General features: G+C 35.2%; 1 non-coding gene across 1 annotated transcript; it reads left to right on the top strand.

The window, feature by feature from the left end:
- Window positions 1-40,429: 40,429 nt before the first annotated feature.
- Window positions 40,430-40,532, top strand: LOC149140145 (U6 spliceosomal RNA). Its single transcript, XR_016265431.1, has one exon. It is a non-coding gene; the product is annotated as a U6 spliceosomal RNA (small nuclear RNA).
- The last annotated feature ends 31,557 nt before the right edge of the window (window positions 40,533-72,089 follow it).

Below are 72,089 nucleotides of genomic sequence, written 5' to 3'. Positions count from 1 at the left end.
GTAAACTTTACTGTAACACCCTTCATATGTAATTGAATTTTGCACAAAGTAGGCGACATCATGCTATATAGGTTTCATCAATTATCTTTTGAATCCCTACTTCAAGTTAGGAAACAATGTCAAATATTCCACAAAAGTATGTCATCCTTCATTTGGGATCTTAACATTTTTATACCACTTCTCACCAGTAAAGGGAAGCTCGATGCTTGCTTCTAGTGTTTCTTTGTTCACAGGAATAATAAGTGTTCCAACCAGGGCTCTGTTGCGATTAAAAGTTTTGGCAAGTTCCAGTGAAATATGAGTGTCAAATCCTTGGAACTTCTCCAAGAACAAAATCCACTTTGCCAAAACAAAAAAATCCCGTGCAGATTGGTTAGATTTAATGGATTCGACAATGTCAGGTCTCATATGCACTATAGTTCCCCCCACATTCTTCTTTTATACTTTGCCTTCCGAATGATTTGTTGTGTTCTTTATACCACCCTACCTCCAGAATCGATGTTGACTGTAACCCTATTACTCTTCCTTAGCAATTTTTGAAACAAAAACTGTGATGATCCTCCTCATCAATGCGCACAAATATCTCCTACTATGAATTATCAACCATTATGTTCATGTTATTATGATTTGTTTCCGTTGTTTCTACTCACATGGAGAGGCATGCTGCAAAATGATTCCTTGTGCTATGAAATGGCATAGGGTACAAAATGACCTGACTATTACGAAATATAGGTACAATTATGATATGCCACATAGTTTGATCATTTAAATGACGATGATGAGATTTGAAATAATGGCAAAGTAATGTCAAAATAATAATATTTATTAGGATAAGATGTTGTGTCGAGTTTAGCTGGATTTAGGTAAGGTATTATAAATATTATGTTAGGTATAGATATGTCGAGAATAAGGTAGGCTAAGTATTAAGTGAGAGGGGTAGTTAGGATTATAAAGTAGGGAATGAGATTATGGAAATTGTAAAACAATGATCATGTCCTTTAGGAGAAGATTAATATGTTGTAGAATAAGGAAGGAAATTAATCCTTAAAGCAAAGTCAGGCATGCTTATGGTAACTTACACATTATTAGCTCCCATATATGTTAAGAAAAGAAACTAAGAAACAGTCAAAGAGTACCTAACCGATGGAGATAAGCATGCCATGAATAATTTTTTCACCCTTTATATTGATTATATGATTTGATCCCGGAGGAGAATATTAAATAGAAACAATCATATCTTTCCTACAAAATTAATTATATTGACATCAAGTGGCACTAAAGATCATGCCAACACTTTTTATTATATATATTTTTTTCTCTCTCTTTCTTTTCTTGAACTTGGACAGCTAAAATCCTAGTTTTCCAACATAAGACTCTCCAATTGCGCCAAAGGGTATTCACAATTGGAATTTCTTTATTCCTAGTGATGCTAGCAAGAGTTTGATTTTTTGACATTACTAGTGTAGTAGCGCCTAGAAGGTAGGTTTTCACTGCCAAATATTTTCTTCTTTTTCCCATTTTTTTCTTTTCAACATCATATGGTCTGGAAAATTAAAAATCTACAGAGGAGAGTGGGGTATCCACTCGCTCCATGATCTTCATATTAGATTTATTTTCCAACCCCTGAATAAATTCTTCCTTAGATTGAGGTTGTTGATACAACCTTAATCGATGTCCATTTTCCATTAAAAATGTTCGTTGCTTATTAGTGGTACAAAGCCAAACAAACCCATTATCAAGCATAGTTTTTATATTATAAGACCCCAGTGATCAAGTGTAGAATTTACCTTTAAAATATTTATATCTAGAATCGAACAAAAGATCCCAATCCCCTTCTTTAAAAAATTTCTTCTTTATAAACTTATCATGTCACTTTGTGTGCTATTGTTTCACAACATTCGTATGGTGAATGCCATGCTATTAGATCTCATCAAGCTCATTAAGTTGATCTAATCCATGATTTTTTTCTTCAGAAAGATCCATTCCCGCTTGCAAAGCAATTCTTAGTGTTTTGATCTCAAATTGAATAGGGAGAACAACTTGTTTCCCATACACCATCTCATATGGAGTGAAGCTCATAGTATCCTTCCAAGTGATTCTATAATCCCACAAGGATTCTGGAAGCTTTTCGGCCCTATCCTTATGGTGTTATTTCACTTCTTTGGTCAAGATATTTTCCAGTACCTTGTTAGGAACCTTATACTACCCATTAGTTTGTGGATTGTAGGGGGTAGACATCTGATTCTTAACCCTGATTTTATCAGTGAGATTTTGAATAATATTTGAGGAGAATTGAGTTTATTGGTCTGTAAAATTTCTCGTGGTATTCCAAATTGAGCAAATATATCCTTATATAATAAGTCAACCATTACTTGTTTAGTTCCGTTTGGTAAATCCTTTGCCTCCACCGAATTAGTCACATAATTAGTACATACCAAGATGTACGACTTCTACTTTAATGGTGGGTTGACTGGCCTCGTAAAGTCAAGGGCCCACTTCTCAAAAGGCTCTATTATTATCTGTGGTTGCAGTGGCATCTCGTTAGACTATGATAGCTTTCCTATCTTTTAACACTTGTCACAAATTTTGACTATTTTTTGGCATCCCTAAAAATGGTAGGTCAATAATGCCCTTGTCATAAAAAATTATTCACGATCCTTTTATCTAGAAAGTTCTCCCCCACAAGGCCCATCATGAAAATCCCTTAAAAAGTCATAAATTGCTCCCTCCTAGATGCATCACCTAATCACATGATTAGGCCCAATCCAAAACAAATACCCTTGAATCCAAGAGTATTTAACACTGTCTCTTATGAATTTTTGTCACTCTTTAGGTGACAAATGTTGTGGAAGTTTCCTTGTAGCAAAATAGTTAGCAATATCTACGAACCAGGTTATTTTAGTAGATAAAATGAACAAGTTCTCATGAGGAAAAATATATTTTGTAGAATAAGACTTGTCTTCATTATGGAATCCTGATAGAAAATGAGTGACATTGTTTTGTTTTCCAGGTTTATCAATAATAGTAATGTCAAATTCTTGCAGAAGAAGAAATCATCTAGTCACTCTACCATAAGTGATAGTTTTATTCATGAGATATCATATAGCTAAATGATGAGTGTATAAAAACATAGGGTATCCAGTGATGTAGTGGAAAAATTTGTTGATGGCATGGATTACAACAAGGAATTATTTTTTGGTAACTATATAGTTTAACTCAGCTCAGGTTAGGTTTTTATTGATATAGTAAATTACATATGGTTTTTTTTCTTCTTTTTGTCCCAATACAACCCGAATAGCCATGTATGAAGCGTCAGTGTGTATGTGAAAAGGCAGAGACCAATCAGGACCTCGAAGAATGGGAGAAGTGGACACTTTTTGTTTGTGTATTAAAATCTTGTTGACATTGCTCATTTGAGGAAAACTCTATATCCTTTATTAAAATATGAAAGGGGGTGATGTTATCTTGGTAAATTTATCTATAAACCTATGTTAGTATCCCACGTAGCCCAAAAATATGCAGACATCCTTTTGTGTGGTAGGGGTAACTAGTTTCAAAATGAATTCTATTTTGGCAGGGTCCACTCTAATCCCTTCATAGGAAACTTGATGTCCTAAAAACGATCGCCTGATTAAGGATCATCTGAAACTTTTTATTACTGAGAGAGATATTTGTTTCTTAACAATGGATCAACACTCTTTCTAGCTTCTTTAAGGCTTCTTCGAATGTGTCTCCATAGACACTAAAATAATCCATATAGATTTCAACACGATCATGGGTTAGGTTAGAAAATATACCAAGAAAAACTTGTTGGAAGGTAGTTGGAGTGTTACAAAAACTGAAGTGAAGCACTTGGTATGCATGTGTTCCCCCATGGGAAAGTAAAGGTAGTATTTTTTTGGTATTTGGGGGCTCCTGAATTTGATTATAGCCATTGAATCAATCAAGAAAAGAGAAAAAAATATTTCCAGCCATGGCATCCAAGACTAGTCGATAAAAGGTAATGGAAAGTAATATTTAAAAGTAGACTTATTCAACTCTCGATAAACAACACATATTCACCATTTCCCACTTTTCTTATGGACAATAACTAAAGGGGAAACCCACTTACTATTGTAAATAGGATAAATAAAGTTAGCATTTAATAATTTTTGCTACTCTTCTTTCACAATGTCCTTTAGAGTGGGGCTCATCCTTTTTTGAGGTTGTCTGATTAGTTGGGAATCCTCCTTCAAATAGATATGATGAGTGCATAGAATAAGAGAAATACCCTTCATATCAGTGTAGTCCCAAGCAAAAGTACTACCATTCGTTCAAAGCACTTCTATCAGTTGTTTTTTTGGGAGGGCTCTAGGTGGCCATTGATGTCAAGAGTATTTCTAGGATAGATTTCAATAGCCTTGATTTGATTATCGATATATGGTGAGGTTAACAAATCCAATTGTCATAGTAACTCAGTAGGTGAGCATGTCTCCTAAAAATGTTTCCCTAAGATTTGATCATATGGCGAAAGATGGTCATCATGAGGGTTGGTTAAAGTGGTACAAATCAAGTCATCTTCAGTATCCTCCTTTAAAGTAGTAGCATATTCAATGGTAAAGAGAGCTTGATTGAGTTCTTCATCACTATCTTGAAACCATAATGGGTTCTCAAATTCCAGTGAATTTTGGCAGGTGGATACACTGTAAAAATTTTCATGGAGTTTCCATGTGAGATAGTCATGTTTCTTGACCTATAGCTAATATAGGCATTTGTTGTGGCCAACCATTATCTTAGACTCCAAGGCTAGTTTTAGGTTGAAGCATTATCAAATTATTTGGATATTCCCATGATTCTATAGAAACAATTATGTCTTCCACTACTCCTTTCGATTTGATAATAGACCGAACAACCAGTTGGAGAATAATGGGAGTTTATCTCAATATTGATAAGATAATATTTTCCATGGTCTCTTTGGTCATTGCATTGATGGATTCCCCTAAGTATATCAAAGTATTTTCTATAGGGATATTTTTAATATTAACCATCACAACAAGACTCCTAGGATCTCCATATTTTGCTGTAATCACCTTTCCAGACACTAGGTCAGATAATTTCCCTATGACCTAGAATATCTTAGGATCCTTGTTTTTCCTTCCTAGATTTTTCAAACACGGTTATTGAACTACTTTTGCATATATAGGAACATCCCTAATGGCTTGGACTAGTTGAATTTTCACACATAGATTGCTTAACTCTCCTAGAAAATCAAATTTAGGTTGTACAGAGGGTTTCTCCAAGCTCAATCTCTCAAGGTAAGGAACATGTTATTTTTTAAGACCTTGATTGATTATTGTATCTTGAACTATAGAAGAGGGTAGTCCTAGTTTTAGGGAAGTGTCCTCATCATATTGCTCTTGAATGATGGGAGAAGTTAGATTATGGAGTACCTTCCCAAAATGTAAATGGATATTTTCCTAGCCCATTGATGACAAATTATAAGTGTGGAAAAGGGTAGCTCAACGTTATAGGTGGGATGTGATACTTTATTGTTTGGATTAAGAATTGGTTGAATTGGAAGTTGACATCTCTCTTAAGTTGAGTTTGAGTGGGTTGGTTTGAAGGTAGTTAAAGCTATTGCAGATAATTTTGAGGTGGTGCTTATGGTGTCATATTCATGAAAGAAGACGGTACTCTCTAGCCTAGGACCCACCCTTGATTTTTCATTTATGGGGGACACTGAGGCTAAGGCATAGGAGGGTATAAACCAAGGGTTGGAGGAGGATATAGAGATGGATCTTGGCATGATTCTAGATGACCAAGGGGGCCAAAGTTTCTTTTGGGCCATGAAGATTTTTTTTTTGTTCCTTCATTGGCCAATTGAAACATAGCCTTAAGATTAGAAAGAGAGGGACAACCTTGGGCTGAATGCTTCTGCTCATGATGTTGCACATTTCAATATTGTTTAATGGGAACTCTCGTAGAGGGTGCTTCTTGTGACGTTTGGAGAAAAATATAGATATGGATGCTAAGTAAAACTCGCCCTTATTTCTCTTGTCCTGAAAGACATCTAATTGAGAGCTTAGGGTGCTAAGGGTATCCGTTTTGAAATTATTCATTGAATTCCCTAGCTCAAATTTAGTTACCCTTGTTCAACTAGGTCTATTAATCCTGGAAGTCACATTCTGAGAATTTTGATTATATTTCAAACATCCTTTTGAATATCATGTACACAACTCACAGATATTTTCATAAAAAAACTGAGAGACATCACTTGCACCCATGAGATCTAAGGTTTCAAGGAAGTCTTCACATATTCCCTTAGGAAAAAGGATACACAAAGTGTAAGGATCTAGGGAATCCTACTTTGTCCTTTGTAGGGTATATTGGAATCGTTCCACATAATACTCTAAACTCTCATCGTCGACTTGGGACATATTGAAGATTTCTTCCTTAATATATCATACTTTATAATAGTCCTAATTTTTTAAAGAATATTCCCTTCATTTCATCCTAGGTTCGAATGGAGTTTCCTCCAAGCTCCATAAATCAATAGAGACCCACGTCTTTCAATGTTACGAGAAATAATTTCAAATTTTTGTGCATACGTGGAGTAGTCATAACCATGAAAAGGAATGTCAAACTCAAAAAGAATTTTTTCAGCGTCCTTGTTAGAAAGGCCATGGAAATTCAGGAGGGAAAAGAGAGGAATATTCTTCATTTGAACCATTGCATTGGGATCCTAGATAAGAAACTCAAAAGTAATAGGGCCTTTTTTCCTTGGTCCATTTACTTCATTTTCTCCCATCTAGTCCTCTCTTATAGTTTTATGGATTTAGAATTTATTAGGTACTAAAGAGATTTACGTCTCCTCGTTGAATATAATTCCTTCCTCTATTGGTTTGCCACCTTTCGATGGCCACCCCATCACGTTGTTTTGAAAAAAAGGGCCCCTCACCTGTTTCCCTTCCTTATCTTCTAGAATGTTAGTCGACGTGGCTCCTATTGCACCACGTATTGGTGTTTTTCTAGACTTTTTCTTTCTTCTATATATGTTGTTCTATGTATATTAACATTCTTTTAAATGCAAGAAAATCAATATGTAGCTTACTGAAAGGGTCAAATAACTATCTCCCTTTGGTTGCTTCTACTCCTAGTGTTGTTTCCTATTTGATAGGAACTTCTAATACTTTTGAGTGCCTCCCCAACAATGACGCTCAAAATGATGGTGTGAAGGTTTGTACGTTTACTTAGGATGATTCTATTAATTTTAGATAACAATTGTATGTTCTATGCTTAGCACAATTTACTTCAATGTTCCTTATCAACCCCATGAAAATTTCCAATTATTTCCACTAGAAATCACATTAACTTAATCATATTGATGGTAAGTGCAGATAGAACATAAAAACATGTGTAGAAGACAAGCCAAGACAAGAGGACACAAGATTTGGTGGATGCCAGGGAAAAACCCCAATGTGGGGAAAACCCTTTGATCAAATATTCTTATTATTATTCAATAGTTTAGCAGAGAGAGATAATACATAGATGAAATTCACTTTCCTAATATACAGTCAAAACAACCTTGTCAAAATCAATAGTCAACTTCAACCCTAACCAGAAATTTAATGCCAGTCAAATCAACAAAACAATGTCCTCCAAGCATCTCAGTCAACAACAGTCCAATTTAGCCTTCAAGAAGGGTCAAATTCAACCCAAAACAGTGCACAAAAACTCAGTCAACCCTGGTCAAACTTCAGTCAGCTCTGCAGTCAAATTGTCCTATGGTCAATGCAGGTCAAATAACCTTAATTGCCTCGGTTTCTATGCAAGAGAATGCAACCTCATGAGATTGGATTTTTTCCTAGAAAATTGTAGTCAAAGACATTCAAAAAACCCCTGATTAATGTTGGTAGACACTCCGTAATTTTTGCCTGTAGTTTCACTTTTGAAATTTCATCCTTCTATGCCACACGTGGGAGAGAGAGAGAGGCTACCCAAGATGTATGAACCAATCAAGAGAAGAGAGAGAGAAGAATGGTGAGTGTGTGTGATGTCCAAATGAGGAGAGTGGTCACTCCTATTTATACAATCCATTGAGGGTGAGGAGATACATCCATTGGGCTTCTTGAGCCTACATTTGGTTGAGGTTGACCTTGAAAAGTTTTGCATGAGATATAATAAATTCAAAATTCCACTTCGGCTTGTCTGAATGAGATGATATTTGTATCAAAATTAGACTTCTCAAAAGATGAATCCAATGCAATAATCATCTTCATCATATGAGTTGTCCAAAGGTGGAATTTGGCCCTAGTTTCCAATTTTTACACTCCCTCTGAACTAGGGAGAATTCCACCTACCAATCCATCTGTCATCATCATACCATCCTGTCATCATTTACTATTTCTATCATCACTGCTATGCAATTTTATGCTAAACCATGAAGTAATAATTAAGAAGAAGTGGTCGAGAGTGAGTCACAAGACCTTACCACTCTCCACTGACAAAATTCAGTCCTTGATCCCAGATCAAGTTGTTGAACACCATGCATCCTAGTCATAGAGAGTATGGTAGTACATGATGAGGCCATAGGAAGTGCTATTTTACCTAACCACTTTTCCCAACTCATTGGCCAGATGAGAGGTACTTGCCATGGGTCCCAAAATCGTCATAACTTTCTCTCTGAGAATCGTATTTAAATTTCATAAAAGGTTATGGAAAGAGAATGGAATGTAGTGTTTTGGGTATCATTTTCAGGGCCGAAGGTCAAAACAATGACACAGTCACTCTGTACATGTTCGCTCTACTGGACCATTCTATAATCAAGTCATCGTAGGAGATTGGGCATAAATATTTCTTGAAGAATCCAATATTGGCTTGATTGGTTGAGATGGAAATAAGACTTAGAGGGCTAATACAATATGGAATTTAAGATCTTGGAGATTGACAATTACAGAGATACAACAACTGCAATATATAACTCCTAAAATGTAAGAAAAATGTGTGTATTTTTAAAATTTGCATAACTTTTGTTTGAAAAATCAATTTGAAGTGATTCAAAGAGCATAGTGAAGCATATATATCATTATTTTATTTCAAAATTCCCTGAAACAAAAAATGGACACACTTGGTAAGCAACCAAAAATCTCTTCTATGACACATGAAGAAGAGGAAGAAATGGAACATGATATATCAAAATTGCGAGATCAGGTGCAATAATTTCACTCTCACAAATAGTAACCAAAAATGAACTGGAAGCTAAGATGGATGGTTTGCAATTTGACATGGAAGCAATTATGAATTTCAAGATGGAAGGTTTGAAGGATGGTTTAAAAACATATTTGGAAAGGGACCTGAAAGTTTTGAAGGAAGGTTTGACAAAATTGCTACAAGAAATGCTTCCTAGTGGTGACAAGGTACTCGACGAAAATCATGATGAGGATAAAAGGAATACAAATTATTATTTTAGAGGCTCACATAGTGGGTTGAACACTAACCACATTCCAAATATCGATATGAGAAATTTTGATGGCAAGGATCCGGTGACATGGATATTATAGATGGAGAAAGTCTTTGGTCTACATGATGTGTCGAACACACAAAAGGTACACATTGCATCTTTATATTTATAACAAAATCAGTTTGTATGGTATCAATGAATTTTTTCTCATAAAACACTTTTCACTTGGTCAATTTTTAAGGAGGAAATGATAACACATTATGAGAATACAAAGAACAACACCTTCTTTATCCAATTGATAAATCTCAAACAAAAGGGTTCAATGGTGGGGCATATTGAGGAATTCCAAAAATTGAATATAAGGGTAAATGATATTCCATAGGAGCATAGGATTGATGTCTTCATAGGGACTTTAAAGGATAACATCCAACATGAGGTTCGCCTTTGGGAACCTGATTCATTGGAGAAGGCATTCAGGGTAGTAAGAAAATTTGAAAATAAAATTATGGCAGCAAGGAAGTCTACTACTCACAACTACAATGATGTAAGTGTTTCTCCCAGCCTTCCACAACCTACAAGGTTGACACCACAACAATTGGAAGAAAAAAAAGAAAAAGTGTTTTGTTACAATTGTGATAGAAAATACACTAAAGGTCATAAGTGTGCTGAGAAGAAATTATTTTACATAGATTGTGAAGAGGAAGAAGAAAATGAACAAGAAATGTTAGAATAAGAGGATATACACCAGGTGAGGGTTTGCAGAGCGGCACAAATATGGGGTTCAAGGGAAACAAGGATGAGAAGAAGGTAGTCTACGACAAGAAAATATGTGATTTGCTGGAGCAATACTCACAGGTGTTGGTTTGCATTGCAAACAATGTGGGATCCAAGCAGATGTATGGAATTCGTGCTAGATTGAGGCCCGATATAGTCATTCTTATGAGGAAAAACTCCATGATGAAGAAACCCTTTCGTCTATATGCAGAGAAGTCGGGGAACACCGCCTACCAAAACCTGATTACTTTTCTAGTACTGAAGGGGAAGTCGAGGGCCGCTAGTTTCAACCTCATCCCAGAGGATTGGGGCACTTACATTCACCCTTGGCTACAAGAGATCTCCTCGTCCTGCCTCAGCCTCAAATCCCTCCACTTGTGGTGAATGATCATCAAGGACAACGACCTCGCCACTCTCGTTGGGAGCCACAGCCACATGCCGCAAGCCCTTGAGCTTGAGAAATGCTCCGGGTCCTCCACTCTTGGATATCTGAAAAGCGCTCGCTTGTGCAGCTTCCTATCAGGGGATATTCATAGAGGCAATCACCCGAGGGATTGGATCTATGGCAACAAGAAACCCAACAAGGAAAGATCTAATCCGTTGCTTTCCACAGCAAACCCGTTTCGATCCTGGGCGAAAGCGATATGCTGGACAAGGGTTTCAAGCAGGAACAAGAAAAGAATAGGGGAATACGAGATTGCAGAGGACAGAACTGAGGCCAGCAAGGATGATCACTCCAAGGATGAGCACTCTCTGTGGCGAGGAGAATTTGTATATCCATGGACAAACCAATATCAGCCGGCAACAAGATCTGGATCCTTGGTAAGTACCCACAGCTTCCAAGTTTTTGTCAAATCCCCTGCCGGAAAAACACAATTACTTTGGGTAAAAGAGATCGACTCTGTAAAGCAACTACAAAACCTCATACTGCAAAAATTTGGATATCCCACCAGATCACAAAACCTGATACATGGGGGCAGAGTACTCCAGGACACAAAGTATCTCAGGGAATACAAAATCGCACCCATGTCAACAATAATTCTCAATCTGAGAATAAGAGGGGGTGCGACAGAAAACAACATAAATCCTTATAAAGGTGAGGGAAGTGGGACCGGTAAAAAAATTACAGGAACACATCAGGGGAAAAAAACAGGAAATATATCCTTCAAAAACATTCTTCAAGGGAAAAACACAGCAGAAGTAGCACCAAATCAAACAGATATGGACGCGAGGCCATACATTGTGGAACAATTGAATCATACCCCAGAATATAGCATAGATATACAAGAAATAGATGAGCACTGCACTATATATGAAAGACAAGTAATAATATGTAGATTTAAATGTTTTTGGCCCAAACCGATTGATCTCTTTCATTGGATCTTCACAAACTAGACTATACAATGTGAAATACATCTTTGTTCCAAGGGGTTCTTCATAGTAAACTTTCCTACAGCAGAGGCTAGAGACTTTGTAATACAGGAAGGACCTTTGTTCTGGGGATCCACAGGCCTTTTCATCACACCATGGTTCCCAGATTTTGATGCAAATATAATGGTTGTCTCTAAGATGCCAGTTTGGGTGTGATTGCACAATCTCCCATTACACCTCTAGAGTCAGCAAGTAATCACAAGAATCGGTAATACTGTCGGGCATTACATCAAAATGGACACCCAAAGACTGGAGGAAAGAATCTACACTTATGCACGAATATGTGTGGAAGTAGACCTCAGCAAAGGCCTGCCAGACCAAATTCAACTGAAGCATAGACAGAGGTGTTGGTCACAGACTTTAGACTATGAAAATATAGTATTCAGATGCAAAACTTGCAGACAAACAGGACACCTACAAAGTACGTGTCCAATAGCCAAAAAAGACACCCGTAGGAAGAATAAAACGGGGAAACAAGCCAAGGGATGGCAATTTCCTCCACCACTCTCGGATGACGAGGAGGAAGAAGAGGTGGAACATGAAACCCCCAATGAGAACAATCAGATGAACAAAGAACCAGAAGTAGAAGACATAAATCCACAAGAATCTACAGACGTACAGTCGGCAAGGATACCAGAAACAATGGATATGAGCAGATCCAAACGTCAACACATATCAGACACATCAGATTCTGATAAAGACAATCCCCAACTTGTGGCTGATACAACACTAGCACTTATAACTCCAACAGAGTCTCAGGGGGGGTGGAGAAAGGTTGAGAAGAAAAAAGGGCGAAAAGCTTGACTTTTCCCCCATTTGTACATTATTTATTTCTTTTCTTGTCTTTTCTGAAAACCGAACACCCTGCATGGTGATGGATGATAAATACATATTTTTTGACAAAAACTGAGCACCATTTTTTATTATGGCTCATAGAGATGGCTATGGGCCACTGCAGCATATGCTGAAAAGCATATACAACATGTAATTTTTCAATTATAATGAAAGATTACGATTTTTCGAGTGGAAAAAAGAGGATATACACCAAGAACCAAACCAAAGAAAGAATAAATGAATCCAACCATATTTTGTAATGCATTGGTATGAATTACCACTCCTCAAGCTCTTAAGATAGAAGGACAAATCAAGAAGAAAAAGCTAATAGTGTTGATTGATTCAGGTAGTACCCATAATTTTATTCATTGTAAGACAACCAAGGAATTGAATTGCTTCCTCTATCCAGCACCATAGTGTCAAGTGATGGTTGCAAATGGAGGAACTATAAATTGTTCTAGAAAGTGCCATAATATCAAGCTAACCATGGGGGAATATGTATTGAATAGTCCAATTCTTTCCATTCTAATGGGTGGTGCTAATGTTGTAATAGGAGTCCAATGATTACAATCTTTGGGTACAATAGCTTTTAATTTTCAAGAACTTTTCTTGAATTTTTTTTGGAAAGGAAAATAATTTGAATTAAGGGGCATCACAGGGAAACTAGGAAATATAATCAACTCTAATGGAATGGAAAGTATTCTAAATAAAGAACAATGGGATGTAATTGCATAATTATGCTCACTAGATGTTTAAACATCAAAATCATCTATTTCTCTAGATCTCCAAAAAGTCTTGGAAAATCATTCCAAGGTATCTAAGACTCCCAAAGGCTTCCCACCTATTCATGATCATGATCATGCTAGTCATTTGATTCCATGAAGTTTTCCTGCAAACATTATGCCTTACAGATATCCCTATTCCTAAAACAGTGAAATTGAACGTATGGTTGCAGAAATGTTAGAGGTCAGTATAATTCAACCTAGTCAAAGTTCTTTCTCTTCTCCAGTAGTATTTGTGCACAAGAAGGATGGATCATGACACATGTTTCTGGATTATAGGGAGATCAACAAACTCACAATTAAAGATAAATTCCCCATTCCTGTCATTGCTAAATTTTTGGATGAATTACATGGAGAAATTTACTTCACCAAGTTGAATCTTCATTCGAGATATCATCAAATTAGAATGAAGACTGAAGACATTCTGAAAACAACATTTAGAAGTCATGAGGGTCATTATGAATTTTTGATCATGCCTTTTGGCCTTACCAATGCACCTTCCACATTTCAAGGTTTGATGAATTCCATTTTCAAACCCTTCCTTAGAAAATTTGTGTTAGTATTTTTTGATGATATACTAATCTACAACAAGTCTTGGAAGGATCATATTCAACATGTTGACAGAGTGCTCAAACTATTGGAGGAGAAACAATTATATGCAAAAACCTCTGAATGTTTATTTGGAGTAAAGGAGGTGAAATATCTGGGTCATATTGTATCGCATGAGCCTTGAGGGTGTTAGGTAGACCCTAACAAAATTAAATCCATTAAGGAATGGAAAATCCTCACAACCATAAAGCATCTTCTAGGATTTCTCGGGTTGACAGGGTATTATCGCAAGTTTGTTAAGAATGATGGGAGAATAAGAGCACCTCCAACAACATTACTGAAGAAAGATGCATTTTCTTGGACTCCAGAAACAACTAAGGCTTTTGAACATCTTAAAGAGGTAATGTGTCAAGCATGGGTCTTAGCTACGCCACACATCACAAAAGCCTTTATTGTGGAATGTGATTTCTCAGGAAATGGAATTAGTATTGTTTTAATACAAGAAGGAAGACCCATTTCTTTTGAAAGTTGTCTAATTGAAGGAAAGTATTTACACAAACCTATTTATGAGAAGGAAATGTTGGCAACACTACATGCACTAAAGCAATGGACACCTTATCTAATGGGAAGACACTTCAAGCTAAAAACAGATAATGATAGTCTTAAATACTTTTTGGAACAAATATTATCTTTAGAATAACAGTAAAAATGGGTTACAAAGATGTTGGGTTATGACTTTGAAAGCATCTACAAAAATGGGAAGCAAAATGTTGTTGCAGATGCACTCTTAAGAAATGATGAATATGTGGAATCATTTCTTTGTGCCATTTCTATTATCCAACCAAATTGGATAAATGAAGCAAGGGATGAATGGAAGAATGATGAAGAAATGTGGAAACTCATTCAAAAGTTGCAGCAAGATCCCAATACATCTGATACATTTAGCTGGAAAAATGATTCATTATGGTACAAAGATCACTTATATGTTTGTAAGAATTCCCAACTCAAACAAAATATTCTTTTGGAGTTGCACACATCTCCCTTAGGAGGGCACTCAAGATTTTAAAAAACTTACTATAGGGTCAAGAAGGATTTTTTTTGGGATAGCCTTAAATATGATATTTAAAAGTTTATGGTAGAATGTTTGGTTTCCCAACAAAATAAAGTTGAGACAATTAAGACCCTGAGTCTGTTATAAACTTTAGCCATCAAAATCAATGTTGGGAGGAGGTCTCAATGAATTTTATCACAGGTTTACCGAAGTTTGAAGGAAAGAGTGTCATCATAGTAGTATTTGATAGACTTACCAAGTATGCACAATTTTCTGCATTATCTCATCTATTTAAATCCAGTACAATTGCTATTGCAATTATGGAAACAATTCAAAAGATACATGGAAACCCAAAGATTATTGTAAGCGTCAGAGATCCCAATTTCACTGGAAATTTTTGGACGAAATTATTTTCTTGTCTATGTACTCAATTAGCTCATAGCTCATCTTATCATCCTCAATCTGATGGGAAAACTAAGATAGTGAACAATTGTTTGGAAGGATATCTTCGTTGCTTTGTATTTGATAAATAAAGACAATGGGTCAAGTGGTTACCTCTAGCCGAATGTTGGTATAACACTTACTTCCATACTGCAGCAAAAATGACCCCATTTATGGCACTTTATGGATATCATCCATCATCCATCACATCATCTTTAAGAGAAAATTCTAAGGTTCAAGCAGTGGAAGATTACATGGAGCATCAACAATAGGTTCTCCAACTCTGAAAGGATAACCTCACTTTGACACATAATCGAATGAAACAACAGGTCAATCAACATCGCAATGAAAGATGTTTTGATGCAGGCGATTAGGTATTTTTATGGCTACAACCATACAAACAAAAGTCCCTCAAGCAAGCTAAGAAGGATAATAAATTATCACCAAAGTACTATGGTCCTTATAAGGTGTTGCAAAAGATTGATACTATGGCATACAAATTGGAGCTTCTTGCATCTTCCCGAGTGCACCTAATTTTCGAGGTTTCATGCTTAAAGAAGGTTATAGTTGATAAGCTCCCAATTCAAATAATATTGCCAGAACTTGACGAGGAAGGAAAAATCATATTGGAACCTGAAGTAGTCACAAAAATAAGAACCTAACAGCTACGAAATCAATCAATTTCAGAGTATCTCATCAAGTAGAATAACGTACCCACTGAAGATTCAACATGGGAGGATGAGAATTTTATACAGAAGCATCCAGAACTACTCAAGCATTGAGGACAACACTTTTTTGAAGGAGAGGGGCATGATAGGTCCCTATACTACTAGTGTATCCCTTATTGTTATAGTTAGTGTAGCCCACTTATTATTATTGTTTTGCCCATGTAGTCCCCATATTGTTATTATTGTGCCCCATAGAAGTCCACTATTGTTATTGTTGTGCCCTTACATTATTATTGTTATGTAGGCTCTGATTATATTGTGACCCGTTAGACCCTTATATATAGAAGGGAGGTATTTTCATTTGTATCATTGAAGAAATGTTCATTTATGTAATGTGAAGGAGGTTTCCCTCTCGAAGAGGATAATTTTTAAGTCGTTGATCTATCTATTTGTGAGTTGGTTGCATAACAGAGATAGAGGATTTGGGGGAATGTCTATTAAATTTTATGTAGCAAATAACGCCTGCAATCTATCAGCCAAGGGATCCCTCCTGTGATGTATCCCCCAACACTCCTCCAATGAAAGTGTAGCATTGAAATCTCCCACTATAATTAATGAACCAATCTTCATAATGTCACTTGCCTTCAGACGATCCTAGAATTCCACCTTGTCTTTATAGTCAGTACAAAGGTTAAGGATATGAATCCATTCTATGTCTCCATGGAAATGCCCTGTTAAGAAGATTCCAGCAAAGCATTTAAATGCAGACATCGACAACCATTGTTGGTCCCAAAGGGCAACAATACCCCCAGATAAGCCTTGAGAATCAATTGCAACCATGTGTTGTTGGGTTGTGTTATATTCTTTCCACGACTAGCCCCAGTTGGGTTGTGTTCTATTGGGTTGAGAATCAATTGCATCCATGTGCTGTTGGGTTGTGTAAATTTTTTTGGACCCTATATTAGGTGGGCGAACCTACCTATGGTTTTGTGCATGGTTTTCACACATGGTTTTGCGTGTGATGGTTTTTGGTCCATGGTATTTTGTAGATCTAGTCAAGGGAACTACAATTATGTTCTAATCTAGGGTTAATGGATTAGGGTTTATGGATGCTTCAACATGTATATATATGTATTGTAACATTGAAAGGAAAATAATGAAAAATCACTTTGGTAGTCCTCGTTTTTGGATCCTGGGGAAAATCTCTTTGTATATTTGTTTTATATGTTATGCCCTTTCCATTATTTATTTTCTATTTTAGAATTCGTATGCAGGTAATTTTTGTATGGGGTTAAACCCTACATTTGGTATTAGAGCTATTTTGGCTTCAAGGGAACGCCTTTGTTGCTGAGGTGTTTTGCTCGGGCCTGTGGTAGACCCTGTTCAGTGGGAGATCGACAGATCGATTCTAGTGGCGAAAGAAGATGGCGAGCAGTGGAAAGATGGAGATTGAGAAATTTAATGGTCAGAGTTTTGAGTTGTGGAAACTCAAGATGGAGGATTTGTTGATGGATAAAGATCAGTGGATCGCAGTAGAAACAACTACTAGACAATGAAGTATTCCTAGCCTTTGATAGGTTCCATTACATGCAATACCACGTGCCATAATTCCATGGGTACAATATACCATGTACCCAAAACCACTACTATTTAACAAGGTCAACCTTTACTCAAACCCCGAGTCAATTTTACCTAACATGTGCCAATCCAGGAAAATATACCTGAAATATTCAATGACCTTTAGAGAAATCGTCATTATTTCTTGCAATAGTATGATATAAGGGTGTACAAAAAGGAAAATATGTCTAAGGGAGAGGAGATTAGAGGAATCCCCAGACCCCATAAATTTAAGGAGAGGCAATTCATCATCGATCCAGTGGACTAGGCACATCTACTCTAAGGGCCCGAGGATCATAAGAAAACCTGATGGGGATATCTAGTAATTCAAAAGAATTATGGAATAGGAGAGACTTTGATTTCAATGTCTCTAAAATATCGGCTACCTTTGCCTCCCCTACGTCGAACAGTGATGTTAAAGGCCAAATTAAGATAGATAGACGAATACGTTGAGGGTCCTGTACCATGATGTATAGTAAGGGCAACCAAATCCAAGGAAAAATTAACCAACAAAATATTTATCCTATATGCACGAAAGGCCAAAAAGTGCATGCATCGGTCACTCTTAACCTTCCTGATTTTTAGTGTATATATAAAATACTAAAAGGCATATATGCAAATTCATAGAAATGTACATACACAAATTGTGGAGATGTACATACTTTTAAAATGTATACACATAAAGTAGAAATGGGATACTAAGTTAGGACTTAATATGCACAAGTGTCATAATCTTTTACATTAAGAATCCATTGAGTAAACAAAATTTTTTTTACATGAGATGGATATGATGTGTTCATGCTGTTTAAACCAAAAGTACTTGTTATTATTCCTGCAGTGGCAAAATATAACGCATTCAGAAAATGGGTTGACCGTAAATTCTTTTAATTTGACTAAAAAAATTAAATCCCCATGTGTAAGGCTAACCTTATAATTAAAAAATAATTTATTTATTGTATTATTTTAAATCTATTTTTTTTTTTTAAACTCTAATTGGTTGGTTTCGTTTTAATCTTATCAAGTCGTGATTGTAGACTTTTACTAGACTAAGTCATGATTGTAGACTTGTACTTCGCCGGCTTGCGCTAGTACTGCTAACTCTAGCATGAAACAATATAGAACCACATGATTATTTACTGGGGATTAACTTGTCACATCACATGGCAAAAAAGACTAAATTACAGTACAATTAATAAACCAAGGAATTAAATTGTGGTAGCTCCTTCGCCTTTTTTACAACCTATTCCACTCTCTCCAGATCAATTGTACTTATTTCACCCGAACAAGAATTTATTCTTAGTTTGAAGGCCTTTCTGCAATATAAGTGCTTCGAGTTGGATATGTCTTGAATCATAAATGAGATGTCTTGAATAATTTATGATGTCTTTTGGAGTTTTACTCTCAATCTCCTGCCCGCAGCAAGTACAATATTAGGTAATCTCTTGCCTACAATAAGTACAATATCAAGCAGGGGGAGTCCAAGGTTTGAATCCCCAAATGAACGCAGATATTTCAAAATTTTCTCTTGTTCCAGGTATTGTTGTGATTCGTAGCATGGAATCTAGTAGCAAGAAAGGGCCATTCATGCAGAATTTATTTGTGATGAGGCATAGAGAAAGGATGGACAATTACGATCCAGTGTGGATTAGCTCAACATAGAGGCCCTGGGATCCTCTATTGACAGAAGCTGGAAAAAAAGAGGCTCGAGAGACAGGAAAAACGATGAGAACGGAAGGGTGGAATATAACTAGGGTGATTTGTTCCCCGTTCTTGCATTGTATTCAGATTGCGGCCTAGGTCGTTACAACTCTCTGCAATGTGCAGGATCACCCCCTTGCCATCGATCCTTCTAAATTCAAAGTAACGAAGTTTGAATATGATGTTTTTTTAGGTTTTGATTTGCAATGGCGTATTTATTGAATTTTTGGCAGGCTTTAGCACATTTAGTTCGAGTCTGTTCTTTCAATGTTTATTAAAGATTGTGCAAGTTGGGTCAAATGTTTTAATCATAAATGAGATGTCTTGTTTGGGAATTTTTCCATGGTCAATCAAGTACCCAAATTTTTATTAATTGTATTGTAATTTAGTCTTTCCCTGCCATGTGACGTGACAAGTTAATCACCTGGTTTATGAAATTTATTGTAATTAAATCTACTATAATTAAGGAGCTTAGGTGTAGTGTAAGCTCTCTGAAATACTTATTCTATTAAGATTTAACACCATCATTATTTAATATGATTTTTATTGAACGTGGGAAAGTGAAATTTAATTGCAGTGCTCAGAATGTTGAAAAGAATTCCAACAAAGCCAATGAATATTTATTAGATAAGATTGCACTATGACACGAGGCTTCTAGTTGAATATGACATTATTCGCAGAATTACCATGATCCAGGTGGATATTGGTGGCCACCCACCAATTCCACTTGGACCCCCACCATTGTTTCTTTTAGTTTTTCAGTTTCCTTAGTTGTAGCACAGTTTACTACTTTTAGCAGTTTTTTGGGTCCTAAACTTCAGGAGCCGTTTTGAGGCCCTAAACGACGTTTTTTGACAATTTTGTACCAACAAATTTCTATCTAAAATTGGTTTTTCTGTCATAGTCCTTGGAGAGATCTTTCCAACAGGGTATTATGCGTGTCAAACGGAGACAGTATGACCAAGTCGTGACCCCGGGAAGTTGGTTGTCCAACTAACCCCAATGGGGCCCATAAAATCGTGGTGTTACATCTCCTCGGGTTAGGGTTTTGGTTGTTTAGGGTTTGCTGTTATTGTTGAATAATAAAAAGGCCATTGAGCCTCATTGTAACGCAGTTTGGAGGCGTGCAACCGCCACATCTCTTCTCAGAGATAAGCTACCATTGCCTGAGCTAGTCTTATTTCCATTATGTTTGTAATCTTATGTCAGTATTTGATATTAATGAGATGAAGTGTTATTTCTACTGCATCTTTGTATTTATGGTTATATCTGTAATTTGTTGTGTTCCTGTTTAAATCCGGGTCATACCACAAGCCTACTCATATTTTGCAGAGAATATTTTAATGCTGGAAGTGATCCAACTTTTTAATAAATACCACTAATTTGGGTAGACGGGAAATAATGATAAAATGTTTTGTAACAGGTACTAGCAAATTAGTTGCACTTTTTGGGACAACACTTCATAATTTGGCCAACTAAATTTAAGCCCAAAACATGCTAAAATCAGTAATGTCACAAATATTTTCAGAAGTTTTTCAAGAGAGCAATACAAATCTCTTTAAATGGTGAATTATTTCCATTGTCAAATAGATATTTTCAACTATAAGTAAAAGTAAGAACGTGCAGGTGCAATGTGAGCATCCTCTCAAATTCATGTTGAATTTTATTTTATTTTATTTTATTTATTTATTATTTATTTTATTTTATTTTTATTTTTTATATTTATTTTTATTATTTTTTTTATCAAAAATTTTAAATGTTATATATTTTGATTTATTTAATTATTTTGTATCTTCGAAGATTTATTTAATTATTTTACATTTTTAAATTTATATTCAATTTCAATTTTTAAAGTAATACAATTATAAAATTACCTTATAAATTCTCAAATAACATATTAAATCATATAAAATAATAAATTATATCATATAAAAAATAATATCAATTAATATATATTAACTACATTTACTAACCACATTTCTTAATATATTTATACTAATTTATTATTAATCACATTTGATTTTGATTCCAAAATCTCACTTTTAATTACACTCATTTATATTTTTCATGTGAAAATTTATATTGTTAAATGGTTGAGATCATAGACCAATCTCAACCTCTCTTATTAAAACGATGACAATTTTAGTCAATATATTTGTGGACTAGACTCAAAATCCATTGATAGAATTCCCATCAAATTGTCACAAAATGAAATGTTCTTATTCAAAAGTTATAGATGGTGTCAACTTTGTTCATCATGAGCATCTTCATCATTAAATACTTTAAATCACAATCTTTTAAATATACATAATTGTCATGCAATACAAAATTACTGTTATACATTATTTAAATTACATTTTTTTAAATTTCCCCAAATTCTCCTATTGAATGCAATGTTCCACTTTGAAATATATGGAAGTATGATTTAAATTATATTTTAAAGAATTTCATTAAATCATCTTAGTGAATGAAACATTCCACTTTGAGAAATATGGAGGAAATTAAAAAATGTAATGATTAGCTAAATTATTGTTTTACATTACTTAGATTGCATAAATTTTAATCTAAATTTTAATGATATTTTTTCAAAGTTAGTGAGATAATGGTTATTTAAATTATTATTTTATATTGTTTAAATGATATTTTTAATATCGGTCTTTTCAAATACTTTATTCATTTTGAAAGGTTATAAGGTAATTAATGCAAATGTAAATTTTATATTTATTTTACAATATATTGGAATCTAGTTATGTAAATGATGGTCAAATTGTACTAGTCAATTTTGCCTAAAATCAAATAAAAATTAATATCTTCAAATAGAAAAATTACAATTTTTTTAAAAATTATATCACCTAAAATTAATAATATGATTATGCCACCTAAAATTAATAATATGATTCTGCCTAGTATTACAACTTCATTAGTTCGTTTATTGTGTTGGATAAAAATATCTTCTTGAGCGTTAATTTCACTTGTGTAGAACATATATTTTTTTGTTCATGTTTAGTATATTCAAATATATTTGTGATGCTTATCTTTAGCATATTTGAATGTTCATCTTTAGCATTTGTATTCGTGCCATTGTAATATTGTGTAAAAATAGAATTTGACATATATATATATATATATACATATATGGAGTTTTAGTTAGCCAGTTTCCAATGCAACATAACAATATATTTATACCATTTTTTTTATATCTCTTAGAGTAATAAGGCAGAAACATTTTTTTGGTTTGGAAGTATGGTTCTAGGATTTTGTTTTCATTGATTTTTATTCTAATTCAATTATACTTACACTAAGTTAGAATATCTACAACGTAAGCCTTGTTCAAATGTGGTCAAAGTTCGATAATTAAACTAAGTGGCAAAAAACACTAGCTATACAACCTTGTTATACATATCCAATCCACACTAAAATAAATGAATCATTACACCACAATTTTCCTTTTTTTTTTTATCCATCATCCAAATCTATAGATACAAATTAAAACAAAAAAATCTCACGATTGTGGCCAGAAACATTATTGATATTCCAATGTGTGGGGTTCAAAAACAACAATCCCACCACATGGCGAAATAAATATTAAAAAATACTTGCTTTGTGCTTTGTTCATGTTTAATGCCATGCAATAATATAAAGGTTATCACAACACCTGCATGCCACCTTCATATCATGTTGGCCAACTGACATTACTAATGTAAGGTGTGGGTCTAAGAGGGGGTGGTTGAGACAAGATTACCACACAAATTTGCCTCAAGTAAATGGAATTTTAGGAAGGCTGGTTGTTTGGTGTAGAGTGGAGAATTAATATGGTTGAGTGGGGTCAGTGCTTGTTTTCAGGTTTTATGATTGAGGGTTAAAATATTTTAGTTTTTTTCTCAAAATATTTTAAAAATATATTTCAAATTTATTAAATTTCTAAATTTAAATACAAAATTTTTATTTAAATAATTTACATAGGAAAATAATATTGTGAAAAAAGGTGATGATTAAATTGTAAAACCATATAATCACATTAAATAAAAAATCTACACATTAAAATTAAAATATATAGATATATATATATAATCAATCAATTAACATAATTTTTATAGTGTATAGATTAGTATAGATCAATCTTAAACATATATTTAATATGTGTTGAGAAGTGATCAAATCTATTTCTCTGTTTCTTTCTCATTGATTTTTGTATGCTATATAAAGTAAATCATAACTTAAACTTGTAAGTCCAAAAAATTTTTCTTGGATTTCAATGAAATTTCGCCAAAAAATATACTTAAAAAAAGATCAAAATGTAAAATAGTGAGGCTACTTCAAACATTTTAACAATTAAAACTTTTTTGTTTCAATTGCTTATATGATATATACATATTTTTTTTAAACAATATATAATATATGTATGCATACTTGACGTTAAAATATTTTACATAACATGTGCATTGAGATAGTTTATCTATGGACTACATTCTCCGCATTAGAATGGTTTTTTTGTTATTAATATATTTTTAAGTATACATCAATATTACTTAATCCTGTATATTAAAATATTTTGCTGATGACCTTATGAATATTTTTAAATGTCATATTAATTTTATATTAAGAATTGAATGAGTTACACCTCTCCCTCTTATTATTCTTATTAGGAAGTACTACATAGAAAATTACATAAACACTCTTTATATTAATCAAATATATATATATATATATATATATATATATATATATATATATATATATATATATATATATATATACAAGAAGTGTTGTATCAAGATAGAGAAATTATCTAGGACACACACAATCACTTGGTTCAGAGAATATATCAATCACACACCAATATAGGAGGCTAACTAGTTGGAGATAATCTCTCAACCAACTAGGCCTCAACAATCGTGAAACTAATAGGAACAAACTCATTCTAGAATTAATGAGCACAACAAAGACAAGTAAAAATTATGCTCCAACTGTATTTGATATTTTTATTTTTAATTTTTTTCATTTAAACATTGAATATAATATTATATACACTATTAAAATATTTTCGTTTAACTATATATATAATTTACTTACATAAATTAGTTGACACAAATCACACAAATCTTCAAATAGTCTATTTAAATGACCGTGTTGATATATATAGTTGATACTTACATAAATTAGTTGCCACAATTCACACAAATCTTCAAATAGTTTATTTAAATTAGCGTGTTGATTTTTTTTTTTTTAATATAACGTTTTAATTTTTAGTTATTATGAATATTTTTTAATATTCCATATTAATTTTATATAAAGAATTGAATTAATTACACAATACCTAAGATTTTTTATTTTATTTTTTACTTTCAATTACTTTTTCGTTTTATATATATATATGAATGAGACTTACATAAATTAGTTGTCACAAATCTTAAAATAGTTTATTTAAATTAGTGTGGTAATTTTTTTGGAAAAATATAATGTTTAATTTTTTTATTATTATGAATATTTTTAAATATTCTATATTAATTTTATATTAAAAATTAAATTAATTACACAACACTTTATATATATATATATATATATATATATATATATATATATATATATATATATATATATATATATATGCAATCTTACTATGTAAAACATTAAAAGTATTTTGTTTTAAAATCAATGAACATTTTCTAATAGTTTTTTTTTCCCAGGAAAAATCGTAATCTTCCATTAATTTGAAAAATTACATGTAGTAGATGCCATAGGCATATGCATAATCGCTGGTCGAAACCAAGTCCATAGTTGTCAAAAAATAAAATATGTGCCGAAGCCATAGCCATTAGAGTGCTGTACATATTCACCACACAGGGTGTTCATATAGATTAACATCATAAATATATACATATATAAAAAACTGAGCTGTTGTGCCCATCAAAATTTTTGTGCCTATATGAATAAGATCTGTTGATGTATGGCCGATGGTAGTACTGATATTGTTCTATTCCATGTTGTTCTTGTATCATCCACAGTCCTCTGGGTTGTGTCGTGGCCTCCTTGGATAACTTGTCAGCAGCCTCGTTATATTCCCTGTAAATGTGTTGGCAGATGATAGAGTTAAATTGAGCCTTGAAAACCATAATCTCATCCAGAATGTTTCTGAGGGAATGTGCATGACAGGTATTTATGTTGTTGAACCAGTTTATGATGATTTTGGAATCCCCAAAAATTTGTATGTTATTGCATGAGTGTGCAAGTGCAAAGTGCAATAAATGTCTAAGAGTAATCAGTTCTGCAAAATTGTTTGTACCCTCCCCCAAACCCATTTTGATTTGGTAATGGTGCTGATCAGATAGGTAAAGAAGAGAGCCTCCCCCACATCCATGAGATTGGGTTGCTCCATCGAAATATGCCCATGGGATAGTTCGATCTATAATTTCGGGGGCATGAGGATGTGTTGTAGTGGACTGTGTCTCCTTGGGGATTTCATGATATGAAGCTATAATTTTTGCAGTGATGAGTGGCCATCGTGCCAGAGATCCTTGGAAGATGATTTTGTTTCTAGTCAACCAGATCTTCCAGCATACGAGGAGGGGTATGCATCGAGTCTTGCTGTCCAAATGCACTCTATTCCAATTATTCCATGCCTCAGCGATCGACAGTCCATGCCAACTGCCTTGTTTATTGAGGAGGTGTATTATTTGTTGCCATAGCTAAACAGTGAGAGGGCAGGTTAAAAAAAGGTGTTCATTAGTCTCTGTTGCCTGTGTACAAAGGACACACCAATGCAGCCCAAATCGCGATCTGCGCATGAGGTTTTCTCTGGTTGGAGTCTTGTTGCGAAGCACATTCCACATGAAAAGTCTGGCTCGAGGGGGGGCTTTCAGTTTCCAGATTTTTGACCACCATTCAAGGAGAGCAGGTGGTTGACGATCCATTATCAGGTTTGGATATCCTGCTTTGGGAGAGTATTTCCCATTCTCAGCCGGGGTCCAAATGAGTTCGTCAGATCCCTCTGTAATGCGAACATGTGCTTCATTGAGGGCATATATATAACCCTCCCAAATTTGGTGCCAAGGTTCGGGAATGCCCAAGTGTCGTGCAGAGAACCAGGCTTGTTCAAATATGGAGCTGTTCTCCCTGTCTGCGATCTGGCCGATCATTTTAATTTGCCTCTGGTTTAGGAATAGTATAAGATCTAGGGGTAGATGATGCATATTTCCCCCACCGGACCATGGATCCATACCTATGCGTGCCATGTTGCCTTCTTTGATTTTCCAGGCAAGTCCCTCTCAAATGCTGGGCATAGTATGGAGGATGGATTTCCAGACAATTGATATCCTAGTTCAAGGCTAGGTTGGGTTACAAATCCAGTCCATGAGATGTTGAGGCTAGATGTATTTGTGATAAGTGACCTCAGTCCAGAGGTTTTGTGTAGTGAGTAAGGACCATCCCATTTTAGCTGCTAGAGCATGTGCAAATGCAGGGAGGTCTTTTAATCCCCATCCTCCCCATTTTTTTGGTAGAGATATTTGATTCCATCCAACCCATGCATAGGGCTTGCCCTCTTTGTATCCATTCCAAAGGAATCTGCAACAGATCTTTTGAATGCGGGAAAGTATTCCTCTAGGGATCCAAGCCAACGTCATCCAGTATACAGGGGTGGCTTCCAATACAGATTTTATGAGCACGAGCCGACCTGCTCTTGAAAGGAAATAATGGTTCTAGTTTTTTAGCCTCTTCTCAATCTTAGTAATGAGCCAAATCCAATCTGCAATATGATAGTTGTGGGGTTTAAGCCTGAATCCCAGGTACTTTAGACCATCCTCCAAGAGATGATGTTGGAAGGGAAAGAGATGGGATGCAGATCTGGCTTCCAGGGGTGATGTGTAGGAGAGTGTGATGGTGGACTTGGTATGGTTTGCTTCCATGCTGGTGGCTTTTGCAAAGAGTTTAAGGATGTCATGGAAGGTAGATGAGTCCCTCTGGCTACCATCGAGGAAGATGAGGACATCATTGACAAAAAGTAGATGGGTTAGGTGGCAGAGGTCATTCAATTGTATCCCATGTAATCAACCATCCCTTTTGGCTGATGTGAGGAGCCTACTAAGGGCCTCCATAACAATGAGAAAGAGAAGAGGGGAAAGTGGGCATCCTTGCCGGAGGCCTCTCTCAGCATGAAAGAAATGTGAGGCAGAGCCGTTTATGAGAACACTAAAGGTTGCTGATTTTATCCAGCACATGATCCAATTGATGAAAGGAGGGGGGAAACCAAGGGGAGTGAGGATCATTTTGATGTAGAGCCAGCTGACCTTGTTGAAATATTTGGCTAGATCAATTTTGAGAATGGCTCCTTTGATCTTTTTGTGATTGATAGAGTGTAGGGCCTCTAGTGCAATACCTATAGCTTCATGAATTTGTCTATTCTGAAGAAAGGCAAATTGTTCAAAGGAGATATGTCTAGACAGGATCTGGCGGAGCCGGCTCGCTATGATCTTGGCAATGATTTTATACAAGCAGTTGCAGAGAGAGATAGGTCAAAAGTCATTGAAAGATGAAGGGGAGTCGGATTTAGGGATTAAAGCAATGAAAGTAGTGTTGATGGCATCATACATACACCCTGTTGTTCTGCATTCTTCCACCACCTTAAGTAGGTCAGGGCCAATGAGTTCATAGAAAGCAAGGAAGAATTCTATGGGCCATCCATCTGGTCCTCGGCTCTTGTATTTCTTGAACCATTTTAACGTTCCTTCAAGTTCCCCTTGTGTGATTGGGGAATTAAGTTCCTCAAATGAGTCCTCATCAAAAAAACTGGGAAGTGTCCAGCTGTTTGGACTATTTCAGCAATGGATGCCTCTCGCGGAGCCCTGAAGAGATTTTTGAAGTGTGTATTCCCCAACTGTGAGAGTTGACTGAAAGTAGATGCATTGCTTCCGTCTTCTAGAGGCATATGCTAGATAGTATTGGATATTTTCCTTCCTTTTGCGTAGTTTTGGAAGAACTTTGTGTTTTCATCCCCTGCTTGCAACCAGATTGCTTGGCTTCGGAGTCGCCAGGTTTCTTTCCTCTCCTTTAGGATTTTGTTCTTCTGGTTTTCCAATTCAATAAGCTGATCCTTGGCTTCAGCAGATGTAAACCCTCTATTCTGCTCATCCTGAAGTGTAGCCAGAGATTGCTCCACTGTAGTGAGGGTATTATCATCTCTCTTGGTTTTTTCCTTGGCCCATTTAATGGAGAGTTTTTTGAGCATTGTGAGGTTCCAGCAGAAACCTTCAGTCCAAGTTCTGCTTCTCGATGGGGGATGGAGTCACCAGAATTCATTTATCATTTGGTTGTAGGATGGGTCATTTAACTAGGTGGAGTTTAATTTGTAGGGTGCCCCTTGTTTTTTTTGCGGACTCAAGATCTCCATGAATATGTGGGAGTGATCCGATATTCCACCAAATCCCACACATTGTCTGTAGAGGGATAGATTTTGTATTAGAGTGTCCTTTATCAGGAATCTATCTAGCCTTCTAGCTAATGCAGCTTCTCCTATACATCGATTTCTCCAAGTAGGAAGAGGCTTGTTCATGGGAATGTCTGTCAGATGGTGTTGTTCCAGCAGCATCTCCATAGATTCAGTGAGCCTGTCAACTTGTGCATTGGTTCCCCAGGATTCTCCATATCCAATGGAGAAGTTGAGGTCGCCCCCAATGATGAGGTTTTCCGAGGACATGATCGATAAGTTGAGTAATCGATTCCAGTAAGCCTCTCTGTGGTGGCATGGTCCATAAACATTGACAATACGGAGGTCCACTCCCAGTTCAGAAGAGAAGATATCCATGCCAATAAATCCGTCCCCACCCCAAGAGGTCCTCAAGTTTATGGTGTGAGGATTATATCCTAATGCTAATCCTCCTGATCATCCAATAACATCCAGGGATTGAAAAATCTATCCAAGCTTAAGGGAGCTGAGAGTTTGAGAGATGAGGTCAGCTTCTCCCAAGGTTTCTTGTAGGAAGATAATGTCTAAGGCTTCAGAGTCAAATAGTCTTTTGAGGGATAGTTTTTTGGGCGAGCTAGCCATGCCCCTATAGTTGAAAGATAGGCACTTCATGGGGGCAACTGTGCAAGGGTGTTCGGTGCTCTAAGTAACCGGTCAAGTGAGGCTTGCCTACCTGAGGCAACTTCCGCCCCCGCTAATAGGACAGCTTTGGATAGATGCGATTTTCGGCCACAAATGGGTTTATGGTTCAAAGGGGAGGGCAATAAGCCCAGTCCAGATATGCCATCCTGTAGGGTGACAAGGCGGGATCTAAGGTTATAGGGATGGGGGGAAACGGGGGGAGAGATGGGGAGCATGAGGGGACAGGGGGGGATCGGGAGGGAAAGATGGGGGGGTAGTGGAGAAAGTCGGTGAATGAGGGGTAAGGGGACAGGGAATGGAGGTAAGAGTGTCACCCAGAGATGCAACATGCACATGCGATGCAAAGGATGCAAGTGAGGCAATAAAAGTAGAGATCGGGAAAGAAGGAGTACCCAAGGTACGAGTATCCTCTGCAGCAGCCCGTGATCTGGTCATCGGCGGGGAATGTGGATGAGGTTATCTGTGAGTGTCCAAAGGAGTGGAGGATGTCAAACCGATAGTTGTCACAACAGCTGTTGGAGATGGTCCCGAGATGGGGGCATTGTGTGTCCCTGTAGCATCCTCAGATCCCGTAGAGGGTTCCTTGTCCTTTCGCACCAGAGGGCATTCCTTATAAAGATGCCCAACTTTGTGGCATCTTCGACATCTGAAGGGGACTCCTTCGTAATCCAGGATTTGTATTCTGGTAAAATGCCTCCATTGCAGAGTGATTTTTTCTTCCAGACCTTCCCTAGTGTCCAGGTGCACCAGAATGCGGGCTAATGTTTTGTTCCTGGATTGTATGTAGGTTTTGTCGTAGTCCAAATAGGTACCGAGGGTATTCTCAATTCGGACAAAGACATCCTCAGACTAGTATTGCAATGGGAGCCCCCGTAATCTCACCCATAGTGGTGCGGCCCTGATATGCTCACGTTTAGGGTTGAAGAGCAGACTCCATCGCTTCAGTAATACCAGGGCCATTTCAATGTGCTAGTAACGGGATAATTCCAGAGTGGTATATTCTTCCAGAGAGAAATGTAGTGCAAACCAGCCTCGGGGGAGAATCTGAACCTTAGGGAGGTCTTTGAAGGTGTTTCCCCAGATTTCCTTTACCCAGTGGTTGAGTCGCTCAGTAGTGTAGGCTCGGCCTCTGACCCTTCCCACTAGGACCTTCCTAGCCATGTTAACCACCTCTCCCATGGTGAGGCCTTCACCGAACTTGAGGGTGAAATCCTTCTGGGAAGCCCTCACACACTTTGTTTTCCTTTTTCCTGATCTGGGTGCAGTGGGGTGGTCCAAAAGAGGGTCAGTAGTACCCTGTGGCTCGTGTTGTGGTCCTTGTACAGAGAGGTGAACTTTTACGGCCGGGGTTTCGAAACACCCAGAAGGCAGGCCTGTGTCTGCTACCTCTGCAACATTGGATGGAGTATCAGATGGGGGGTGCTGCTCCGGAGCTCCTCGAGGGGCAAATTTTGATGTGGAGGGAAAGTGAGGTGTACAGAGGATTTTTTTTTTTTTTTTTTTCTAATAGTTTATTTAAATCTTATTTTAATTTTTTAATATAAGGTTTAAACATCTTATTGACACTTTTTATTTTTTACTTCTAATTACTTTATTTTTTGCTAAAATTTGATATGCAATTATGCTATGTCATGTGGACATCTAAATATTTTATTTATGACTATGAGTGAATGAAATAATTTTATATTGTAACAACAAATCAAGTGACCATAATGAGGTTGGGATTATTGGTGTTTTATAATGCTTTTAATTAAAACTAACTAAAAATACATATTCATTCTATTTTTTTTATATAAGCGACATTGCTTTTCTATTTAGAAAATATTATAATTTTATTTAACGACACATATCATCTTCACTTTTAGCACAGACGAAATTACACACCCTTTCATATTGGTTTATAAAATGCACTTCTCCATAAAAAAAAAATGTGTATTATTTAAATTTCTCCACCTTGTATATTCAGGATACATGTATTGTTTAAATCCATTTCCCCATATCAAAATGGGTATTTATATTACATGGTAAGTACATTAAAATTTATAAATACCTTAGAAACTAAAATTTAAAAGAGAAAGTTAGAAAAATGGATTAATGTCAAATGATAATGCATGACCAAGATACCTAATCCTAATTCCCCTTAAGTGAATTTTATAGGTTTTACTTATTATACAATCATGTTTTCAATTATGGTAATTGTAGTTATTCATCTTCTAAATAATATTTTTTTGCTTTGTTTTTGAAGTTTAAAGTTGAATATGTTAAATGCATTTTATTCATTTTTACATTATGACAAAAATTGAAAATGAGATAAATTAATAGAAATTTGTAAGTTATACGAGTAGTCCATGATACAAGACCTTATTAATTAGTTGAAATATCACCTTGTTAAAAATTTTGGGAAGAAGATTATGGTTGGTGCTAAATCACCCTGAAATGTCATGTAGCACCCCAACATCATATTCCCTTTGAGGAAGATCAACCAAATGTTTAAGTTGAAGTAAAAAAAGGAAGTGAATAATGGGTGATTCACATCATTATTATATAGTTTGTGAAAAAAAATGTTATAACACAAATAAGATTTTCTTTTAACCATTGAAATGGCTAAAATGATTTGGGCTATGTGGATCAAATTGACTAGTTGTTACTATAATCCAAAATTATATCCAATAAATTGCATATTAGATATACTGATAACTTATGACTTAGTAAAAATTGAGATATTTATAGATACACCTATAACATATTTTATTAATAGGACATCATAAATCAAATATCTCTTTGAAAATAAAATCTAAATAAAAAAGATAAATCAAATATCTCATTGAAAATAAAATATAAATAAAAAAAAGATATGAAGCCTACCTCTTAGCCATTCCAATTTTTACTCTTATAAACACAACTATACAAATAATTAATTAACCCTTCTCATTTTCTTGATAAATACTTTCTTCACATTCTAAATTGGGTCACTTTCAAAATTTAATATTAGATATGAAAATATCAAACAAATTTGATCACTAGCAAAGATTAAAATATTAGATTATACTACTAATTTAGACAAGTATTATTGATATTGCTTAGTGGCAGGGGGCAAAGCAACAATCCCACCATTTGGAACGCAATGAAATATTAAAAGGCAACTTACATATGCATGGCTTCAAAGTTCAAACTTTGACAAAGCAACTTTTGAAAATTGACATGATGAAGGTATAAAATCACTGTAGAGGGCACCCTTTCCAAAGGATTTTGGTGGGACCTTGACCATTTTTCAATCAGTTAGGTCCTTTGACGGTCAAGGTTCCATTTCTCTAATTAATGGGGTCCTTTGAATTCCAAAGGTCCATCGTGCTCTTTCTAGGAAACTATCTTAGTAGAAGTTGGTGTTCAATAGGCAACTTTTGGATTAAGCGAGTTGACAAAACTAGGTGTCAATTCACTTAGGTCTAAGCATCATAACTAGATAAGGTCAAGTCCTTGTACATGAACCAGGGATTATAGTAGGAAAGTTATATAAAATAAAATAAGAATGTGGGAGTAGAGATGGTCCAGCAGGACAAGCATAACCACCAACAAGGGAACGCAACCCTTTACCTCAATTTCCTTGTTTCTCCCTTACACGTTATTCCAATAATAAGAATTGATTTTACATACATACAATGATGAGTGATGAGGCGGTTGGGTTCGTTGGGTGAAACCCACGAGGTCAGAGTTCAAATCACATTGAGTATATTGTCTTGCTATGGTGTGCGGCTTAAGGAGTAGGCACTCCCTCATTAGTGTGAGTCTTGGTTCTTGCCAAAATCATAAGAAATTAGTATATCTGGCTTGTAGGTTGTTGGATGTACTCTTGGTGTTATAGTGGCAACTACGAGAATTGATCTAGGTAGTTGGATGTACTCTTGGTGTTATAGTGGCAGCTACGAGAATTAGGTTGTTGGATGTACTCTTGGTGTTATAGTGGCAGCTATGAGAATTGATCTAGGTTGTTGGATGTACTCTTGGTGTTATAGGCTGTTGGATTTACTCTTGGTGTTATATTGGCAGTTACGAGAATTGATCCAAGTGGTTGGATGTACTCTTGGTGTTATAGAGTTGATCTAGGTTGTTGGATGTACTCTTGGTGTTATATGTTGTTTGATGTACTGTTGGTGTTATAGTTGCAGTTACGAGAATTGATCCAGGTGGTTGGATGTACTCTTGGTGTTATAGTGGCAGCTACGAGAATTCATCCTGGGTCTTCCTTAATTGACCCTTTGTTGGATGTATTCTTGGTGTTATAGTGGCAGCTACGAGAATTGATCTCGGGTCTTCCTTAATTGACCCTACAATATCTCCTATGTTTTAGACGATGTCGATGATAACATTAAGTCGAATTCCAATGATGCCAGCTGTCTGATGTGGATTAGAAGATGATACATGTTAGAATTAATGGAGAATAGGTTATTGTTGTTACATAGTTGTGCATTCTACTTTTCTTAGTCATTCAGTTCCTATTATTCAAGGATATGATTTGTTGTCCCTAACAAATTGTATCTATTTATTATTGGAGATTAATGTTAAGCTAGTGTGGCATTTTGCTTGTAGGAGCTCCTGGTGATCCGCACCTGTGAGCTCCTCTTGTGTTGGTTTTTCATTTCACATCTTCTGTGTGCAACTATTGACATGGTATTAGAGCGGCAACACTGTTTAATCCTGTAAGCTGAGTGAGGGCGTGACTGTAGCAGAGTCGTCGCGAGATCTGGGTGGAAAAGTATGACGAGCGCACTGTAACCCTTCTCACACTTTCGTTTTTGGAAACTTAGCGCGAGTTTTTGGTGGACCGTTGCGACTCCAGCATGTATAGTTGCGAAGAGCTTCGTGACTTCCCTTTATATAAAAGCGCCGACTGTGCTGGAAAAAAAAGGCTGCGGTTGGGACGGTGAACAAAACTGTGTGTTTGTTTTTGGAGCTCTCCCATCTGAAAAGAGGAGGCCACAAGGAAGTGGAGAGAAGCCACGGGTGTGGAGAGTGGTCTATCTAGAGTGTGCGTAGAGTAGCTGAGGGTAATAGCCGCAGACCAAGTTTATTTGCTGCTTGATGCCAGTTGGATGTTGAGGTGAGGTGTGGAGGTTGCAGCAATGCGATCCCCATTCAGGAGGTCGCGTGGAGGAGTCACCATTGTCTGGCTGAGGGAGTAGCGCTTCGTGAGGTATGCGTGAAGGCATGCGTGGAAGTTGAGGAGGATGGACCTGCATCGAGAAGGAGGTTGAATCACCAAGTAGAGCCACAAGGAGGAGTGAATTTCTAGCAAGCCTATCTGTCCTCGGAAGAGCCAACGTCCTAGAATGTTGCACGTGAATCAGTGTGACTAATTGAGGGTGTGTTTGGTGTGTGTATAATATTGTGGATGCTTGTGTTCGATTTGCTAGATGCAACACCCAAAATTGCTGGATTCCTTGAGCTACGTGTAAGGAGGCAGCGACCTTCATCGTCATTTCTTTGGTGTGCATGAAAAATTTGAGAAGCCATAAGTGAAATTCCTGGTTATGGCTGTCGTGGAGTTGTGTGTATAAGGAGCTGGGCCTATCATAGTGTTATTGGAAGAGGGACGAATCTGGTATCAAGTAATCTGCCGTTTTTTTTTCTAATATATGTTGAGGTGGCCCCTTCCTTAATTAAAAGTTTTTTTTAATTAAATCTTTAATTAAAAAATATCTAGAGTTTCTTTAAATTATTTGGAGGAATTAATTATTTGTGTAAAGGAGGGTTTTTTTTTTTTGTAAAGGAGATCTGGGGTTTCTTTAAATTATTGAAGGTTTTATTCATTCAAGATGAATAATAAAATTGCTGAAGCTTATCTCAATGAGAGTAATAAGCTTGATGGTTCCAATTACACAAATTGGAAGTTTAAGGTCAAGACCCTACTTGAGGGATAGAATGCCTATGGCATTGCCATCGATGATGAGGTCAAGCCGACTACTGCAACTGGTGGATCGAATACAATGATTCAAGACTGGGAGAAAAGGGAGATGAAGGCAAAGGTTCTCCTCAAGTTATTAGTCAAATATTGCATCATCCCTCACATTCGGGATTGCAAAACAACAAATGACATATGGACGATGCTCAAAGAAATGTACGAGATCAAGAACACCAGTCAAACTTTGTACCTTAGGAAGAAGATTCTCTCAATTAAGATGGAGGAGAATGAGTCTATTTCTTTAATCATATCCCAGATAAAGGAGGTTAAATATAAACTAACTAATATTAGTCAGACCGTGGCAAATGATGATCTGGTGACAATTACCATGAACGGCATGACAAATGATTATCAGATGTTTATAATGGGATTGAATGCAAGAGAAAAGCCTCCAGGCTTTGAAGAGCTTACTGGGATCTTGCTACAAGAAGAGGAAAGGAGGTTGTCTCTCAAACCTCAAAATCCAGATCTTGCATTGATGACAAAGTTCAAGCCAAAGGGGAAAGCAGTGGCTGATCACAGGAAGGGCAACGTATCACGAAAAAGGACACCACAAGGTATGACCTCGCATAAACATGACTCTACTCCTAAATGCTTTTATTGTGGTAAGATAGGCCATATTGCTAAATTTTTCCATAAGAAAAAGGCAGATGGGGAGAGGTACAAGCAGAGAAGACATGCAGGTCATTTGGCTGATGCAGATCAGAACCAGGATGTGAGATTATTTATGGCTGAGACTGCACTAGCCACTGAGGAGGATGAATCAGATATTTGGTTCATAGATTCTGGAGCCTCCTCACATATGACAGGTAAAAAGAAATGGTTCAGAAATTTTAGAGAATCCAACAATGGAGTAAAAGTATACCTTGGAGATAATAGAGGGTATGAGATCAAGGGACATGGAGATGTCCTTGTTACTTTTCCTGATGGAAAGATCAGGAATATATCTGATGTGTGGTATGTTCCTGGTATTAAGAAGAACTTGATTTCTATATCAAAAATTACAGATCAGGATCTCAAGGTAGAATTCTTTAAATCTCATTGTATTATTAAAGAATTGTTGGACCAGATGAATCCTATTGCTATAGGTATTCGTATAGGAGGACTCTACAAACTAGATGTGAAGAGTATGCCACAACAAGCATTGCTGTCATCGGATAAGTTTGCTGAAAATTTGTGGCATCAACGACTTGGGCACATCAATTTCAATGACCTTCTTCTATTGCAGAACAAAGGTATGGTAGATGGTCTTCCTTTTTTGAAAAAGCTGCATATTGATTGTGAAGCATGTGCATTTGGCAAACATCATAGAGATGAATTTCCTACTGTTAAAGATAGGAAATAAAAGGATACACTCGAACTAGTACACACGGATTTATGTGGCCCTATGTAGACAAGATCATTAGGTGGGGCCTACTATTTTCTAATCTTTGTTGATGATTGTACAAGATTCACATGGGTGTATTTTCTTAGACAGAAAAGTCACGCCTTTGAGTATTTCAAGCAATTTAGGAACATGATCGAAAAGCAGACAGGAAAGTTCATTAGAATTCTTTGATCAGATCAAGGCGGAGAATTCAAGAAAGGGGATTTCAACAAATATTGTAAAGAGCATGGGATATAGCAACAATTTACAACACCTTACACTCCTCAGTAGAATGGAGTAGCTGAGAGGAAAAATAGAACACTGGTGGAGTGTGCTCGCAGTATGTTGAAAGGTAAGAATCTAACTAATGGTTTTTGGGCAGAAGCTGTCAATACTGCAGTATATTTGAAGAATAGGAGTCCCACTAAAAGTCTTGATTATAAAACTCCTTTTGAAGCATTGTTTGGCTTCAAGCCTGCAGTAAGTCATCTTAGAGTATTTGGTTGTAAATCTTTTGCGCATGTTCCCAAAGAAAACAGGAAGAAGTTAGATTCAAAGGCCATTAAATGTACCTTCATTGGATACTACAGTGAGTATAAGGCTTACAAATTGTTTGATCCTTCTACTCACAAGGTGTTTGTTAGTAGAGATGTAGTATTCCATGAATAGGTTGATGATGGAAATCTTGTTCAAGATAATGAAGAATGGTATGTACCCTTACTTTCAGATAAGGATGTTGAAACAGGGATCATTCAGCAACAACAACGGTAGCAGTAATAATAGCAGCAACAACAGCAGTAGGATAAAGAGGAGGAAATTGAGTTCAGTCCATAAAGAGAAGAACAGAGAAGAATAGTTGACACCCCACCACTCAGGAGATCTAGTAGGTCGAAATAGTTACCAGCTCGATATAGGGATTGTGCGCTCATAACTGGTATGTTAAACATTGCAGAACCTTCTAATTTTTATGAAGATAGAAAGAGTTCTGAATGGAAGGAAGCAATGAAGGAGGAATATGAATCTATTATTAAGAATAATACTTGGGATCTAGTAAAGCTTCCTCATGATAAACAACCCATAGGTTGCAGATGGTTATTTAAGTTGAAATTTAAAGCAGATGGGTCTATTGATAAGCATAAAGCAAGGTTGGTTGCAAAGGGGTATTCCCAGAAAGAAGGTATTGATTTTGAGGAAACATTTGCCCTTGTTGCAAAATTAAATACCATTAGATTGATTATTGCTTTAGCCACTAAGCATCATTGGAAAATACATCAATTAGATGTTAAATATGCTTTCTTAAATGGTGATTTAAAAGAAGAAGTATACTTAGTGCAGCCTGAGGGGTTTGTTAAGAAGGGAGAAGAGCATTTAGTATGTAGATTAAAGAAAGCTTTATATGGTTTAAAGCAGGCTCCTAGATCCTGGTACGACAAAATTGATTCATTTTTCCTCATGCATGGTTATAAACGGAGCAAAAATGATCCTAATTTGTATACTGTGTTTAATGATGAGGGGCAGATAGTGTTGATTTCTTTATATGTAGATGATTTGATCATGATAGGAAGTGCAAACAATCTCATTGAAGAAATCAAGCAGCAGTTATCATAGAAATTTGAGATGAAGGACCTTGGAGAAATGCATTACTGTTTGGGTCTAGAAGTTTGGAGAGATTCAAGCCAAACTTTCTTGTCCCAGGGTAAGTATGCTAAGAGTTTGTTGACTAAATTCAAAATGGATGAGTGCAAGGCTACATTTGTGCCTTTACAACAGAACAACAAACTTCAAGTGAATGATGGTTTGAAATATGCAGATGCAACATTGTACAGACAATTAGTTGGTAGTATTATCTATTTGACTACAACGAGACTAGATCTAGCTTATGCAGTGAGTGTTTTGAGTCAGTTCATGACTCAACCTCATGAGAACCATTGGCTTGCAGCGAAAGGAGTACCAAGGTATCTGCAAGGAACTTCAGACTTTGGTATTTTGTATTCTGACTCATTTGATGTTAGCTTGATAGGTTATACAGACTCTGATTGGGCGGGAAATTTATATGATAGAAGATCAATTATAGGTTACGCCTTTAGCATTGGGTCCGGGGTCATCTCTTGGTGCAGTAAGAAGCAACATACTGTAGCCTTATCCTCAGAAGAAGCAGAATATCAAGCTATGTGTGTAGCAACATGTGAGGTAGTTTGGTTGCGCAGACTTCTCCAAGATGCAAGATAAGAATAGACAAAAGCTACGGTTATCAATTGCGATAATCAAAGTTCCATCAAACTGGCTTACAATCCCGTGTTTCATAAAAACACTAAGCACATAGACGCTCAATTTCATTTTGTTAGGGAAAAGGTGTAGTCCAAAGAGCTTTGTGTTGAAAATTTAAATTCTTGTGATAATATGGCTGATATATTTACTAAGCCTCTGGGAAGACTGAAGTTTGAGTTGTTTAGGGACATATTAGGTGTGTTTAAGAACCCTTTCTCCATTAAGGGGGAGTGTTAGAATTAATGGAGAATAGGTTATTGTTGTTACATAGTTGTGCATTCTACTTTTCTTAGTCATTTAGTTCCTATTATTCAGGGATATGATTTGTTGTCCCTAACAAATTGTATCTATTTATTATTGGAGATTAATGTGAAGCTAGTGTGGCATTTTGCTTGTAGGAGCTCCTGGTGATCCGCACTTGTGAGCTCCTCTTGTGTTGGTTTGTCATTTCACGTCTTCCGTGTGGAACTATTGACAATACGTCAGGCTATGTTGTCACAACGGCATTAATGGCTGTGGTTTTGATTCATCTTGCCCACGTCTCTGGGAACATGAGGTTGCTTATGTGTAAACTTATACGATTCTGACCCGAAATTTGGTGACGTCACTGGTGCACGTGTGCAAGCAAGTGGAGGAGATACAAATACATGTAATGCATGACATAATGCTTTTCAACTTGTGTTCTGTATATTTTGTTTAACCATCATCATTTTTTCCAATGTATTTGTGGTAATGTGAAGAGCGGTTTTTTCTAATTTTGTGTTTTAAAAAAACAGTTGGCAAATTCATACTTCATTGTAGGGTGTTGTCTAATTTATAGATAAAATGATTTTTTTTTGACATTTTCATTGGTTAATTTTAATCAAAATCTTGCATAGATTTTTAAAAGCTTGAGTTTAAGTTGTTTACTTTGCAAAATTCGAGTGGCCCAAGTGGTTTTTCAAGGTGCTGAATCCATTTTTGCATTCAAAAATGCATTTTAAATAACAATAAATCATGATATTTTTTGAAATTATTTTGCCAGATATCTGTGAAAAAGTCTATTTCGTTTATAAGTTAGACTAAGCCTTAATGCCTTAATTCAACAACCTTTGTCATTCAAGGGTTTTCATGTGCTTTTAGCTCTGACTATCATAGATGAAATAATCAATACCGTTGTATATATGTATTTTAAGATTGTCGATATGTAGAGTATATATTGTTAGATGAGATTTATTTCTTTATTTGACATTGATGGTTAATGTTCATTAAAATTTATATGGTTTACATGTTTTTAAGAAAGTAAGAGATTATTAGGAATTCTTTAACATTTTATCTTTACTTTGAAAAAAAGTGATAGAAGTGTTCTTATATTACCATAATTTTATTGATTTAAAGAGTCAATAAGATTGGCAGTGTGACAATATTTTGAAAATTAGATAGAATACAAGTATAAGAGGAACAATTTAAGGTCTCTTTGGAGACATCACATAGAATTGGAATGATACGTAGGAGATTAGCATAGCCCTTGCGCAAGGATAACACACAAAAATTGAGAAATTGTTCAAATTTTAGCCTCGACGGTTAGCTCAATTGTTCGAGTCCTTTTCGTTAAACGACCTTTGTCATTGAGAGGTCATGGGTTTAATTCTCTTGACACTCTCAGGGTTAGGCTTCGTGGTTGAGCTGATGGGAAGTGATCCCTTTGGGTGGATCTACTTGGTACAAATATTTTGTGGACGTAGTAGTCACCAATCTCCATGAACCTCATAGAAAAAAAAGATGAACAATTTAAGCTAAAGGGTTTTTCATCTTCAACCTTCTTAGAATCTCACATGTCATAGACTCGTTCATCCCATAGCATTTTGAAAATTGACCAATGTCCACTTTCACTTTGAAATTCATAAGAATTAATTCTTATCTTGACAATATTCATTTTCTAAAATATAACATATAAACGTAATATATATATACACACACACACACACACACACACACACACACACACACACACACATACATATACAGCACTCAACAAATATAATAAATGTAATAAGCACTCAACAAATATATTTAACATATATAACATTTATTACTTAAATATATTAATATATATATATATATATATATAATATATATATATATAATATATATATATATATATATATATATATATATATTCATTTTATTTTTAATAATTACGTCATAATGTGTTTCCTTTGAGAAGAAATCCCCTCCTGCTATCACTATGCACCAACAATCTTGTGTTAGATGATTGAATTATCGTCTACCATTGGATTGAATTTCTTATATGCCATGGCTCTCCAAGACGACCAATACTTGTCATACATTTCCCTCACCATGCCCACTATGAAATGCAAAATTTACATTATCTTAACACTTGGACTATGATACCGAAATAACAACCTCTCTTCATATTTTATTGGACAAGCTCTCATACTTGCCCAAACTGAAAGGGTTTCCAACATGGGGAATTTATGTCAGTCGAGCTTTGGATTTGGATGTTCTATAAAAGTTGTATGTTCAATGAATTATTCGATTCAGGTTTGAGATTTATTTCAAATATCAAATGAAAAATGATAAATTTTTTGCATTTGTTCCAATTCTGATTCAATTTGGGTTTGAGAAGAATTTCAAATATTAGATGCATACTGATCAATTTCACAGAGATCTTCCTTGGCTATCGTGTTTGCGTATGGAGCATCCAAGGGAATTTCCACAATGCTGGGGCCCACAATCGAATCCTTCCAAGGCATCAATACGTTCGTGAGGTGGGAAAACCATCTTCCTTCCCAACATTCTCTACCATGGGATCATAGCTTTGAAACAACTTGACCCAGATGCAAACATATTTGAACCTAAAATCCTAGAGCATCATAATTAATTTATTATTTACTATCGATGTCTTGTTATTTTCTAAAATATAACATATAAACGTAATATATATATATATATATATATATATATATATATATATATATATATATATATATATATATATATATATATATATAATAATATATATATATATATAATTAATATAATATATATATATATAGATAAACACTCAACAACATATTAATAAATGTAACTTATATCTCTTTAACATAATATATTTCAACATATATAACATTTGTTACTTAAATATATTGAAAATATATATCTCTATATATCTATCTCTCTCTCTCTCTCTCTCTCTCTCTCTCTCTATATATATATATATATATATATATTCATTTTATTTTTAATAATTACGTCATAATGTGTTTCCTTTGAGAAGAAATCCCCTCCTGCTATCACTATGCATCGACAATATTGTGTTAGATGATTGAATTATCATCTACCATTGGATTGAATTTCTTATATGCCATGGCTCTCCAAGACGACCAATATTTGTCATACATTTCCCTCACCATGCCCACTATCAAATGCAACATTTACATTATCTTAACACTTGGACTATGATACCAAAATAACAACCTCTCTTCATATTTTATTGGACAAGCTCTCATACTTGCCCAAACTGAAAGGGTTTCCAACATGGGGAATTTAAGTCAGTCGAGCTTTGGATTTGGATGTTCTATAAAAGTTGTATGTTCAATGAATTATTCGATTCAGGTTTGAGATTTATTTCAAATATCAAATGAAAAATGATAATTTTTTGCATTTGTTCCAATTCTGATTCAATTTGGGTTTGAGAAGAATTTCAAATATTAGATGCATACTGATCAATTTCACAGAGATCTTCCCTGGCTATCGTGTTTGCATATGGAGCATCCAAGGGAATTTCCACAATGTTGGGTCCCACAATTGAATCCTTCCAAGGCATCGATATGTTCATGAGGTGGGAAAACCATCTTCCTTCCCAACATTCTCTGCCATGGGATCATAGCTTTGAAACAACCTAACCTAGATGCAAACATATTTGAACCTAAAATCCTAGAGCATCATAATTAATTTATTATTTACTATCGATGTCTTGTTAAGGGTTTTCTAGAGCTCCCCTCATATTTTCTGAGAGTTTTTTGTAACCTCCCCTCCCACATTTACCCACTTTAACCGACCTACCAGGGTAAACATGATACAAAGAGTTAATATGACATGACCCTACCTCCTAGTTACAATTAAGGAAGTGGGTCCGACAAATGGAAATTACCAACCACAAACTGATATCCTACAGGGCTTACAAGACACTCAGAGGCCAAAGAACCACCCCAGGTGCCCAAACACTAAGCTAAGCTATTTTTTTAGTGACCTAGGCCCACAACCTCATGCATGACAAGGCCTCCATGTAGTTATAGGCCTCCAACCACATGCATAAGCTTATAAGGGTGTAATTATGGCTCAAAACTTCCAATTCAGAGGGTGTGGTCCTGGCTTTTGAGTCATATTTTTAGGCTAGCCTTCATACCACTGTCCATAACTCAATGAAGCTTTCTAGAATGATAAATAACATCAAGACAAAGCCATTCACATAAAACTTGATCAGAGAATTGACCTAACTAGGCCTCACCATGATAGTTATTTCATCAAACATATGGCGAATATGTAAGCTATAGGTCAAGGATGCATATATGATCATAGGAGTCTGAAACTTATCTGGGAATCACCAAGAAGGTATAATGCCTTCTCATAATCGCTGAAACAACACTTATTAGTCCATGCATTCATCAACCATTAATACATTCATCAAAACATGTCAAGAGGCATAAGTAATATACATCACATAATTGACATATAACAAAAAAATAACCAACATATAAACCATGACATATCAACCATAATATCACCATTACAAGAAATACACATGTTCATATATCACAATAGAAAATACCTCTTATTAGCATATGAAAATGCCAACTAAGTCAGGGAATTTCACATACCACTCGACCAGAGATTGGGTTGAACCAAATATTTCTTTTAGCGAATTACCCCCGTGCCATATTCCAAGCATGAATGTGGGATCTCATGGAATAAAACAAACAAAACCAAACCAAGGCTTCCATAGGCAAAACCACCTCAACCCTCAACCAATGATTCCACCTCATGGTCAGACATCACTAACACCAACCAGGTCGGTCTCTACCCAAGTTGTCCAAGGCTCCAGAGCATTTATTCCAACCATGGCTCTAGAAACTAATAACTCAACCCACAACCTTCGAGGGCTCCAGAGCATTTGTCCAACCCGGCTCTAGGGACTAGTAACTCAACCCACTAAGAGCTCCAAATCATTTGTCCCAACCTAGGATCCAGGGCTAGTAACTCAATCCAAGTTGTTCCAAGGCTTCCAGAGCCTTTGTTCCAACCAAGGGATCTAGGAAATAGTAACTCAACCCACAGCCATAAGGAACTCGAGCACCAATTAGAAACAATAGGTGGAAAAACCCACAACACCATGGTTATTCAGAAAATTGCAAGGCAAGGATAACACCACTGTCAATCTAGGAAATCCTCCATGCCAATGACAACACATTCTAAGAAACCACATGCATGTACCATGCATGCCAAAAATATCAAGGAAATCATACATGCAACCTGTTACCTGTAAAGAAATCCAGTTGTAGCCACTGATCCAACCATTTCCTTGCACTTTCTTGCTTTCCTTTTCCTTCTTTCTCCAAATCCAAGTGAATGGTAGAGTGCTCCAAGAAGGCTTAAATGTGCAAGCATAAGAGAGAATGAAAGAATAGAAGAGATCTCCAAAGCTAAACTAGCAAAAGCTTGTGAGTTGATCCTCATAAGCCCTTTTATCATTGAGGCCTCTATTTTCTTCATTTTCCTTCATTTTTTCCTTTAATTATTCTGATGCAAATTTGTGACCTTTCATCTGCCTTTTCTCCTATTTTCCATTTTTTTCACAAATAAATGCCTCTTGGAATACGTGTCCCATGACCTGGGTCTTATATTTTTTACATGAAAAATCAACTAGAGGCCATTACATTTTTATTTTATATATATATTTTTTAAAAGATAAACTCCTTCCAAGGTTCCTCAAGATTGAAAAACTCAAAGGTTCCTTGTTCAATTTATTTTCACGATTTCTGGGTAAGAGAACTCATATAGCATAGGACATTTTCGACTTGTAGATATAGTTTACCGAGACACCTAATTTCCTAAGTAGGCATCAATTGAAAAAATTATTGTATTATCCATTCTCATTCTATTTGCGTACTTAATAGTTTATGTATGCTTGGTATTTGTTACATGCGAGGTTCCATGATTTTGGGCCTTCTTTGGGTTGTTCTTTCCATTTGGTTGATTATGATTTTGGATGAATACTAGTTGTGGTAGGGGTTGCTTACTTCCGCAGTTGTGGTGTAATGCACAAGTGCTCACATTTGTATTTCCTTCATAATTTTTTTTTTTTGAAATGGTTTTGCATATTGTCAATGCTTTGCCTTCTTTAACTTCTTACAACATCAGTGATTTGGGTGTCCAGGATCTTGAAGCCTCACAATCTCTTGGTCGATAAGAAAAGGGTGGTTGTAAAAATAGTAAATCTTGGTCTTTGAAGGGAATTTATAATTCCTATTAAGAAATATACACATGAGGTGAGTGTTTTAATTACAATTTTAACCCACATTTGCTTATGGGTTTTGAAAAAATTCACTAATTCTTTTCAACATTGAGAATAATTGGTTGAGCTAAAACCCTTGGTGGTTGGGTTTCCTTTAGGAATTTCTTTGTAGACATTTTGAAGTATATGCCAAGATCATTGGAGGTATTTTTTTTCCTATCTTGCTGGTGGATTTAGACAAAAATTTCCTTCTAAGAAAGGAAATTTATGGCCACTTTGAGATAGCCTTATTCTAGATGATGATGATGATATTGAACCCCAACAAACATCAATAAAAAAGAAAATAGTGACATTCAGAGAGCCATAAATTGATACACCCATCTCTCCTCCTCCTTCATCTGGTTCACACAATGGTGATTTTGGGCCCATAAGAGAATATATCAATCCATTTATTTCTAATATTTTTGTCAATCAAAATCATGGGTATTGTATGGATGGAGACAATCAAGGCCCTTTTGATTTGTTGATACATCATTCATCTGCTCCTGAAACATATTTTGAAAAGGATTATGATACAACTAATGAAGTTGTCTTCGGAGCTGTACAAGAAACCGAAGGGGTTTATAAACCAGTGGAAATTAAGCCTGTCGACTATAGTGATCCGATGTATAATCATCACAACATCCAACCCCAAATGGGGATGGGACAATACTATGATTACTGATTGCATTGCGTAAGGCCTCATCATAAACAAGGTCCTTTGGCTCTCAAATTTGTTCCTTCATATAGTGCAATGTAGCCTTGGTCAATAATAGGATTTGCTCAAGCCACTCACTTTTGAAATTCCAACCATTTGATGGCTACAATAACAATCATTTTTAGGGTTTGGGTAGTTCAGTGGTCTGATTCTCCCTTAATTTCCAACTTCAACCAATGTTTGTGATTGTTATATGTATAAAACACATTGGATTTGGGTTTTTGAGTGGGGTGTTTTTGGGGATGGGTTGATGTAAAGATTAAAAAATCATGGAGAAAAAGGATAGACACTGTAACAAAGGACATGGATGAGTTAAACAAACATGGTTTATAAATCCTTAGTGAGATCCTTTTAATGAATTGTGTACCACATGAATGATCTATATTTTCATATTGATATATTTAAAACTTATCTTAAATTATATTCTAAATATAAGACAATTTTTTAAATGATTATATTTTATTGATATGGATTCAGTTATTGTTTGAAGTTGTTGCTCTTTATTTAACTGCATATCCTAGAAGAACTAGAGATTTTTCAAAGTTTAAACTCAATATTTTTCTTGAATCTTCTCAAGAAGAGGATAGCTAATGAAGATCAGGTGAACCTAAATATCTAACCCGAGTATGGAAATTGCACACGTCTCCTTGGCTGGAAAATAGATAAGCTCACAAGGCCATGATTGGGCTAGATTTATTTGTGTCCCCTCATTGTCATATCAAGTTTAATAACATCTTTCAATTCAATTTGTCTCAAGTTTTAGATGTCATCTATAGTTCAATTTTACATCAAAGATCATACTAAATTTATTCTTGAAAATATATAAGCCAATAAGGCCCTACTTGGCCTATGTTTATTTGTGTTCCCTCACTGTCATATCAAGTTTAATAACATCTTCCAATTCAATTTGTTTCAAGTGTTCAATGAATTAGCTGTGATCTATAGTGTAAGTTGACATCTCAACTATGTTGTGCACAAGTGCTTAGCATAGAAAGTGTATCAAAATAAAGCCATGCTTGGCCTATATTTATTTGTATCCCTCACTTTCATATCAGGTTTAATAACATATTTCAATTCAATTTGTCTCAAGTGTTCAATGAATTAACTGACTCAATTTTTTCTTGAGATCTCAACTATGTTGTGCATAAGTTCTTAGCATAAAAAGTGTATCACAATAAAATTGAGTGTTTGTGCTATTTGAAAGAGTATTGAGCATCTTTGTGCATTGATACTTCAATTGAATAGTCTCAGACCCAGATGTTAATGAATTTATACAACCACTCGATATGAACAAGACTTAGGGTTTCAGTGTATGTTGTAATTTTATGTCACTACCAGTGGTAAATTTTGTGTCACTACCGGTGGTAATTTGAAATTTTCACATTCTATTCACTGAATATTGAATTTAAATATTTTTTCCTTGCAATACTTAGATTATTAGAATAATAATAAACTCAAACAACTGTGACCATTGAGTTGAGATTCTTGGATCTCGTTAACACTAAATCCAAATTGATATCAGCGATACGTCGATGATACCAATATAAAATGGACTCTTTGGGACATAAGGTTTTCAGGAAGTCAACCCACACAGAAAACTACCTCCACGCTGATTCCCACCATCACCTAGCCTAGAAGTTTGGTGTTCTAAACACTCTCACCATCAGAGCCCTTCGAATTTCTGACTCTGAGCATTTGGATGAAGAAAAGAAGCATTTAGTCTCAGCTTTTAAAGGTATAGGCTACAATGAAAAAGAAATTAAAGTAGCTATAGAGAAAGCTGAAAGAAAGGTGTTATCTCATAAGCCTAAGGATCAAGACCATCCTTAGTGTGGGAGGGTTTTTCTTCCTTATATTTAATAAAATTGCAAAAATCCTTAGAAAGAAAAACATAATCATGCAATTCTCAACACCTGGAACTATTAGGCAAGGTATGAGGTCTGTCAAGGATAATATTAATAGACATCAGCTTAAGGGAGTCTATAAAATAGATTGCTCATGTGGAAAAAGTTACATTGGTGAAACAGGTCGATCCTTGCAGACTAGACTCAAGGAACATGGAGCTGATATTAGGAATGAAAGGTCTCGAACTTCGGCCCTTGCAGAGCATTCCTCAAAAACCAAGCACCATGTCTGCTTGGAAAACGCTTCAATTATTGCACGTGAAGATAAACATCACAGGCAGAAGATCAAAGAAGCTCTTGAAATTATCAAACATCCACATAATCTCAACAAGGATAATGGTATTGAGATTAGTGGTAGCCAGCTTCCCTTAATTAGAGAAATTGAAGAATGCTAGTACACCTCAGGTATAAAACTCAGCAAGTAAATTTCTCTTTCCTTTTCTAGCAATTAGTAGTTAGTTGCTTTTCTATTACGTATAAATTAGAACATTATTATTATTATTATTAATTAATAGTTATTAATTATTAATTATTATTATTAATACATTAACTTTATTATTATTATTATTATTAATTATTATTTATTAATTATTAATTATTATTAATACATTAAAATTAATATTGTAAGCTATTAATTACTAATTATTATTAACACACTAAAATTAATATTATTAATAAATATTAGTTATTAATTATTATTAACACATTAGCCAATATTATTAATAGTGATTAATTATTAATTATTATTAATACTTTAACATTAATATTATTAATATTTATTAGTTAATAATTAATAATTATTATACATTAATATTAATAATTATTAGCTATTAATTATTAATAATTATTATTAATACATTGACATTAATATTTTTATTAATTATCAATTATTATTAATACATTAACATTAACATTAATATTATCATTTTTTTTTTTTTTGCTATGTTAAGACTAAACTAGGTATTATGACCTATCGCAAGGAGTACCTTAACAGCGCACCTATTCATCAATCCAAAGCCCCATTAATATTATCATTTATTATTAGTTATTAATTATCAATTATTAATACATTAATATTATTATTAACTATTAGTTATTAATTATCAATTATTAGTTATTAATCATCAATTATTATTAATACATTAACATTAATATTATTATTATTTATTATTAATTAGTAGTTATTAATTATCAATTATTATTAAAACGTTAATATTATCATTAATTATTAATTATCATTATTATTAATACATTAACATTAGTATTACTATTAATTATCATTATTTATTATTTATTAGTTATTAATTATTAATCATTAATAATACATTAATATTATTAGTAAGTTTAATATTATTATTATTATTAATATTTAATATTTAAATATTTAATATTGAATAATATTAATACACTTATTACTATTTTCTAATAATAATAATAATGATAAATTAATGAATTTACATATTATTATTAATATATATTGAATATTAATTGAAATAATAAACTTGTTATAATAATAATTTTGATTAATTATTAATTTGATCTATTTGAAAAATACCTTAAAATTCTTAATTTAAAAATTCTTAAAATTAATAAGAATTAAATAATAAATAAAAATATTAAAACAAACAGCGAACATTCATTTAATTTTCCCACTTTATACTATTATAAATTATTTAATACCTTTATTAAAGCTCTTCTACTATCATCATTCAAGAATGTCCTGATAATGGATCCCTGTTGGGATTTGAAACGTTGATGAAAAATAATTATTACTATAGGTTCTCCGGCTTCTAAATTAAGTTTTATATTCAATCATTTGAAAACCTTAATACACTCCATAAAATCTAACGCTTTTCCACGTCGTGGATTTGCTGTGAGCTATTAATATGGTCTATCTCTATCCATCGTGAGACTGTCTGAGGTGATATTAGTAAAGATTTATGTAATGGTGCCCCGGTTAAGTTAAAGAATTATGTACTGGTCCGTCGGTTAATTTACTGTTTTTGCTATAAAAATGTTTTTATATTTTTTATATAAAAAGGTAGGGAATTCGACAATATATACTGAAAAATATATCATTCTATTATATTTTGTCATTAGTCCGTAGGGAACTATGTAATGATTAAACTTTTATATTAATTATTTTGTTAAATATATTTATTGTACAAGATTTTATTATACATATTATTTATTTATTAATATGTGGAATTTTGTCTATTAACCTAGCACTTATTTGTATGTGTGGTTTTTTAAGTATATGGTTAACATAAAGAGCAACACATATTAAATGTGTTCACTTGCAGAGTTTTAACCAAAAAGAATTATACAACCAAGGCATTGTAGTTGTTTTATCTATTGAAACAATATTATTTTTATGTTTTATTTTTTTTATAATTTTACAATGGTCAAGTTAATACTCTAACATGAGTTTCTGGTATGTTTTTACAAGTTTAAAAGAATCAATTCGAGTTCAACAACAATTTAAGTATTAGTCATTTTGTTGAAGTGGTTTTGGTTTTTTAATATAACATTTTTATTTATCAATTCTATATGGTGATTGGTGTCATGATACAGTCATATTTTTCAAACAGTAGAAAATTAGTCAATACAAAAATTTACATTATTGTGATTTGCATAGGTTTTTTCTAAATAATTTTAGGATGTTTTTATAGAATATTTTTGACCCACTTCCATCAATATGAGTTACTTTTCTTTGTATTTGAACATTTTCTACATTAAACTCTTGATATACTTTTTGTATTCTAACCATAATACATCTTTAGCATAAGATAAATTCAAAGACTCAAAAGAATGAAAATATAAATTCAATGATAACAAAACTAAACCATAACCTAGGATTCAAATAAATTAAAAAAAAACACCCTACAAATATCATAAAAACATTATATAAGACAAAAGTAGAAAATTACCTACAATTGAATTTAGATTCATAATCACTTGTGTAATGCCTTAAATCATCTACTACAATTCAAACAACCCATATAATAATAAATGATCTCCTTATATCCCTTCTTTGCAACCTGTAAATTTAATCAACAATATAATAGTTGAACTACTCTTCAACCATTAAGTAAACTTAACATAATGTTTAACCTTGACTTTCAAAATCATTATATATATGATTACAATAGCAAATTGTTTTTTCTCCATATATATTCTAGCAAAATATTAATCAACTTATTTATAGATTCAATTTACCCATCCTATTAGGTCAGTTATAAGATCTATAAAAGAAGGGCATCCTCTCCCGTTGGTCGAGCCTTAAAATGCACACAACTCTCTTGAGGTCATTTTAGTGTGTCCCAAACTAGAATACAACTATCTGATAGATGTTGGAGGTGGTAAGTTCACAATAACAACGATTTTCGCTAGATCAACAAAAACATTGGAATAAACTTTTTGGATTGGCTGGAACCACTTCACGAATATCAAACTTACTCTTTGGGTATCCTATGCACTTTGAATAGGTTTGATTCGTGAAATTTTCCCTTAGTTAAACTAGCAATTGCACCCAAGGGTGAAAAGGAATGCCGATAGGAGGAGTGGAGGAATGTGGAAGGAAATAATCAAGCCAAATATATGGACAATGAAATACAATCAAAATTTGAGTTTTTATAGTGAGAAAGGAGTTAGTCGCTGTGCCCACCCTGATTTGAGCCATCGGTTGTACCTACCCTGCTCGAAATAAAGACGACTCAAAAGTAGCCCACTAGTGTGGTCCACCACAATAGCGATAACACTCATGACAATGGGAAACCACTAGTGCATTCTCCCATTTTTAACGCCATTGTAGTTTTCACTGGATTCTACGCTTGTAACTCCTTATCCATGGGACTCCATGTTCGGAATGGAATGGACCGAACTCTCAGTGAAATTTATGCTATGAAATAATCTCCTCTCCCACGTTAGCTTGCAACCAAAACATAATTATAATATAATTCCAAGAAACAATATAGAACTCATTGGTTTACACCACACAGGTCCAACTTTGGAATGCATGTGTTCATCATAGGGCCAATGGAAATCATTAACTCCTTAATGGAGGGTGAGTTGTTTTTGTGTGTGTACTATTTTGGGTTCGACGTTTCTACAGATTGGAGTAGAATAACAGAAGACACAAGTTTCTCAAATTATTATGAAATGACACTTTATAATAAAATTAACTTATTTATACTAAGTGAAGACCCTCCTTATGGTGCTTTAGTGTTCAGTATCTACATTGAAGGAAGTTAAGATACTGTCATTTTGTCATATTGGTTTAGTAGGCACCCTATTGGGGCAGTTAGGGTTTAAATATGCTAGAGTGAGTTTGTGTAGTTTTTTATTGAACATTGCGCAGTATTCCATCCCATGTTGGCTTCGAAGAAATGGAAATATATGCAATCTTAATAAATTTGGGAGGAAACCCATCGAATTCAACCTTTGAGTTTTTTGAAACGAGAAATAAGAGGCACTTTTTATGTTAAATTGGGTGAGGTACAATGACAATTCAGTGCAGAAGACAAGTATTCAATTTGCCACAAATTTAAAAAGAGGCAAAATGATTGTATCAAATTGGGATCATGGTGCAACACTATTAAAAATTTTATCAAGTTTTAGTGTGTGTTAGGAGGATCTTCGTTTGTTAAATAATTTATATGTAGGTCTTGTAATTTGCAGGGAGAATACAAACACGACCCTTGTTGAAGAGATATGCACAGATAATAAAAGGGCAGGGTTATCAAGGGGTGAGTTTGTTTATGATATATGTCGGTGTGAGGACAATTTAAATATTTTGAGATAATGGTGAGTGTTGCACCATATATTTCAAGTGCCGATAAGGCCTCACTAGTTGTAATCCCTCCTTTCCAGTTCTTCTAGTAGAGTATTACACTTGCTGCATGTGATTTCTAGGTTTGATTTTTTAGTGCTAACTACTAATATTGACTGATATTTGATGTAGATTCATTTATCCAACTGCAACAAAGGTTTTTTTCTTTCCCATCCAACTTGTTTTTGCATCCCTAACTTGCAAGATTGGAATTAATCAGGCCCCAGCTTCATGCAAGTGTTGTGGTGGTAGAGGTATTCTTATTATAGGCTCACCAAATGAAGGGCCTTCAAAGCACAAATGAAGAAGGAAAAAACCGAAACTATAACAAATATGTTAAAAAGGTCACACAGTGAAGATATATAAAAACTCACGGTCACACCAAGTACCGCTTATTGCCAAAAGACTAAGGAACTTGTAATGTTTTTTTGCATACATTTGATTTACCTCTTTAGCAACCGTAGATAAATTTCTTAAAGGTGTGGATGCCATAGGGACCAACCTCTCCAAAACTTAACCATGTCTCTGAACATCAATCCAACACTATATTAGAAACTAATAAGGATTAACCAAAGAAAACAAACTATGAATTACCACACTACCATGTATAGTTTCTATTTTTAACAAGACACGTCAATTCACATTATCATATCCTTAATAGATTTAGCAGCACAAAGATGACACAACCCAAGCTAGAATGATTGATTAATGGTAGTTTAGAGCATTATCACGCATTACCATCTGTCCATACAAAGAGGAAAAAAACCAAGCCCCTTTAATATCCAAATAAGTAAAAGGCTGACAATTATACCAATGAAGAAAAAACTTGTCAAGCGAGATATTTTCCGCCCCACATCGTCTCTTCATAGAGTTTAATTGCATTCAACCACCAATTTTTAATGTAGCATGAATAAATAGCACAAGAATAGAAAAAATAAACACAAAATCTTCTCGTAAGAATATTTACAAATAACTAACAATAATCCTTCCCATAAATCATGGTATACATGCATATAATATGGGTAAGGAGATGTGTAATTTTCTTTTGTTCTATTTTTTTGTCAAACATTGAATGATGAGTATTTAAAATGTTCAAATTATCCAAAAATAGAGATAAGTCTGCATGCTCCTACAGTAAAAGACAAATTATCATAAGTACTGACTACATGCAACATAGTGATATTAAGATACATAAACTCTCGCCATAATTAAGTAAATTGTTAGAACGTAACTGATTTGCAGCAGATAACATTTCTTATATTTAATTTTTCTAATCAAACTCCATTTGTCCTATGTAGATCAGAATTAACCATTATATTATAAAAGCTAACTATTCAGTCCAACAATGAAAATTATAAGAAGATTCATAGGTATCACTAGGAACAATATTATTACTACTCATGGAACCACAAGTGGCCAAAGCTTTAATTTACAAGGCGAATTTGAATCCATTAAATTCAGTCATGTTCCTAGAGCCCAAAATCACTATGTAGATACCATTGCAAATAATATTCTAGATTAGCATTTATCACATGCATATACCAAGCCCTAAATATTTGGATGCATATTTCATTGGCATTTGCTTAGTTGCACATAAAAACTGACAACAGACAAGGAAATTTTGACGCATACCATTAAAAATTTAATCAGTGAATGAATGGTAATGTTTATTTTAGAACATCATACACAAATATTTTGATGTACAAGGTAAAATTTCAAATTCAACTCTAACCAACAACCCTCCGTGAAACCTTTAGGTTAGTGTATAATGATACTTACATGAAAGGTGAATATTGCACTGTCATTAACACTTTATAATTTAATGTTATTAATGTGTAGATTTACTTAAAAACTATATTAGGTTATTAGTGTTTAGATTTACTTAAATACTATATTATTAAGAGATCACGTGGTAATATTATTAATTTTTTATCGTATTTTATTTAAAAATTTATTTGGTAAATAAAAGTTTGTTGGTGTTATGGATTTATTTTATTATTAATAATGTTTCCAAAATTTTAATTTAATTATCAATAATGATTAGGTAGATAGTAGAGATTAAAAATTATTTTCTTGTTAATAATATTTCCAAAATTTTAATTTAATTATCAATAATTATTAGGTGGATAGTAGAGATTTAATCTCTACTAAATATCCATGTTATATTTTTAATAGTAGGCAGAATAAAAAGTTGATATTTATCTCAATGATAGGTATGTCTTTTTTCTTCAATTTAATTAAAAAAAATGTCATATCCACCCATGTCATTGAATTTTTATTACTTATTCTAAACATATATATGTTTAGCTCATATATTATTTTTTTCTAATAAATAATAATAATATTTTGAAATAAAGTTATAATTTAGTTAATTTTTATGATTTTTTAAATTTTGATAATGCTAGATGGGTATTTTTTTTTAGTAAGCTAATGTGCCTTTAATTAATAAAAAAAACAAGTCACATCCATAGTTTTCTCAGCACTAGGTAAACTAAACAAGTGGTGAAAGAAAAGTATTTTAGTCCCAAAGACATAGTAATAAACTGCTAGACTACCAATAGCATTGTTGAGCAAACTAGAGACTTGATAACAAGCCCTAAACATGAAGGCCTACACAAAAATAGATCGTCATATAGTTATCCTAGTGTCAACCAAAAGCAAAAAGATAGACAGAAAACATCATAACAACATCCAGAAAGGTGAACTATGAACATCCCTCAACTTAGTTCAAGACACCCTAATTGAGAAATAATATAAAATGTATTTTAAGGAAAGTGTCTTGATACATATCTATTATGAGTTGATCTTTATAAGTTTTTACCAACCATTAATTTATATGATTAACTAATTATCAATATAGTTAATATTGTTTAATTTCTTTTAATTAAAACTCAAACTTTAATATAATACTATTATAAATAATATATTTAATATAAAATTTCTTCTTATAAATAATAATATATATTTATTACTATGTTAGAAATTTATATAAAAAAAATTAATATATAAAAAAAATTTAATATCTAATTACCCAATTTTTTAAACTATGTTGCGTAATATTTTATTATGCAAATTATTATATTGTTGATTTACATTATCTAACTATGTTGTGTGAGTGACTGGTTAGCCATCTAAAAAGAAATGAAAGTAATTTAAATTTAAGATATTGCAAAACAATATTAACTTCAAAACTATCACATACTTTATAATTAAGAAAGATTATTCAAGAGAGAAAAACCAAGAAACAATAACTAAAATTCTAACAAATTTATTATTATATTTTCACAGAAAATCTATCTGACAGTAACACAAAAAAGTAAGAAAAGAAAGCAGCAGTTAGAAAGGTAAAATGAAAGGACATTTAGGTTTCATGTTAAGAGAGAAGACACTGCCCTCATACATAATTTACTCATTTATTTTAAATTTTTAAAAATGACAAAAAAACCTTATTCGCAAGTCTTTGTGATTCTAATAAATTTATTATTATATTTTCACAAAAAATCTATTTTATAGTAGCCAAAGAAATAAGAAAACAGTGGTTAGAAAAGTAAAATGAAATGACACTTAAGTTTCATGTTAAAAGAAAAGACACCATCCTCCTACATAATTTACTCATTTATCTCAAACTTCAAAAAAATGACAAAAAACATATTGGCAAGTCCTTGTATATCCAAAAATAAACGTTGATAACTATAAACAACAATAAACCTAAATTACAAAAAATAATAAATATTAAACCAGGACTGTTTCATGGGCAAAGAGAAAACACTGCCCTCATACATCTACTGTTCATTCATCTCAAACTCAAAGTGAGTGAAGAGAAGAGGTGAGATATATAAAGACGGTGTCGTCTCTTCCGCATACAAACACAGAACGTCCTCCTCTTCTCCACTATCATCTTGTCGCCGGCCTGTGAAACACACAGACACCCCTCCCCTCCCTATTTATAAGTTTTCAATTTTTAGTTAGTCATTAGAACGCCTAATTTCATCCATTAATGACTCGACCATATTCAATGAACAATTGTTTGTCACTCGCAACTTAAAAAAATGTAGGAGTACATCGCAAGTTAGGTATGTCGATGACTCCAAGTCTGTGAAGGTCCCAAAAACATGATATTTTAGCACGCTATTCAACGGTTGGCAATTCCAAGTAGGCTGGAGGCAAAATAAAGCATTTCAATGTGATCAAATACATGTGCGCATATTCCTGGTCAATTGAGAGTTGGTGAATTTGTGATGGGGCGTTTATCTTTTAACCTTATTAAGGGGCCAAACATGTTTTTTTGCCATTGAATTTAGTTGGATGAAAGAAAAAATCGGATCCTAAGCATGTGAACTATTAAGATGGTATTTAATTGAATAGAATTTTACTAATTTAGTAAAATTTTGTTAATAAGTTATTATCTTGAATTAACTAGTGGACCTTCTTTAATAAGGTTATTTACGATTATTATTTTTAGAAGTTTTTTTGAATTTAGATAATTATTAATAGATTAAATTACAATTTATTCTACTAATTCAAAAAATTAAGATCTCTGTATGGGGTGGGCAAGAGAGGAGGGTAGGGTCACATGGTTATGACACCGTTATAATTTCAGGAAATAAATGGGGGAAGCATGGCCACCACTCTCCCTAATTTAGATAATTATTAATATATTAAATTACAATTTATTCTACTAATTCAAAAAATTAAGATCTCTGTATGGGGTGGGCAAGAGAGGAGGGTAGGGTCACATGGTTATGACACCGTTATAATTTCAGGAAATAAATGGGGGAAGCATGGCCACCACTCTCCCTAATTTAGATGAGACGTGGAACATAAACGCGCAGCTACCACAATTACAACATTTGCAACAAAATGATAACATACAAAGTAGTAATCCTTTAGTGCAGCGACCACAATTACAACATTAATTGCAACAAAATGATAACATACAAAGTAGCAATCCTTTAGTGCAGTTACCACAATTACAACATTAATTGCAACAAAATGATAACATACAAAGTAGTAATCTTTTAGTGAAGGTTCTCGATGGTATAGAAGGTACACTTAATATGGAAGTTAGTATAGTGAGGCTTAGTTATTTTTTCTTAGTTAATTTTGCAAGTATGAGAACATTAAGGTTGGTGCACTTCATTTCTCGTGGCTTTCATATTTTTGTTGTGGAAGGACCAAGCCTTCCTACCTGAGCCTCCCCTATTTCACTTTCATTTGGGCATTCTTTAACATGGAGGAGAATTCATCTACAGGGGTATACTAGTAACAAACTTATCAATGCTTGTGGCTCCGCCATTAGTACTCAGGTATATGCTCTTGGAATCACTTACATTGTTTTGTTTAAGTCCCTTTGGTTGGTGTTTCTGGATTTCATTTTTGTTAGCATACATTCAAGTAATTTTCTCATCTATGATCCTTGTGACTAGTTAGGGGATTTTTTAATATTCTTATTCATGTCCACTCTTACCTCTCTGCTTGCTAGTCTGCGTTGTGCTCTTGACGCTATTCTATCCCAGTGTTATCCTTATCTCACCTAGAACTAGTTTTTGGTTTTTCTCTGAGGCTATATCCTCTAAGCTCACCTTGACGTCACTCCCACCCATCTTCTACAAATTTATTTTTGATGCATCATCTCTCCTAGTTCTCCCTCTCATTTGATTTACTTCTTTTATACTCCCTCAATGTCAAGGAAAAATACTTGCTCACATTGTGGGGCTAGCTCCAAGCTAGCCTTCGGAGGTTCTATAACATTTTTTCAGGCTTGAGTTTTTGCCTAGATTTATTGGCATCAAACCCCACCGACAATGCAAATGACAAATCAATTCATCCAGAAAGAAGTGTTAGCTGAATGAGAAGTTGTTTCAGAGGTTAAGGTCCTCGCCTCATTGGATGACTCGGTGCTTGATCCTAGGCGCTTGATCCTAGGCATACCCAAGGCAGTGAAAACTAGTACCTATTTTCTTGGCCTATATTAGTGAATCAAATCACTTCTAGGCATGGTGATGTTGGAGAGAAATGAGGTGATTATGCTTCAACATGATCAAATTCAAATGGAATATAGAGACATGGATGAAATGCTTGCTTGCATGGAAACGATGATCACTAAGCTAAACACACTTGCTCCTTGTACTGATCCAGCTACTTAGAACCTAATTGAAGTCTCCACATCTTCTTAATTTGGGTTATAGTTAATGTTTTCTTTCACTATGTATCAGTCCTCCTCTAATTTATATGTTAATTTTAAAGCATTTATATATTTGTAAAGCTACTTTTAGACTTTCTAGTAGTTCTTATCTGGGTTTCACTAGTACATTATTACTAAAAAATATCCTCTATTATTGATCTAGTTTTCAAAATAGAAGATTGCGATAGTTAAAAAAACTATTCTATCTACATAATACTATGTTTTTTTATAATAAAAAAATTAATTTAAAAACAAACAAACTCCAAAAATTAAAATAAAATCTTAATAAAATTAATTGTCTTAAAAACCATATATTTTTATATATTTTCCAAATATTTAATAAAAAATAATTGACACTTCATTAAGAAATAACTATCCATAAAAATTAAGAAATAACTATTAATAAAAATATATATAATAGTTTAACACTTCAAATAATATTTCTTCTATCACTTTTTCCATAAATATTTCAAAATATTCCACTACTATAAATGTCCCAAAATATCCCACTACATGACAATGTGAAATATCTCCAAAATAGATAGAAATGTCCTAAAATATCCTAACATTTCTTTAGAATGACTGCCTATTAATGTTTCCAAGTGGCGTACAATGAATATGTTTATGTATAGTTCCATCCATACGAAAATCATGAACATCTTAACTCCAAAGAAATTAGATACACTTTCAAAATTGTTTTATCCATAGTGATCACCGTATCTGTTCAGAAGTGTTTCCAAAATTTATTTGCTATTCTTTTTATTAAATATTATAATGAGTGTGGATTCAATTAACTATATATTTATATTTATTAAGGAGGGAGAAATTAAATTTTTCAAATTAAGAATGGAGAAATCAAATCTTTCAAGATGCAAATTTTTTCAAGTGTAAAATATGAAAAAGATTTACATGTAAATGATTTGATCCCTATTGACACTTGATAGATATAATTACATTGATAGATATAATTACATTCATAATACATATAGTTATGTTGTTGAAAATAGCAAGAAGAAATGCTAAATATAGAAGTGCTAAATTTAGTACTGCTATAAATAGCATTTCAGGGTACCTTCCTATTTTAGTTAGTCCCTGAACTAAAATAGAGAAGTAAAAAATTAGAATTTGATCTTAGCAGCTGTTTGTAAAATAATTAATTAATTCACCATGAATTAATTAGTTGTAGAAAATCAAACATGAAGTCTATGTGGGGACATGTAACAGTTTCTCCATTAATTGAGGAATTTATCCATTAGTTAAAGAGATAAGGATGAGTTGTAATATTGAGTTGTAATTAGTTGGCTCAGTTAACTGAGTCAAGTCCAGTTAGATTAATTCAAATAGTTTGTTGAATTAATTGTGAGTTCAGTTAGTTAATGCATGCATGCATGTAACTGCTGCACTTCAGATAACTAAATATTCTCTCATAAATAACTCATTCATGTCAATTCAGACAAAGACCCAGTTAAGATTAGATGGAGGGGTAGTGTACTATCAATTGCTAGAATATTTCATTGTGAATATCTCTTGCTTGCAGAAGGAATTCTTTCCTTGAAGATTGCGTAGTTACTTCTTCAGGTTTTGTGAATGTGATGAAGCCAATTCACACGTGGCATCACTAGACCCCAAGGAAAACTACGCAAGGAAATAGGAGGCTTGGAGGGCTTGAGGAGGACATATACTATGTCTATTCAGTCTATGAGATGTATTGTTTGATTTGCAGAGAGAACAAGATAGCTTAAGAGCTGATTCTTTTTGTAACTTAAACATATTTCCACTTGTATGATAATATTGAGATTGGGGTTTTAGGCTGAGGCTTTCCCTACGTTATTTCTTCTATGTTATGTGTGATTGATTTCTCATTCTCAGTTATATGTGTTCTCATTGATCTTGCTCATATTTGATTAAGCTTCCGCAAAGTTTGTTGTAGAAGTAGATCTTGTATTGTGCTTTAGTCTATTGCATAATCTGTTGATCTACAGTGGGAAATTCTACATGGTATCAGAGAAAAGGTGATCAAAGGAGATAACTTTATACAAGAAGGGAGAAGTTCGAAGTTTGAGGTTCCTGAATATAGAAATCGAGTTCTTATCACATCTCAATTTCACCAATGGCATTCAGTGGTTTAAGACTCGAGTATGCCCTTGAGGGCAACTCAAATTATATAGCTTGGAAGGATCATATGGAAGCAGTATTAGAGGATAATGGTCTAAAGGACTTCATTGATCAAGAAGTCCCCAAGCTAACTGATGCTACTCAATTAGCGGAATGGAAGAAATGTGTGGCTAGAGCAAGGAGAATCCTTCTGGAGGGAGTTCGAGACCACATAGTCTCGAGTCTCCATGGGAAGGAGACATCATTTTCGATGTGGAAAATATTGAAAGATCTATATCAGAACAACATCGATCAGAGGAAGCTGGCGCTGAAAGACAAGCTTCAAAAAATCAAGTGTGAAAAGGGCGACACGATCTCTACATATCTGAACAAGCTCACCACCTGCAGGGATGAGCTTGGAAATGTAGGGATCACGACCGCTGATGATGAATAGTGAGTCTTGAACTCCTCGGTCTTCCTAAGAGTTGGCATAGCTACCAAGACTCGTTTAATGGAAGAGAAAAACAGCCAGATTGGGAACGAATTTGGTCAGATTTGATGCAAGAGGATATAAGAAGAAGTACCAAAGATGGATCCTCATCAAAGCAAGATGATGAGGAAAATCTAGCCCTAGCGAGTAAGGTGAGGAAAGGGAAAGGGAAGGCGTCCCATCCCAAATCCTGTTCTTCCAATGGTGGGAAGAAGTTTGACAAATCGAAAGTGCGATGCTTTCATTGTCATGAAGTGGGCCATTATGCTACGAATTGTCCATAGAATAAATCCAAGAAGGGTTCCTCGAAGGGATCTGATGGTGAGGCACTGGCCTCAAAGTTTGAGCTAGATTTCTCTCTTATCGCATGCATGGTTTCATCCATGGTGGGCTGTGTGTGGTACCTGGACAGTGGAGCTTCATTCCACATGTCAGGTGATAAGAATCTTTTCAGTACCTTAGAGGAGAAGGATCTCCAAATGCGGATTGAGATGGGCGATGATGGAAAGTACTGTGTTTCAGGTGAAGGTACGATTGTGTTTCAGAGGGAGCATGGAGCTCCCCTCACCGTGACTGATGTAAAGTATGTACCAGGTCTGAAGAAGAATCTTGTGTCTATCGCTATGCTAGAAGATAAAGGCTATGATGTGTCTTTAGTAAAGGAAAAGTATTCTTGAGGCATATCGGTACTGGACAGACCAAGTGAATTGGGATTCGAGTAAAGAATCTCTACAAGCTAGAGGTAGATGACTGTGTTGCATTGAGTTCCAAAGCTGAGATTTTGCAGAGCCAAGATGTCGGCGAGCTATGGCATAGAAGACTGGGCCACTTGCACCATGGAGCCCTGAAGATCATGCAATAGATTTGTACTGGATTACCCAAGGGAAAACTTGAGCAGATAGATACATGCAAAGGTTGTACCTTGGGTAAGTATGCGAAATCTTCCTTTCCGGATCGAGACAGTAGAGCTGGAGAAATCTTGGAATGAGCTCACTCAGATGTTTGTGGACCCTTCTCTACAGCCTCCACCACTAAACAAAGGTACTATGTTATTTTTATTGATTATTTTTCTCGTAGATGTTGGATCTACTTTATGCAAAAGAAGGATTAGACCTTCTTAAGGTTTTGTGAGTTTAAAGCCTTGGCAGAGAAAGAATCTAGAAAGAAAATAAAAGCCTTGTGTAGCGACAATGGTGGAGAGTATGTCTCCCAACATTTTAAAGACTTTTGCGCTGCAGAAGGGATTAAACGGGAATTGATGGCACCCCATAACCCACAACAAAATGGGGTGGCTGAAAGGAAGAACAGATCAATTGTGGGAGTAGCTCGAGCGATGTTGCATGACCAAAGCCTACCACTGCATTTGTGGGCCAAGGCATGCAATACTATATTATACTTGCAGAACAGAAGCCCGCACTATATACTGGGAATGAAGACACCTATTGAGGCCTTTTCGAGGAAGCGACCAGATGTAAGTCATTTCCAAATCTTTGGATCATCTATTTACTGTCATGTGACCAAAGATGCCCGGAAGAAGCTAGATCCAACAACTGAGTTGGGAATACTTGTGGGGTACACGGATACACCCCACAACTATCGGGTGTACCTGCCTACTAGTCAGAGGATAGTGGTACACAGGGATCTGAAGTTCGATGAGCAAAAAGCCATGTGATTATCACTTTAGAGGGAGCTCAAGTTGCATGCAGAGGAGGAACTTTCAGTTCCTAAGGAGGAGGAGCCTCAGATTGATGTGGAGCAGCCGCATGCAGAGGATCTAGGAGTGGAGACATCCACTCATGCTAAGACTTCCATAGATGGGCGGAAATGCTCAAGGGAAGCTGACAGGTTGATGTTGGATGCGCAGGATGATGCAAGAGCATTCAAGCCAAGGAAAATCAGTGTAAATAGTAGACATAGGGGGTCATGCATTTTAGGGAAATGTTTTTCTAAGTATCTAGTTAATGCAATATTTAGGCTTTTAAGTATGATTTAATTAGATAATGAGAGAATATGTAAATGCTTTCAGAATAAATAAATGAGAACATGAGTGGTAGAAGTCAAAGCCAATTCTCTAGGAGCAAGAGAGATCTTTTAGGAATTAATTAGAGTAAATATGGACCATTGAGCTGATAAGGAGACTTTTCTGCTTTAAAACAGATGGAAAAGATGGAATGGATAAAGTCTGCCACATATGTATGCATGTAGCAAGCTTTAGGGCTTTATTTGAGTGATTCAAGGAAAGGTTGGGATTAGTAATCCAATCCCAGTTTCTATATAAACATATGTAAGCCTACGTGCAAAGGAGCAGGCCAATAATAGGAAATCAGGCCTCTGTGTGTGTGAGCGAAACCAAGGAGTCTCGAGTGTAATTTGTCTTTTACATTAATATATATATAGAGTTATTTTTGAATGTCTCAATAGAGTTGGATGCGTGTTGATTTGTATGTGAACTCATAGGCTTTGTGATAGGGGGTTGCGGAACATGTAGAGGAGACATTGAGAATTGTTCGAGCAGAACAGTGGAGTGAAATTGGGCGAGACAAAACCCAAGTGGAAAGCATAAAAAGGAGAACGATTCAGAGAATCGTAATGGACCTTCAAGTCCCATTGAAGCATTAGAGAGGTGCTCTGAAGTGGAAGAGAAGTGGAAAGTTTGAGGACTTAGGTGCAAGCGGAACAAATTGAGCAGCAAAAGGGCATAAGATAGAACCTTAAAGAAACTCGGAATACACAGAGAAACTGAAGAAAATGCAAAAAACCCAAGTAAAAGAGGACGAGCAGAGAAGTGAAGTTCGACACTCAACAATCGTTGGATCAGTTAGATCTACAGCTGAGATCAAATTGCAGCGGCAGAATCCCTTTTTAAGTTATTAGAATGAGCCTTGGAGATTGCGTGGAGCAAATAGCGATTAATCGTGGATCGTTGGATCATGGCCAGATCAACGGTCACGATTAAATCGCATATCGGCAATTGGAGGTGCCAAGGGTCAGCGCTTATGACTATTGCAATATCGCTGATAGCGATATATCGGCGATCAGCGTCGAGGCTTATCGGTGATCGGGATTGGAGTTGGCGGAGATCAGAGAAATAGTTTGGAACAATGGTTAACGGACCCGACGATATTATAGTCGTGGTTGTAATAGTTTTGAGAACCGCTATATGCGTTCTAGAGCGGGTTTTCCCATTATTCCTTTGTATTTATGTTTTAAGTGATGCGACCCAATTCCAAAGGAAAATCGCATGTCAAAAGGTGTGAGGCATATATGTAATAAGAACGTTGGACATGCGATGGCCGATTGCGATAAAGGTGGTGTCTCGGGGTTCGTGCATAACCCGTGTAGTGGCAGAGAAAGTTATGTTTTGAGCATTTTCCCTTTATACAGGGATTTTATATGGAAGAGCACCAATAGAGCATTTAAGTGTTAATATATATATTAACCAAAGCTACAAGCGAAGGATATATACGTATAAGCGTCTTAAGGGTGGTTTAAAGGTTATGAAAGGGTTTTAATTCACGATAGAAATATTTAAAAGGAAAGCTTTAACCAAAGCCTCATACGAAGGCTTGAGGGTGAAAATAGTCCCGATAAAGGTTTCAAGCGGGGTGATTGAAGTTCCTATACAAAGGAACTTATAAGAGGGCCACTTGACCATTTATGGTCTGCAGATTTGACTCCTTCATTGAGTTAAATATCCTGGGACAGGGGTAGATGCATTATTGTGTAAAATGCATACTATGGGTATGTGTAGGTGTTTTACCCATACCCTGCACCATTAGTGGTATTAGAGCAGAAGTTTGTAACAGAGCAGATTTGTAATATGTAAAAGGAGAACTTTTGAAGTTCTTGGAAGACTATAGCATTCCAGCAGGGACTTGGAAACCAACCAGAGGACAAGCCATTCAAAGTGTAGAAGAATGGGAGAGCAAGATCATGCATAGATCTTGGAGGTAAGACAATGTATTTTATCTCAAAGTTAAATTGAAGATTGTTGGTTGTAGATCAAGCATCTCAAAAAAGGACAACAAGAGAAGCTGTGAGAAGAGAACATATGTGTTCTTGAAGACAGAGTAAAGAGAATACTCTGAAGGAGAAGTGGTAGTGAACCTGAAGAATCCAACAAGAGATTAGACAGAGAGGACAACTGAAGTGTTCTCAAGAGAGAGTGAGAGATTGCAGAAGTCTAAAAGGAGCAAAGGTGTTGCTCAAGGAGAAGGTTTCGGACAGAGGACCTGTGCTTACCAAAACACTGAGTGAGGAGAGCTTAGTGAGGTAAGATTGCAGCCAGGAGGACTAGCTGATGCAAAGGCTTGTTGCAAAAGAGCTCATGAAGAAAGAAGAGAAGAAGATGACTACTGATATTCATAGCAGAGGTTCAGAGAGAAGCCACAGCAGAAGATATGAGAAGAAGGATTCCAAGGCAAATGGCAAGAAGATGATTCAAGAGGAAATTGACAAAGAGGTTGTTGAATTAAAAGAACAACTCAATGCATGAAGGAGAATGCTTGAGGAAAGCCAGAGACTAGGTTGGGTCTTGAGGAAGAAGCCAGTAGAATGGCATGAGATGCAGAGAAGGCTGCAACAAAAGAAAGTAAAGTGGCTGAAGGAAAAACTCAAGGAAGTTGAGTCAGAAATGGAAGAATCCATTTGTGAACCAGAACAAGGAGAATTTCTGGGAGAAAGTGAAGATGAAGACTTGAAGATTGAAACTTCAGTGAGACCAAAAGGTCTGATGATTTTAAATCTGACAATTTGTGTATGTTTGCAGATGAAGGACAATTTGCTGATATTGTCATCAGGAAGGAAGAAGACAAGCAGAACCTAAATTTTGTTTTGGAAGAAGATGAGAGAGATAAGTCTCATATGTAGTTAGAGGAAGATATCAAGCAACCAAGTGAAGGGCTTGAGGAGATTGAAGAAGAGACCATCGAAGAATTTCTGAATCATATGAATGATTTGGAACAACAAGGAGACATGATGGATGAAACATCAAGCGGGACCATAGAGGCTTATATTTTTAAAAATGATAGTTTGTGGATGATTGCAGATACATCGCAGGAGGATGTACAAACTTTAGAGTTTGTCAGAGAGAAGGAACAGAATCTGAAATCTGTTCAGATCAAGATTGAGGGTAGGCAGTAGAATGATAAAACTGTCTTAGAGGAGGAAGATGACAGTCTTATTTCAATGAAGATTGAAGAAATGTTTTCCCAAAGAAGTGATCCAATGAATGTCATTGGGGAAGGATAGAGATGGTTTGAAGATGATGAGACAAGAATAACTCTGGGAGAAGAGTTACAGAGAGATAGCAAGGCAAAATGTACTGAAGAAGAAGAGACTATGTTAATTGAAAACATAGTAAAGGATCATTAATTCACTATGATGATGGGCATAGTTGAAATAGCCATGGGAGCTATTGAGACGGTCAGTGAAGAAGAAGAACATCTAGTGAAAGATGTTAAAGAAGAAGAATTCTATGGGAAATACTTAGCAAAAGTAGAAAGGACATCTGATGATCTATCCATAACAAAGGAAGGTATGGAGAATTGCGTAAAATTTCCAAAATCTACTCCAATTGAAGTTATTGAGTTATATAGAAAATTAGATTTTTAGAGAAGGGAGTTAGAAAAATAGAGAATAGATGTTCAGTATAGACTGCTTAAAAGGGAAGACCAAAGAATTGTCATGAATGACAATCATAAAGAAAAGAAGATGGATATGGAAGTTCAGCAAATTGACACTGCAAAAGAAGGAGTTCACTACAGTGGGCAAGGGCAGGAAAAAATCATTAGGACAGATGGTGTGGAAAAGAGACTAATGTACAGTTTCAAGAATTCTTTTGAGAATTCGAATCAGCATACTGATGTGCTGACAGAAAGGAAAGAAACAGAGTAGCAAACTGAGTTGTTGCCAAAGGGAGATAAGGCACAACAACCTTATGCTTTTAATTTTAACAAATGTTTTGTGAATGCAGGTTTTGTTGCAATTGATGGAGGAGATTTGGCACTGGTGAGCAGCCAAGTAAAGATGAAAGAAGAAGACTTCATGGAAGAATTCAATCCACGGAACAAAGATGTTAAATTGCTGGAGAAAATGCTGAACAATCATGATTCAATCATGAAAGAGGGTAAGGATGATAGGGAGGCAACACAAATGGCAGCAAGTAAAACAAGAGCAAGAAAACCAAAGAATGAAGCAAGTAAAAGAAAATTCAGCATAGAAGACAACAACAGCAACCTGAAACAAAGAGAAGAAGACAGAAGTAAGAAGCAGAAGATGGACCAGCCCAAAGATATGCTAGACATAGAAATTGAAGAAATATGGCAGTAGATGATGAAGCAATTCAAATGGAGGAAAATGGTAACAACAACAAGCGATATCAATCAGAAGTTGAACCTGATTGACAGGAAGAAGAAAATAGAGTAAAAGACAGCAAAAGTGCAACAACGACAAAGGAATAAAGCATCTGGACAGTTACAGAACAAAATGTGGGATCCAGGAAGACCAAAACCAGAAGACACATGATCAGGAGATCATGAATATTTTCTACTTTGGGAGTCTGATGTAGGAGCATTCAAGCCAAGGAAAATTAGTGTAAATAGTAGACATAGGGGGTCATGCATTTTAGGGAAATTTTTTCCTAAGTATCAAGTTAATGCAATATTTAGGCTTTTAAGTATGATTTAATTAGATAATGGGAGAATATGTAAATTCTCTCAAAATAAATAAATGATAACATGAGTGGTAGAAGTCAAAGCCAATTCTCTAGGAGCAAGAGAGAGCTTTTAGGAATTAATTAGAGTAAATATGGACCATTGAGTTGATAAGGAGACTTTCTGCTTTAAAACAGAGGGAAAAGATGGAATAGATAAAGTCTGCCACACATGTATGCATGTAGCAAGCTTTAGGGCTTTATTTGAGTGATTCAAGGAAAGGATGGGATCAGTAATCCAATCCCAGTTTCTATATAAACATATGTAAGCCTACGGGCAGAGGAGTAGGCAAATAATAGGAAATTAGGCCTGTCTGTGTGTGAGCGAGACCGAGGAGTCTCGAGTGTAATCTGTCTTTTACATTAATATATATACAGAGTTATTTCTGAATGTCTCAATAGAGTTAGATGCGTGTTGATTTGTATGTGAACTCATAGGCTCTGTGATAGGGGGTTACAGTTCTGCAGAACACGTAGAGGAGACATTGAGAACTGTTCGAGCAGAACAATGGAGTGAAATTGGGTGAGACAAAACCCAAGTGGAAAGCACAAAGAGGAGAACGATTCAAAGAATCGTAATGGACCTTCGAGTCCCATTGAAGCATTAGAGAGGCGCTCTGAAGTGGAAGAGAAGTGGAAAGTTTGAGGACTTAGGTGCAAGCAGAACAAATTGAGCAACGAAAGGGTGTAAGACAGAACCTTAAAGAAACTTGGAATACATAGAGAAACTTAAGAAAACGCAAAAAACCCAAGTAAAAGAGGACGAGCGGAGAAGTGAAGTTCGACACTCAACAACTATTGGATCAATTAGATCTATGGTTGAGATCAAATCGCAGTGGTGGAATCCCTTTTTAAATTATCGGAATAAGCCTTGGAGATTTGTGTGGAGCAAGTAGCAATTAATTGTGGACCATTGGATCATGGCTACATCAATGGTCACGATTAAATCACAAATCGGTGATCGGAGGCACCAAGGGTCAACGCTTCTGACTGTTGCGATATCGTCGATAGCAATATATCGACGATTGGCATCGAGGCTTATCGGCGATCAGGATTGGAGCTGGCGGAGATCGGAGAAATAGTGCGGAACAATGGTTAATGGACCCGACGATATTATAGTCGCAGTTGTAATAGTTTTGAGAGCCGCTATATGCGTTTTAGAGCGGGTTTTCCCATTATTCCTTTGTATTTATGCTTGAAGTGATGCGACCCAATTCCAAAGGAAAATCGCATGTCGAAAGGTGTGAGGCATATATGTAATATGAACCATTGGACATGCGATGGCTGATTGCGATAAAGGTGGTGTCTTAGGGTCTGTGCATAACCCGTGTAGTGGTGGAGAAAGTTATGTTTTGAGCATTTTCCCTTTATACAAGGATTTTATAGGGAAGAGCACCAATAGAGCATTTAAGTGTTAATATATATATTAACCAAAGCTACAAGGGAAGGATATATATGTATAATTGGATTAAGGGTGGTTTAAAGGTTCTGAATGGGTTTTAATTCTTGATAGAAATATTTAAAAGGAAAGCTTTAACCAAAGCCTCATACGAAGGCTTGAGGGTGAAAATAGTCCCGATAGAGGTTTCAGGCGGGGTGATTGAAGTTCCTATACAAAGGAACTTATAAGAGGGCCACTTGACCATTTATGGTTTGTAGATTTGTCTCCTTCATTGAGTTAAATATCTTGGGACAGATGTAGATGCATTATTGTGTAAAATTCATATTGTGGGTATGTGCGGGTGTTTTACCCATACCCTGCACCACGGGAGAATGTGGGACAACCATCTTCTCATCGCAGACAAAGGAGGTCAACCGAGCGGTACACTAGATACATGGCCTTGGTTGGGGAGTGTGTAGATACCAAACCTTCTTCATTCGAGAAGGCAGTGCAACAACCAGTTTGGGTTGATGCAATGGTAGAGGAGTACGACTCTATCATTCGGAATAGTGTGTGGGATGTTATCCCAAGACCTCAGGGCAAGTCAGTGGTGAGTTCCAGATGGAATTACAAAGTAAAGCATGCAGCTAATGGCAGTGTTGAGAAACATAAGGCAAGGTTTGTTGCCCAAGGTTTCTCATAGGTCGAGGGGATTAACTACGATGAGACCTTTGCTCCCGTAGCAAGGTACTCATCTATCAGATCAATGTTGGTACTATCAGCTTAGATGGGTTGGAAGATCCATCAGATGGACATAAAGACAACATTCCTCAATGGGAATATTGAGGAGGAGGTGTACATTAAGTAGCTAGAGGGTTTCGAGACCTTCGATCATGAGTCACATGTGTGCAGACTCAGAGGGCTTTGTATGGGCTGAAGCAAGCACCCTGTGCTTGGTACACCAGGATCGACAGCTATTTCACCAGGTTGGGCTTCACCAAGAGTGAAGCATATGCGAACCTTTACCACATCATGGTAGAAGGTAAGCCATTTATCATTGTTCTTTATGTCGATGATCTGATTTTGATAGGTGATGATCAGTTGATACAATCTTGCAAGGAGGACCTTGGAAGAGAGTTCGAAATGAAATACATGGGCCTTATGCACTACTTTCTAGGCATAGAGGTGTGGTAGAAAGATGGTGAAGTATTTGTGTCTCAAGGCAAGAATGCCAATGAGATACTTAGGTGCTTTCACATGGAGAAGTGCAAGCCCGTACAGACTTCCCTAGCTGGGAACTGGAGGAAGGAGGATGCTACTTCAGGTGACGTAGTAGCTGCTACTATTTATCGGCAGCTGGTGGGTTCACTTATGTATCTAGTGAACACACGACCCAACTTATGCTTTGCGGTGAACCAGCTGAGTCAAGCTATGGTTCAACCTACCAAGCTATTTTGGAAGGCAGCGAAGCATGTGCTGAGATACCTTAGAGGCACATCTCAGTTCGGATTGTGGTACATATGGACAGAGGGAGTGAAGCTTCAGGGCTTCACAGATGCGGATTGGGCAGGGAGTCCATCAGACAGGAAGAGCACTTCTGGAGGAATCTTCAACCTTGGTTCAACTACAGTTTCCTAGTACAACAGGAAATAGAGGTCAGTTGCACTTAGCTCAGCAAAGGCTGAATACATGGCTGCTAGTCAGGCTGCATGTGAGGCCATTTGGATGCGGAAGATTCTAGTGGGATTGTTTGGTCAGAGGATGGATCCAACCATGATCTACTGCGATAATCAGAGTTGTATCAAACTCTCTGAGAATCCAGTTTTTCATGACAGGTCCAAGCACATTGATATCCAGTATCACCATCTTCGAGACTGTGTGGTCAAGAGGATCATGTTGTTGCAGTATGTTTCAACCGAGGAACATGATGCAAATATTTTGACGAAGGCATTGTCAAAATGCAAGTTCGAGTTCCATAGAGACAGGATTGGGGTTACTGATAATCCCTTTCTTGTTGAGAGGGAGTGTTGAAAATAGCAACAAGAAATGCTAAATATAGAAGTGCTAAATTTAGTACTGCTATAAATAGCATTTCAGGATACCTTCCTATTTTAGTTAGTCCTTGAACTAAAATAGAGAAGTAAAAAATTCGAATTTGATCTTAGCAGCTATTTGTGAAATAATTAATTAATTCACCATGAGTTAAGTAGTTGTAGAAAATCAAACATGAAGCCTATGTG

Source organism: Pinus tabuliformis, chromosome X (genome assembly GCF_031772625.1).
Source record: "Pinus tabuliformis cultivar Carrire ecotype Pingquan chromosome X, CPIR1, whole genome shotgun sequence".
NCBI classification, from domain to species: Eukaryota; Viridiplantae; Streptophyta; class Pinopsida; order Pinales; family Pinaceae; genus Pinus; species Pinus tabuliformis.
Note: the sequence above shows the minus strand (reverse complement) of the source record. Positions and strands in the feature narration are given on the sequence as shown.